Raw genomic sequence first — 72,089 nt, forward strand, 5'->3', positions numbered from 1 at the left:
AAGATATACTAAGACAGTAGAAGGCGATCTTTGCAGCACTGATTCCAGCAAAAAGAAATAAGACATTGATATCACTGGGAAACATGTCTCTAAACAGATCCTTATGTATGGTTTTTAAGGAAACCTAGAAGCATTTCCACCTCATCAGGTTCAAGTGAAGCAACTTTATTCCTTCCAACCCATACTAGATTCCATTTTCAGCACTCATCAAGAACATACTTCTGAACACTCGAAGTTGGCTCATTGTCATAAGCTTCAAGAGCTTTACAGATCCTTTCTGTCAATTTGGTACTTCTTGTACATGTTTATAAACGGTTCAACTTTGTTCTTGGATCACATGAAAGCCATCATTTCTTTGTCAATGGAAAAGCATCAGCACATGGAGGAAGCAGAATAAGAGAAACTCTGTTCTTAATTGGCAGATTATGAATATAGCCTATTTTCAGTGTGACAGCATGAAAATGCTTCGAATCTACAAATTCTGGCTTTACATCGAATAAGTACTGTGATATCCCAGTCCAAACATTAAATGGAACAAATGAATGTGCTCATAGCATCTTCTGGAAGTGTTCTTTGAGTTATCTGATCTGGTTTGGCAAAACCAATCATTGAATTTGGAAGATGAATGTGCTCATAGCATCTTCTGGAAGTGTTCTTTGAGTTATCTGATCTGGTTTGGCAAAACCAATCATTGAATTTAGAAGATGAATTTGTTCATAGCATCTTCTGGAAGTGTTCTTTGAGTTATCTAATCTGGTTGGACAGAACCAATCATTGAATTTGGAAGATGAATTTGCTCATAGTAGAAATAAGGAGACTCAATAGCATCTTCTGAAAGTGTTCTTTGAGTTATCTGATCTGATTCGGTAGGAACCCCAGAACCGATCATTGGAATTGAAAGATGAACTGCATGATCATCTTCATTAAGAAGCTTCTTTTCAAGCTTCCTCTGCTTCTTCCTTTTCCACAAATCATAGCCCAAGTTTCGCCTTTGCTTGTAATTGGGATCATTGCATAATGGCTTCCTATCTTCTCCTGAAAGAAGTGCATCAGCAGCCTTAGCCATTTGAGCAGCACATATAAAATCTGTCAACTTTGCAATTGATGAATCTGGACCACATATCTCAATGGCTATTGAAGCCTCAGCCTCTGAATATCCTATTTTTGTCAAGTATAACAGTTTATTCTCCTCATCAGAATCAGAATTCAGGATTTCCTCGATATCAGAAGAACTATCAATATCTGTGAAATCATCCTGAAAGATCGCTTCATAATCAGATGAGTTATTATCAGAATCAACATGTTGCATGAGTGTGGATTTTTCAAGAGCCTGTACCACTGTATATGTAGTCTTGCTATTGCATCAGATTACTGTTTGCATAAATTGATTTCTCTCCCACAGAAAAGTATATTTCAGAGATGGCCTTCACTGAAAGATGATAAGCCACTGTGTCAGTCTGGAACGGATTACCAAGCTATTTTTACTGCTCTGTCTGATTAAATCCCTCTATATACAGAAAATGGTCAGTTCATTCAAAAGAGGCACATATCTCAGACGTTTCTGTCAAAATGATTGATTGTTTCTTAAGTCTGTGACAACGTGAAGAGGATTCCTCCAGTTACTTGACAACACTGCTGTTTAGTGACGCCAGAATGAGAGTATTCAAGATAAACATATTTTGGGCACGAATAAAGCCACAAGTACCTACAACAGTTCATTGTCAAAATTGAACCTTGTGATGGATCATAACATTTCAGTCAAATAGACATTGAGAGTGAATCAAACAGATCTAGAGAGATATCTTGAAGGCCCATTTTCAACCAGAAATAGAATATTGGGGCATTTTGAAGGCTCGCAGTAATATGAATATTTGGCCATTTTGAAGGCCCATCTCAACAAGAAGTAATGTTGAGCATACTTTTAGCATCTGTATCAGCCAATGTTGAGGCATTTTAAAGGTTCCTTCAGACAGATCCATGTGGGGCATTTTGAAGGCTCAGATTAACAAGAAACAAATGTCGGGGCATGCTGAAAGCCCCTTTCAATCAGAATGAAGAATGTTGATGTAGTTTGAACGCTCATATCAGTAAATATTGGGGCATGCTGAAGGCCCACATCATCCTATGTCAAGATCATTGACTTGAAAAAATATTTCCAATGAGACAGAAAGGTGTGAAGAATGAAAATGATGAAACAGTGACAGTTGAGCTGACTATACATAATTTCTTCATTCATCAAACACTTACATCAGGGTCCTGTTGTTGAACAAATATCTACCCAACAGAGATAAAAATGGTCCCCAGATAGACTACTCGATCCAGGGTTCAGTTCCTCAAGATCTCAGCGTTGAATTTTGCATTCTCTGTATCAGTGATAATTGAAAATATTTCTTTGAGGTTCCTGGCAGTTAGTTTCAACCATACTGTTGGGATTATGAAGCTGTTTTTCACATCAGTTTTTACTTACTTGATGACATTGGAAAGGAATACTCGACTCACTTACATTACTGTTATTCACGTTGTTATTGGGGTCATCATTGCCAGCCAAGATGAACTGATTTTCCATCTATTGGGTTTTATCATGCGCGTTTCATCCCCAGCAGCAAGAATTCCCTGGACCTTTTTCTGTACGTGGATCCTATAGTTGATGTGTTTCTACTTCCTACAACGCTCATTATGGAAAAAATGTGATCAGTATTATACTTTCCCTTGCCTGAGATAATATCAAGAGCAATTAGTATCTCATATTCAATTCGACACCAGCACATTTTGTGAATTTGACCAACTTTTTTGGTAATACTAACATTTCTCTTGTATTCCCATTGAGTTTTGTTCTCAAGTGATCTTGTGACATTATACAAAAACTTTGAACACTAGGCAAAGAGCTTCAATGATTGAGACATCTGAGCAGAATACACAGAAAAGGATGAATGTGTTGTCAAATGTTTTACATCTGAGTAGAAACCACATGAGATGATGCATGTGTTGTCAAATGTTTTACGAACCAGTTATTCTGATGCTGAACCAATGTTGTGATCATATGGTTTCCATTTTTGATCCAAGATGAAGTATGTCTTCTTCAACCCCAAGATTAGAAGTTGAGATATGATGAAGATTTCTTTCCACAGAAGGAGAGCTGAAATTTTAACAACAAGAAACTATTGGAGCCAACTAAGATCAAACAATAAGTTGTTGCTAAGCATCTCGACATGATATGGTCCAAGTTGCCTTATTCAAAATCTGATTATATGTGGAGACATGAAAGGAATTGGAATAAATCTTCCTTGTGATATGTTTCAAGAGTCAAATTAGAACAGGCTCTACTCTCCTAATTAATCCCTGCTGAGTCAGGCATATCTACATCTACACTCTTCAAAGATGATAGATTCTCTTTTCAAAGATGACAGATTCTCTTTTCAAAGATGAAAACTTTATGGGATTTCTACACAAGTCCAAACAAATAAAGTTGGTTTTATCCAAGACAAGATGGGGCATCAAAGTCATAGCTCTGACTATAGCAAGAGTTCCACAAGTGAAACAATTCTTCTGATACTTTCATGAAGCAAAGAAGACATAAAGATACAAGTTGATCAGATGGTTCTTCAGAAATGCAAGCTTGATAGCATAAGTTGCTACACTGATATTCAGAGGTGACCCTGGCAATAAATGATGAAGTGGAGGAAAATAGAGTTCACCATTTTGAAGTAAAATGAAAAATTGCATCAACATTCATGCATTATATTTAGACATTTGCAAAATAGGAGCATTTTCATTCATTTTATCCATGTTAAGATTTGACAGGAATTTCAAAGATTTTAGCAAAGATATAAATTCATCATTTGATGGATCATCATTACCAGTTAGAGTTCATAATGAGAAGAACTCATTTGAAGAAGAAGAACTTGTTCAACTTTTTGCTTAAATTCATCACCCGGTGGATCAGCAGTGTCAGTTAGAGTTCATAATGAGAAGAACTCATCTGAAGAGGAAGAAGAAATTCATAATGAGAAGAATTTGTTCAACCTTTTCCCTGAATTCATTACTTGATGAATTATTTTTTCCAGAGGAAGTTCATAATGAGAAGAACTTATCTGAAGAGGAAGAGAAAGTTCATAATGAGAAGAACTTGTTTAACCTTTTGCTCGAATTCATCACTTGATGGATTAACATTTCCAGAGAAAGTTCATAATGAGAAGAACTTATCTGAAGAGGAAGAAGAAGTTCATAATGAGAAGAACTTGTTCAACTTTTTGCTTAAATTCATCATTTGATGGATCAGCATTTCCAGAGAAAGTTCATAATGAGAAGAACTCATCTGAAGAAGGAAGAAGAAATTCATAATGAGAAGAATTTGTTCAACCTTTTGCTCAAATCCATCATTCGATGGATCAGCATTTCCAGAGAAAGTTCATAATGAGAAGAACTCATCTGAAGAAGGAAGAAGAAGTTCATAATGAGAAGAACTTGTTCAACTTTTTGCTTAAATTCATCATTTGATGGATCAGCTTTTCCAGAAAAAGTTCATAATGAGAAGAACTTATCTGAAGAGGAAGAAGAAATTCATAATGAGAAGAATTTGTTCAACCTTTTCCCTGAATTCATTACTTGATGAATTATTTTTTCCAGAGGAAGTTCATAATGAGAAGAACTTATCTGAAGAGGAAGAGAAAGTTCATAATGAGAAGAACTTGTTTAACCTTTTGCTCGAATTCATCACTTGATGGATTAACATTTCCAGAGAAAGTTCATAATGAGAAGAACTTATCTGAAGAGGAAGAAGAAGTTCATAATGAGAAGAACTTGTTCAACTTTTGCTTAAATTCATCATTTGATGGATCAGCATTTCCAGAGAAAGTTCATAATGAGAAGAACTCATCTGAAGAAGGAAGAAGAAATTCATAATGAGAAGAATTTGTTCAACCTTTTGCTCAAATCCATCATTTGATGGATTAACATTTCCAGAGAAAGTTCATAATGAGAAGAACTTATCTGAAGAGGAAGAAGAAGTTCATAATGAGAAGAACTTGTTCAACTTTTTGCTTAAATTCATCATTTGATGGATCAGCATTTCCAGAGAAAGTTCATAATGAGAAGAACTCATCTGAAGAAGGAAGAAGAAATTCATAATGAGAAGAATTTGTTCAACCTTTTGCTCAAATCCATCATTCGATGGATCAGCATTTCCAGAGAAAGTTCATAATGAGAAGAACTCATCTGAAGAAGGAAGAAGAAGTTCATAATGAGAAGAACTTGTTCAACTTTTTGCTTAAATTCATCATTTGATGGATCAGCTTTTCCAGAAAAAGTTCATAATGAGAAGAACTTATCTGAAGAGGAAGAAGAAGTTCATAATGAGAAGAACTTATCTGAAGAGGAAGAAGAAGTTCATAATGAGAAGAACTTGTTCAACCTTTTCCCTGAATTCATCACTTGATGAATTATTTTTTCCAGAGAAAGTTCATAATGAGAAGAACTTATCTGAAGAGGAAGAAGAAGTTCATAATGAGAAGAACTTGTTTAACCTTTTGCTCGAATTCATCACTTGATGGATTAACATTTCCAGAGAAAGTTCATAATGAGAAGAACTTATCTGAAGAGGAAGAAGAAGTTCATAATGAGAAGAACTTGTTCAAATTTTTGCTTAAATTCATCATTCGATGGATCAGCATTTCCAGAGAAAGTTCATAATGAGAAGAACTCATCTGAAGAAGGAAGAAGAAATTCATAATGAGAAGAATTTGTTCAACCTTTTGCTCAAATCCATCATTCGATGGATCAGCATTTCCAGAGAAAGTTCATAATGAGAAGAACTCATCTGAAGAAGGAAGAAGAAGTTCATAATGAGAAGAACTTGTTCAACTTTTTGCTTAAATTCATCATTTGATGGATCAGCTTTTCCAGAAAAAGTTCATAATGAGAAGAACTTATCTGAAGAGGAAGAAGAAGTTCATAATGAGAAGAACTTGTTCAACCTTTTCCCTGAATTCATCACTTGATGAATTATTTTTTCCAGAGAAAGTTCATAATGAGAAGAACTTATCTGAAGAGGAAGAAGAAGTTCATAATGAGAAGAACTTGTTTAACCTTTTGCTCGAATTCATCACTTGATGGATTAGCTTTGCCAGGGAAAGTTCATAATGAGAAGAACTCATCTGAAGAAGGAAGAAGAAATTCATAATGAGAAGAATTTGTTCAACCTTTTGCCTGAATCCATCACTTGATGGATTAGCTTTGCCAGAGAAAGTTCATAATGAGAAGAACTCATCTGAAGAAGGAAGAAGAAGTTCATAATGAGAAGAATTTGTTCAACCTTTTACCTGAATTCATCAATTGATGGATCAGCCTTTCCAGAAAAAGTTCATAATGAAAAGAACTCATCTGAAGAAGGAAGAAGAAGTTCATAATGAGAAGAACTCATCAAGAGCTTATTCAACCTTTTGAATGACGGAAAGTTCATAATGAGAAGAACTCATTTGAAAGAAAGAGAAGAAGTTATTCAACATCTCCATGCATAATCAAGTGAAGCCAAATGGATAAAAAAATTTATTATCTTTTCATCTTTGCCCTATTCTTGTTAACACAAAAATGAGCAAAGAGGAACAGCTGAAGATACTAATTTTTTTACCCATTTTTGATTTATTACTATTATTATTATAATTATTATTATTATTATTATAATTATTATAAATATTATTATTATTATTATTATTATTATTAAAAATAATTACAGGCCCAATGAAAACTGGACCGGCCCAGTTACAAACAACCAGAACCGGCCCAGACCCAAAAGGAAACCCTAAACCAATTTAGGGTTTCAGCTAGGGTTTCTAAACCCTAGCACTGTTGCCGCCGCCGCCGCTCCAAGAGATCTCAGCAGCCGCCTCTGCCGACGCCTCCACTGCCAGATGGTCCAACCAGTCGCTGCCGACGCTGCTTTTGCCACGCCACCTCACCGCCGTAAATTCCAGAACACCAGATGGCAGCCCAAATCGAGCTCCATGGTGAGTCACCAGCATAGCTATGGTGACTCACCTAGACATCCCTCTCGGGACCGGTCCAAACAGAACCTCGTGGTGGCTATAAAAGCCACCATACCTGCGAAAAAAAGAAGGAGAAGAGAGCAACGGCCAGAGAGCCACGGAGAGACACGGCAGAGAACGACAAGAAAAAAAAGAAAAAAGAAAAAAATAATAACAACCCTCAGCAGCAAACAAAACAGAAAGAAAGAAAAGAGAAAGAACTTACCGAGGAAACCACAAGGTAACCGGAGACGCTACGTACCGAGGAAACATTCGAAATACCCCAAGGTATTTCTCTAGATCTGCTCCGATCCAGAGCTTTTTAGGGCAAACCAAGGCCAGATTCGGCCTTGGGAGGTTCGGGTCTTTATTTTAGGTCTTTAGGAAAAATCCGGCCACCGCGTGTGGTAGCCGGCGGTGGAGACCAACACCGGAGTACGGTGTCCGGCGACGGCCGGAAACTCTCTCGGTTAGAGAGAGGCGAGAGAGTTTTATAAACTCTCTCGGTTAGAGAGACGAAGAAGAGAGAATGAGGGATGCTGGCCCTACGGGCCAGCCATTTGATCATATATACCCCTCCCAAACGACGCCGTTTTGGGCAGGGGTATATCTGTAATTTCGCACACGGGTCAAACCTCTCGCGTAGTCATCCTAGATTTGTAAATTTCTATTTTTGTCACTAAAATCAATTCTTATATGTTTTAATTAAGTCTCGTAATTTTATTTTATTTCATTTTAGTCCTAGCCTGTATGTTTAAATATTTAGGATAAATAATATATCAGTCCCTTAATTTTAATAAATAATATTTTAATACTGAGTTTATATTTTTAATTTATTTTAATCTGATATTCGAATTTTAAATAAGTTTATTTTAGTCACTAAATAAATAAAATAAAGAAATAGCATGTTTAATCCCTAATATTTTGATTAATTATGAATTAGATTTTTTAATTTTACTTTTACTATATTTTAGTCACTAATTCTAAATGTTTTCATCTATTTTATTATTTTTAAATATATCATTTTAATTGTATTTTTATTGTTTTATTTGTCTATATATTTAAATACTTTTATTATTATATAGTTATAAATATATATAATAATATATTTAATAAATTATTTTGATATTTTTTTTAAATATCGAAGAAAAGGACAGTCTCAATACAACTGGATGTCCTATTCTGGTATTTTAAATTAAACAATATTATTTAAATTAATATTTATCAATATCAAAGAAAAGAGCTGTCTTAAGGCACCTAGAAGTTCTTTTCTGATATTTTTAAATAAATAAATATTTTAAATAAATATAATTTTGAAAATAATAGGATTATAAATTAAATATATTTTTGAATTTTTAAATTTTAATAATAAGAGACAATTTATAATTAAAAAGTACCAATTTTGGGCGTTGTAGGGGTGCTAATCCTTCCCTAAACGTAATCGACCACGAATCCCTTTTTATTATTAAAAAGAACGAATTTTTGGTTATAAACGCAGATCAGTTTAATTTTTTTTTAATTGATGTTTTCTTAAAACTCTTTTAAAAGATAATTTTTAGGTATTCGACCTACCTAACCCAAAAGGACGATGGCGACTCCCAAATTATTTTCAAAACCATTTATTCACTTTATTCACATCAATTTCCCCGCCAAGTTAAATTTTTCGTGCCCGGACGAAAACCGGTTACGACAGTTCCTTTTGTGTTTTACCTTTTTGGGTGCTAAAGAAATGGAATTGATTCTGGATTTAGGCCATACATTATTGTGCTCTAATAGTTTTGGGATTTTGTTTTCAGGGAATTTGTTCAGATCTCATATCAGTAGTCCCTTTAGAACCTTTGCTGTTTCCAAGGCCGAAAAACTTCAAATACCAGCTCAGTTGGTAGAGCACAAGGTTCTTAATCTTGAGGTCGTGGGATCGAGTCCCACGGAGGGCATTTCATAATTCGGAGGTCTCTTACGGAAGTTACTCTCAACCTGGTGTTGGGGTAACCTACTATCTTACCTCCCCCTTACCCCATATATATGGGAAAAAGGGACAGCCATTTTTATTCAAAGATCATTTTCGTCCATTTTTTTATTATTGTTTTTATTTTTTTATTATATATATATATATATATATATATTAGTTTGCAAATGGTTTTTGGAATATATATAATATATGATTTTTGAAAACATATATATTATATAGTTTTAAAAAACATTTTGAAATATATATATATATAGCTTTTAAAATATTTTGAAAACTTATATAATATATAGTTTTTAAAACAATTTGAAAACTTATATAATATATAGTTTTTAAAACATTTTTGAAAACTTATATAATATATATTTTTTAAAACATTTTGAAAACTTATATAATATATAATTTTTAAAACAGTTTGAAATATATATATAATATATAATTTTAAAATATTTTTTTAAAATATATTATACTATATTATATAGTTTTGAAAAACATTTAAAAAAATCATATATAAAATATAGTTTTAAAAATAATTTAATTAATTAATTTATTTATTTGTTATTTATTATTTTTTCCTTTTTTTTCTCTTTCTCGTTTTAGGTCCATTTTGAGTCCAATGCAGTCTGGTTTGGAGGTAAGTGGGCCTGACCCAGCCCAAAACCAAAACACAAAAAGTTAGGGTTTTCACGCTTCAACAAAGGCGTCGCATGGGAGAACAGGTCACGCGTGGGCGGCCACGCGCCCAAATGACCAGCAATTTTTGGTCGAAATCCTCGGGACTGAACCATCCCAGGGTTCTCGATCAAGCCACAACGACCACGATCTCGTCCCGTTCGGGACCCAAAACAGCCAACATCAGGCTATAAAAAGCCCCCCGGTGAAGCTAACATACACATAGAACTATCGAGTGAAGAGCATCATCGAACCCAAACAACAACCATCGAACACAGTCGAAACACACAACCGACGACGGGAACAAGAACATCGAACCAAAACGAGAACAAAAACCACAACACAAAAGAAGTAACCAAAGCAAAGCCTTAAGAAAATACCCAAAAAAATAAACGAAAGAAGCCCGATCTAGACTCGGGAAAGTTCTTACCACCGTGAAGTTGAAGGGTCACCAGATCTCTGAATTTTCAAGACGTATTTTTCTTAGATCTAGGGGTTTGAGGTAGGATTTAGGCTAAATGGGGCTTAGATCCGGGTTGTGTAGAACGGGAGGAAGCTTTTGTCCCTCCGACCACCTTGCTCCGTCGTGCAGACCGTTGTGAACCGCCGTAAGCAGTCATCGACAGCGGCGGCTGATGAACCCTCGTAAGAGAGAGTTGAGATAATTTCTCTCACTCACTCTCTCTCTACTCTCGGCTCAAATGTGAGAAATGAGAAAATGAGACGATTTTTGGTCTTGAAGATATATATATATATATTCAGTGCAAATCGACGTCATTTTAACGAGGGACCTTCAGCTTTTTTTCTGAGATGGGATAATAACGGTACGAGTCCTTAGGCATTTGTACTCTTATTATTAAGCCATGAAATGAAGTTTTATGTTATTTTATTTTAAGCTTCTAGTTTTAAGCATTACTATTTTAGTCATGATGTTATGTTTTATTTCTTTTAGTGTTAATATTCGAATTTGATCCCTAGATTTGTGTATCTTCTGTTTTGGTCACTAATTTGGCATGAATGTTTAGGGTTAATTATTGTTTAGTCCTCCATATTCTTGCTTATTTCAATTTATTATAATTTTTTCTCACTTTTTTATTTCATTTTTCCTCTTTTAACGTCTCTTATATTTTTTTATTTTTTATTTCATTTCTCTGAAATTTAACATTTTCTCCCTTTGTTTTTTTACACATTTTTATGTATAACATTTTGTTTTCTTTTTTTCCCTTTTATTTAATTAAATTTTATTCGACATTTTCCATTCTACCATCTAACATATTTTTGACTTTTTTTCAGTATTAATTTCAATCGATCAAAGGTAATTTTTCGAATCGATGTTTTAAATTTTAATTTTCGTAATTAAGACAATCGACAAATTAATTGGTACCGAAAGGGCAATACAAGGGTGCTAATCCTTTCTTGACTGTAACCGACTCCCGAACCCCATACATTTTTGATAAAACGCAGATCATGTAAGATGATATTCGATCCACTTAACTATTTTACAATGATCGGTGATGACTCTAAATCATTTATCCAAGTCGAAGCCCAATTCCGGGTCCAACCGAAAGACGGTTCCGACACCATTGACAATGGAAGAATATGCCAGTTTCTAAGTGACATTATCTTAGCTCAAGCTCTATATTGGCCTTAGGAATCCGTCCATGTCTCATCCATTTTATATGTTATTGTTTTTCATGTCATTTCAGGAAGAAAAAAAAGGCTGGATGAGTTGTGTCTTGAAAGGTTTCAGCAGTACAATCGAACATTCATACAGTCGTGGATTTTACAAGGTACATGGTCATCTTCAACTGCATGCGTCCCTGTACATTGATTCACTTGGAGAAATTGTAATTCCACTTTGTGAAATGCAAATTTTATATGAAGAACTGGATACAGAAATCATGGAGATCTTCCTTTTCTTCTCTCCATATTTTTGGTGCAGGAAAAGTTTATGTTAATAGAAAGGTGGTAAACAAAGCTGGAACACCCGTCTCCGACAAAGCTTTCGTAGAGATCATTGCCAAAATTCCAAAATACGTATGTAGGTGATTATTCTCCACAACATCCATCCTGCATTATTTGGGGATTATATTGTCGAGATGTTCAAGGTTGAGTTTAATGTTACCTTTGGTAATCCAGAGCAGGATATAAGTTAGAAGCTGCAATTGAACAGCTTGGTGTTAATGTTGCTGGCAAAATAGCCCTTGATTCTGGGTTGTCCACGGGAGGATTCACCTATTGCCTGCTTTAGTATGGTGCTTCTTATGTTTACGGAGTTGATGTAGGTTACGGACAGGTACTAATTGGAAAATTCATAATACCATGTGCAGATGAAGTATCTTTATAAGTTTTCAAGTTCTTACATGAGAAAATATGGCCCTTGATTTGCTCACTTGATAAGATTATCATATTAATTAAGACGTGACTGGGTTTTAAGGACAAGGTTATTCTTATTCTTGGTGTGTTTCTTTCAAAGACTTGAAAGTTATTAATAGTATTTTATAATTCGACCTTTGTTTTTGAATAATGAAGCTTAATTTGTACATAAACAGTAAATCTACTAGATGATGTGTTCCCTGTGTGTAACTGGATTTGCACTTTTGGAATTCTAATGGTTATTGACTGCATATGGATTTCAACTTTGAACAGGTAGCAGACAAGATTCGTCGAGATGAACATGTCTGTGTGATAGAACGAACAAATTTAAGATACCTTTCGGGTCTCCCTCAAAAAGTTGATCTGGTGACACTGGACCTCTCATTTATTTCTGTTCTTCTGGTATGCTTTCAGACATTTCCAAACCGCCTTTCTTAACATGCTTGCATTATTTTTTATGTGTTTCAAACTGTTTCTTCATCAAATTCCATTCTGTTTCGTCTCTTAACTTCCTACATTTATCAGAAAGATTCTTTGGCTTAACAGTGCTCAAATTTTGTACATGTATGGATTTACTGCCCTCTTGAATGGATTAGCTCTGTTAATAGTAATTACATGCTAACGACCTTATGCTTAACTTTGTCATAACCTTTTGTTATTCGTTTGCATTCTTACACAGGTCATGCCTGGTGTGGTGAATGCGATGAAGGAAGAGGCAACTTTAGTTACCCTGGTTAAGCCTCAGTTCGAAGCTCGTAGATCACAAGGAATATACGTATGCACGTAGACTGTGGACATATATATACGCATGTGTACATAAGAATTGACGAGGCTCCTGAAAAATTGTGATAGTTACAGCGTAAAGGGGGTGATCTTTTTTAAATGCCTTAGCAGGTAGGAAGTGGTGGGGTAGTAAGAGATCCCAAAGTTCATGAGGAGGTACCATTTCTTCTTTTTTCTTTCTTTTTGGTCAAAGCCACTGTAATCGATATAAAAAATGAATAACGTCATTATTCATTATGATTTAAGATTTGTTAATTTTCTGTGTAGGTTCTTGGAAAGATAATAAAAGGTGTAGAGAACTTTGGATTTCAAAGCAAAGGTTGGATTGAATCTCCTCTAAAGGGTGCTGAAGGTAATACTGAATTTCTCGTTTGCTTCAGTCAGATTTCCGAGAAAACTTCTGAATAGTTTTATCATAGGGAAGGATACATTGATATGCGAGTACGCATATATCCATGTGACATTGTATTTAAAAAGAAGAAAAAATCGAGAAAATTTGAGACATTTTCACTTTTAAAAATTGTCATTCAACAATTTTGAAATTCAAATTCCAATATTGTAATCCCCTTTTATTCCCGACTAATGTGTCTTTTGTATCAATGCTTACTTGCCAATTTTCTTGAACAATAAAAGATTTCATCATTTATGAAGGTTGGGTTTGAATCATTTTAATGCCAAGTAGAGTAAAATGTTTGTCCTTTTCCCTGTACATATCTATATCTCCAGACACACCACACACGTACAGTGTGAGATGTTAACTCAGAAATGTAATATGGACATTACTCTAGAAACATTTTTTAAAGATAAAATAACCTCAGTGACCAAAAATGCCTTATAATATACGATTTTAACCAACTTTTTTTGGATTTGCCAAAATGACCAACTAAATCGCAATGCGATCGATAATTCGCAACGCGATCTCTGGTATCGCAAATCAGTTTCTAGATTCGCAACACGATTCTGACTATCGCATTGCGATTTTCCAAATTCGCGTTGCGATTTTCCTAATTCGCAATGCGAATACGTAAATCGCAATGCGAATATGTAAATCGCAATGCGAATACGTAAATCGCAATGCGAATACGTAAATCGCAACGCGAATCTGACTATCGCAACGCGAATCTGACTATCGCAACGCGAATCTGACTATCGCAACGAGATTCTGACTATCGCAACGAGATTCTGACTATCGCAACGCGATTCTGACTATCGCAATGTGATTCTGACTATCGCAATACTGAATTTCAAATTCGCAACTCGATTTCTGAATTCGCAACAGGTTTTAGTTTCGCAACACAAATGTTTTGGATATATAACTACGCAGTAGCAGCAACTCATAACCTAAATCCCTAAATCGCAACTCATTCCATCTCAATCTATCACTCTCTCCGGCGACATCCGTTCCTATATCCAACGACATCCTTCCCCATCCGACAACATGTTTTAGTTTCACAGCTCGTTTGTTTAGTAAATTAATTTACAATAATGAAATCATCTAATGTTGATCATGTTTGGATAGATTTGTGTTTTGGAGGGTCATGGGAGAATGTTCATGGTGTTTTACAATATATGTCTTTACCCATTAATCTTCAACTAAAACTATCATTAAAAAAGTTAACTTATGAAACTTTAATGTTACGTGTTGCAAATAAATTGAATTTAGAGCCCCTAAGTGGATTTAGGCTATCTTATCAGAGAAATGGTAAAGTTTATTTGTTAACCGACAATGAAGATGTTGAACGATTCATTGCTTATATTAGTGTTTCATGTGATGATGTTACATTGTATGTTGTTGAACCTAGAAGTAGTGAAGTTGGGTCAGTAGCGGGTAGTAATCAACTAAGTTTTTCAACCCCAGTTTATGGTGCTCAAAATTTAATGGTTCCACCACAATTTCATCACCAAGCAAATATTGTTTCACCACATTTTCAATACCAAACACAATCTCAAAACCCACAACCTTTCCCTAATCCAAATCCCAATCAACTTTCAGCACCAAATTCTGGTTTTCGTATTGACCAGTTAGACGATGATGAGCCAACAGAAAAAATTATGAGTACTAGTCAGTATTCGAAATTTGATCTTGGTCAATACCCGGACTTTGATCTTGGTCAATACTCGGATTTTGATGATTTTTCAGAAGAAGAAACAGACCATATGTGTAATGATTTTGATATTGGCCAATACCCGAATTTTGATGATGAAACAGCCGTTGCCGAGGAAGATGTTGTTGATGATAATAAGGAGGAAGTTACGACTGTAAATGAACATGTTGAACATCCATTCTGTAATTCATATAACCCTGAAGAAGAAAAAGAAGAAGAAGAAATCTCCAAAGAAAAGTCCCCGAAGAAAATGCCACGGGAGTATAATTGTAATATGCCAGAATTACTTCAGATACCGGAAGAAGAGTTGGTAAAGATAGCAGTTGATTGTTACACAAAAATTATTCGTATCAAGAAAGATGATTGTTTTGATACAAAGGAAGACTTGAAGATAGCTTTGTATACGAAATGTGTGGAAGATGGCTATCAACTAAAAGTTAACAAATCAAGCAAAGATCGTTTCGAAACAAGGTGTATGATTGACAAAAACTGTACGTGGCGTATGATTGTAAAGAGGATAAAAGATTGCGAAATGTTTCAAGTTAGGATTTTTATTGATAAACATACATGTTCAAGAACCCAAGTTTTTCCTCACCATAGACAGGCAAACAAAAAGGTGTTGGGTGGTTTTCTGGCTGAGTTAATGTTTTTGAATGGCAGGGTATATCGGGGACATGAAATTATGACTGACATGAATGCTCGGTTCAAGATTAGTATCTCATATTCTCGAGCTTGGAGAGCCAAATGGTATGCCTTGGAATTGTTGAGGGGGTCGCCAGAAGCATCGTTTGCCCAACTGCCGGCTTATTGTCATAATTTAAAGCTGAAAAATCCTGGGTCGGTAACTCATATCAAAACAGATAGAGATGGACGCTTTGAATTGTTGTTTATCGCCATTGATGTTGCGGTTAGTAAATCAATATAATTTTGTTGACTCATTTTTGTTAGTTACATGCATTTCACATTTAAATGATTATATTTCTTGTGTATATGATTTTGTAGATTCGTTCGTTTATTACTTGCATGCGCCCAGTTATTATAGTTGACGGAGCACATTTAAAAGGTCGATACCTTGGAGTAAACTTATTAGCAGTAGTCATGGATGCTAACAATGGGATACTGCCAATAGCTTACGGGGTTGGCAAATCTAAAACCTCTGATTCATGGACATGGTTTATGGGGCATCTTAGGGATTGCTAGGTCCTATTAGCAATCTGACAATCATATCCGATAGGGCAAACTCAATTGACAACGCTGTTAGAAGGTGTTTCCCATATGCTTTTCATAGACTTTGTGGTGTTCATTTGTATAGAAATCTAAAATCAAGGTCTGCTGGTATAAAAAATCACAAATGGACATACTGGAAGGCTGTAAAAGCTTATCGGGAAGTGGATTTTAATAAGCATATAAACTGTTTAAGACGTGTTTTGCCTCAGTGTGCTCAAACACTAGAAGATGTCGGGTTTGAAAGATGGTCAAGAGTACATCAACTTGGAGCAAGATATGGTTTCATGACGTCTAATAGTGCAGAATCAATCAACGCTCTAAGTCGTCATTCCCGGAAATTACCCATTACTATGTTAATGGAGTTTTTTCGAGCCTCTATTCAACAGTGGTACTACAAGAAAAGAAACCATGCAGGTATTATTTCTTTAAATTCGTAACTTATCATATATTTTACTAAGTATTATTTATTTAAATTTACAGGAACATTGGAACATCGTGTTACACCATGGACTGAAAAAAAGATAACGAAACGTGTTGTGAAGTCAACGTCATGGAGAGTTGAACCATGTTCAAACACTTTGTTTGAAGTACTGAATAATAACTTAAATGGGCTTGTCGATCTAAATGCAAAGACGTGTAGTTGTATGAAATGGCAAACATCTGGTTATCCGTGTGGCCATATTATAAAAGTTGCTCTTCATCTAAACTAAGATGATTCAAGCGCATACGCTATGGATTGCTACACTACAGAAGTATATCGACAGACTTATGTTGAGATTGTCTACCCTATTCCATATCCTTCTGAGTGGGACATACCAGATGACTTACAAACAGTTTTGCCACCAGCCATGGACAGAAGACTACCTGGCCGACCAAAAAGTCACGATCGTATACCGTTTAAGGGTGAAGAGAAGAAGAGATCGACATGTAGTTGGTGCAAGGAAAGTGGTCATACAAGGTTGACATATGGGTCACCAGTGCCATCACAATCATCTTTTCCTCTACCAAAATATGGATCCTCATCAAAATCCCAATCACAACCGGCTTCACCATTTGGGACTGTTAACTTAGGTGATTTTTAAATGCAAACGTTGTATTATGTGTATATTATGTGTGAACTTTTAACATTTTCAGTTAGGCATGTATTAGTAACTTGAGTTTGAACATTGCTATGATATGTTCAGTTGTTATCACTTATTAGACATTCATTTGACTATCGTAACGCGGAAATCGCAACGCAAATATGACTATCTCAACACGAAAATGACTATCGCAACGCGGAAATGAATATCGCAACGCGAAAATGACTATCGCAACGAGAGAATCGTAATGCGAAATGAAAATCGCAACGAGAGAATCGCAATGCGAAAATGAAAATCGCAACGCGAAACTAAATTCGCATTGCGATTTTCATTTTCGCATTGCGATTCTCTCGTTGCGATTTTCATTTCGCATTGCGATTCTCTCGTTGCGATAGTCATTTCCGCGTTGCGATAGTCTGTTTTGCATTTAACATAATGCAGATTGAAATCAACAAATCAACTATTACATTTCAATCAATTAAACAAGCACAAATAATAATTATGTACATATCAATTAAACAAATCAACATTTACAAATCATCTTTTACAAATCAATTAAACAATCAAAAAATAATAATAAGAATTATTTCCTCATCAATTATTGAATCAACTTTTGCACCCATATATCCATTTCACACAGCTCACTTCAGGATTAACCTGCAGAAACCAAACATTGAATCAACAACACTTTCTACACATCTAAAACCTACAAACAGCAAATTATTGAATTCTAGCTACTTAACCAAACATTTTCAAACCAAAAAGAGTATATATGTTTAACAACACTTGCATTTGACTTACAAATTATTTATGGACACTTTCATAATGCGGATGCAGGTAGACAGCGACTCGCATATATCGTTCTAGCCATAAAATATCGAAACCACAAGCCTACTGCACCTCTATCTCTATCGGTGGGAGGTAGAAACTGTGTACTTCATGTCGTCAAACGCTCCAAGCACATGCATACGAGAGGACCACAATCCCCTTTGGCTTCCTTCGTTTGTTGTGGCGCGGTCTCGTCTCTGATAACTGTAACATTGAACTTCTTTGGCTTCTTGTTTCCAGAATTAGTCCAATAATTAATTGCATCCAAGAATTTAGCCAAATGAGAGCTCCATCCCTTAATAATATCTCTCAAATCAGACAATGATATGTAATTTATCATGCTGTTATATACTATTGTATTTAGGGATGGGAGCTGAAGCTCGACGAGAAACAAATGAGTACGTTCCAAAACAGGGATAAACACCTGTATCGAAATGTAATAATTCAAATTGCGCACTTATTTATGAACACCTTTAAAATATTTAAACAAATAAATACTAACCTTATCGACCTCCCACCATGCAGGATAAAGTTCAGCTTGTCCATTAGCCAACACATATGATTCCTGTCGTTGATTCTTCAAGTGAACTACGTGAAAAGACGTCGGCATAATTGTATATCACGTTTTTTTAATATTTTTCTTCAATTTCCTTACAATTAGAAGATGTGTCACCCATGCATCAATATGTTGTTTTACAAAAAAAGACATATATTAGTGAATTACATAAATTTTAAAAAAAATTAATCAAACTGAAATATAAGAAGAAATATAAGACTTACCCCCCATCGAAATAGCCGTTGTCTTCAACCCCTAATAATACACCCCACCAAGACCGTTCAATCAAAAAATGCATATCATCGTTGAGTTTGTATATGTCAGCGTAACACCCTTGGCTCCGCTCATGTAGATAAAAATCAACTGTGGTCTTAGCCCAAAGGGTATTATCCAGAATTGTTTTCGGTAGTTGTTTCCTCTCCACTTCATCTGCCGGAATGGTACTGGCCGGTAACTTATACGAAAGCCAACATGCATTCATCATGTCCGGCACGTGAGGGGGCTTCTAAATAATTCGATATATTACGCCGTGTGAATCAGGCTCAAGAATGTTGGGAGGGACCTCTTCAACGATGACAGTGGCCTCTTGAACGGTGGGAGGGACTCTTGAGGGATGATAGGGGCCTCTTGAACGATGACAGGTGAGTCGGGCTTTTTCTTACGGATTCTTCGCACTATTGGGGTGAACGGATACGTAATGGCACGTGCAAGCCGTCTGATGCGTGAACTCCGTCTTGCAAGAAAAACTCGACGTAGAGCATCCACCTTAGCGGGCCGCTAAAAATAAATTAATACATAAATCAGTAAATAAACAGACATTATATTAAACAGTGAAAACAAAGATAAATATATTTCAAACTTGCACGGTATTCACCCAAGTCATTATTATATCATTGTTCACAAAATGCATCAGATAAATTCCAGAAGTAAGCACTTATATAAACATTTTAAAAGACAACATATAGGTTTAGTGCAGGTTCAATGACAACATAAAGAGTAGTAGTTTATTCTTGAAACTTAAATTTTTAACACTGTGAAGTTAGTATTTGTCTTTTGGTTGAAGTAATGCAATTCATTCAAGTTTCAATTTGCAGAAGAAGAATAGAATCTGAAACTTAAAATCGCAACGCGAAAATGACTATCGCAACGCGAAAATGACTATCGCAATACGAATTTGACTATCGCAATGAGAATTTGACTATCACAACGAGAGAATCGCAATGCGATTTTCATTTCGCATTGAGATTCTTTCGTTGCGATAGTCAAATTCGTATTGTGATAGTCATTTTCGCGTTGCGATTTTGTTGTTGCGGTTTTTATTTCGCATTGCGATTCTCTCGTTGCGATAGTCATTTTCGCGTTGCGATAGTCATTTTCGCATTGCGATAGTAAACTATTCTTCTTCTGCAAATTGAAACTTGAATGGATTGCATTACTTCAACCAAAAGACAACCAAAAACAAATACTAAATTCACAGGGTTAAAGAATAAACAGTTAAACAGTATTGGCAGCAACCGAATGAATTTACTAAGCAATCTAAGTGAAATTACGAGTAAATTTATCATCAAGTTAAATATGAAAAATATTAAACTTACCTCGTTGCGTAGAGTATGAACCTCGTTCTGCAACGATGCTACAATATCACGTAGAGCTGCTACCTCACCACGTAAAGTAGACACCTCAACACGCCATGCACCATTGTCATCGCGTAAAGTACTGACCTCCTCACGCAAGGCATTGACCTCATTACGTAACTCCCCTAACTCATCCCGTGGAGGTGGAGGTGGAGGTGGAGAACAGGGAGATAAACGTCGTGGCATCTTTGCCGGTCGCCTATCATGAGGTGATGGTGGAGAAGAGGCTTGATGATGTGACAGAATAGGTGATGACTCTCGTTGTGGAGATGTATATTCGGGTCGATCAGGTGATGGCTCTGGGTGAGGTGATGGCTCTCGATGTGGTGGATGCTCATCATCCGTGCCATCAAAGAAACGCTTACTAGCTTGCCACCAATCAGTGGCAAGCTCAACTTTCGTGGGTGTCAGCCTCTGTAATGGAGTGTTGGCCTCCTAACAATATAAAAGCTCAAACAAAGTTAAACGTGTACTAGTAATAACTTGTTTATAAACATATGGTAGTATTTGTGTTAACTTACATTATTTATTGTAGTATACGGTAGTAAATCTTCCCATTGCTTCAAGGACCGTTTTCTCTTCTAGGAAATAGCCCTAGGAATATCATTAGAAGTTTTTAATGCATATGTCTGCATGGCGGGAAAGGCCTCAAATATCCAAATCTACAAACAATATAATAACAAACATTAGTAATTGTTAAAGAATTAATTATAATTTTGGAAACATTATATAAAAATTATTACCTTAAAGGCCCAAATAAAGCCTGACAAAGTGTATTTGGAACCATCGCCACGCAAACTTTTTCGATCATCAAAGGCAGACGACAACTTATTCCATGTAGCTTTCCATAGATACGAACCCCACGGAAACAGGTTCTATGCATTTAGGTCCTCTACCAATTTAATTAGATCATTAGGAATAGGTTGTCGGGCCTCTCTGCCTAAAAAGCCGCCTTGCAAAAGTATTAGAAGGCATACTCGGACAACATAGACGTCATCCATCCGAGTAAAACCATATTTCTTATTCAATAATCTCGTCAAGTCTTCCACGTGTAAATTCGGCTTCTCCGTTGACAGCTCAGGAAAAACCCGGGAAAACCATGATAGGCGGGTAATATGTCTAGTGTACCGATCTACATCATCGTGTCTGAAGCGTAGACCGGTGATTAAGCAAAACTCCTCCCTCCCAAAACACGTATACGCCGGTGGAAAATCAAACAATATCTCTTCATCACGACGTTGTATAGTCTCTGGTAGATCGCTAGTCATGGTTTGAAGAAACAGATGGGTCAACATAGCATCTCCACCCGGATGTTGTAGTTTCAGCCATGGCCCGAAGCAAGTATCCTCAAATATTTTCTTTGTGCAGGTGAAAGCTTCGACGCAATTGTTTTGGCCAGACTTACTTTATTTCTTAAGGTCAATTGAGCCGAATAAAAGTTCTGCAAAAACAATAAACATACCAAGTTAGATATACCAAAAACTACATTGTGAAGATATAACAAGAACAATAAACATAAAGAGTAGTAGTTTATTTTTCAAACTTAAATTTGCAACACTGTGAATTTAGTATTTGTCTTTGTTTTTTTGTTGAAGTAATGCAATTCATTCAAGTTTCAATTTGCAGAAGAAGAATAGTTTCTGAAACTTAAAATCGCAACACGAAAATGAAAATCGCAACACGAAAATGACTATCGTAACACGAATTTGATTATCGCAACGCAAGAATCGCAACGCGAAATGAAAATCGCAACACGAAAATGACAATCGCAACGCGAATTTGACTATCGCAACACAAGAATCGCAACGCGAAATGAAAATCACAACGACAGAATCGCATTGCGATAGTCATTCTCGGTTTCAAATACTAAAATTGAAAGAAACTTGAATAGATTGCATTACTTCAACCAAAAGACAAAACAAAGATAAATACTAACTTCACAGGGTTAAAGACTAAACAGTTTAGCAGTATTGGCAGCAATCGAATGAATTTAATAAGCAATCTAAGAGAAATGTTAATCTATTATTGAAAACATCAGTAAACTTATCATCAATTTTAATATGAAAAACCTAATAATAATGCAAAAATTTCAAAATAAAAATAATTAAAAAAACTAACCATCGGTGGTTGATTTGGTTGATTTTTCATTTCTGACCGTGAATGATTTCGCCGGAGATGGAGACTGATATCGTCGGAGATGGGGACTGATTTCGTCGGAGATGGGACGGATGTCGCCTTACAGAGTGAGAGAAGGAGATGAGACTGAGTTGTGATTTAGGGTTTTAGGTTATGAGTTGCGATTACGAGATATACTGTGGACGGTTCAGTGTTCCGATATATTAATACATTCGTGTTTGGAATTTGAAAAAAAAAATACGCGTTGCGATATGAATGGCGCTATGTAAATCGCATTGCGATAGTCAGATTCGCGTTGCGATTTACGTATTCGCATTGCAATTTACGTATTCGCATTGCGAATTAGGAAAATCGCACGCGAATTTGGAAAATCGCAATGCGATAGTCAGAATCGCGTTGCGAATCTGGAAACTGATTTGCGATACCGGAGATCGCGTTGCGAATTATCGATCGCATTGCGATTTAGTTGGTCATTTTGACAAATCCAAAAAAAGTTTGTTAAAATCATATATTATAAGGCATTTTTGTCACTGAGATTATTTTCTCTTTTTTAAATGTATGGATTTATACCTGCTACTGTTCTATTTGAGGCTGTATTCCACCTGCGATCTGCGTATGAAATTTCTTTTCGAATTCAGCAACATAATCCTCTATGTATGCGTTATAAGTTTCCATCCCTAGCATCCATCCACATCTTCGCCACATCGATCTGTCCTGTTCTCACAGGGATGGCTGCCGGATTCCATGCAGTCATTGCAAGCCATTTGCCCTCTTCAGTTGGATATTCCCTTTCCTTCAACCCGACCATTATTCAGTATGCTTGCTTGTATGTACCAAGAACTGCATCATCGTCTGTGTTACCATTGTGAATACTAGCAACAACAATCAGTTTTCAGGCAATGAGACCCACATCCTGGTAGCTTGGAAAGGGGTCAAGGAAGACCGAGAGGCAATCGCTGAGGGCAAAGGTTGCACTTCGGCATTTGAATTTGGAGCAGGTATTGAGGAGGAAGTCTGTGTGCTAGCAAAGCTCTTCACTAGGTGGTGTTGGGACTCTAAATTGTTCAGTTTCCCATGCATATCATAGGCGTCGAGCACATATGTGAAATAGAGGTCAGCTTCTTGAACTCACTAATATCTGCACACACACATGCATCGAACTGTAGAATATGGAAAAATTGCTTCAAGAGAATAAATATCATACGAGGGAAGCAGCCTCCAAGCATTTGCAACACAACAGACATTTTCAGTTTCTTATACAAAACAACACTAGAAACAATTGTGACATTGTTTTCTTCCCTGTCTTTCACCCATAAGCTCTTAAAATCCAAGAAATTCAGCTCATAATTCTTACTTCTTTTTCTTCCCACACTTGGTTCCAAAATTCCATTAAGTTACAGCAAACCAGTTCTGCTCTCGTCTTCCAACTTCCCCTTTCCCAAAGATGCTCTTTACTCCAAGCTCAGAAGCTCTCTTGTAATTGTGTGGACTTGAGCCTCTTTACCATGTTCTTGAGAGGGAATGGTGACCAATGTGCGTAGCACTACTTCTGTTGTTGGCATTGGTTTCTAGACTATTGAACTCTCTTATTTCCATCTTTTATCCGTTTCTAATATATACATAACACACCTACATTTTCTAAACGGACAAAGGTGTTGGGGTGAAGAAGGTGTGGCTTCTAGACATATTAGGAACACTCTCCTTCTTTCCCCTAGAGTCCCTCTTCCCCTTCCCTCTAACTAGAATTAAGATTTAATTTAGAATTTTTAAAAAATATATATTAGTTGCCTGTCGTACAACTGGATTACTCTTATTGCCGAAGGGTAATTGTAGGGCAAATAAGTTATCAATAAGTTGATTGAATCATCAAGTAAACATGGGATTGTGCCAGTCGAAAGAGAAACAATGCACCTTCATCAATAAAATCTTCAATTTGAACCTTTAAGACCTGCGTTCTAAGTTTCTTCACGATAAAAGATGGCAGGCAATAATCTACCAAGCTTACCAATTCCAAAGAACAGAATGCATGGACGTCCTCTCTTTCGCCAGAGCCTCCCTCAACTCTCTCATCCGACGCCAGCTCCGCCACCACCTTTGCTCTAATCCTCGACCCCTCCAATTCCATTATCATCCCCTACCACTCTATGAATCACCCTCACAGCAGCGCAGAAACCAAACGCCCTCCGAAATCCCTAACCCAAGCCTCGCCTTCATCGCCAAAACCGGCAACGAAGCATGGTGATCCCCCATCTCACCACCGTTTTCTCTTGAAACTTTAACGCACTTGATCACGCTTTCAAACTCGCTCGCCGTCTTGAAGATGGACGGCTGAGTTGAAATGCATCATTGGATTTTAATTCCTTGATCTCCACCGTTTCTTCGGTGTTCGTGCAATAGACAGTCCTTTCTCGCATTAAACTAACCCTTCGTTGAGAAGCTTCAACACATTCTTTTCGTTTCTTGATAAAACAACTTTAGCGTAAGCTAAGAACTGGTTCGCCAGAGCTTTGAAACGGACAGATGGACCGAAAAGGAGAGTTTTTGACCGATTCAATAATTTTCTCTCATATCTCCCATGCAGTGCGTGGTCTTGCGTCTTTCAAATCTAAAAGAAGATTCCTCTCTCCTGCATCCGATACTTCACTTAAATCAAATTTCGAGAGGAGATCCGTGGCACTCTCAAAGCATGTCGAGACCAGATCGAAGATTTTATGATCGTGCCAACAAAGCGGATTTGATAGCCGGGGAAGGGACTCCGACCACGTCAACAGCGAGGGAGAGCATATCAGCAGCCACATGGCAACGCTTAGTGACATTTTGAAAAGAACGATGGGAAAACGCAGGCGTTCCAGAGGTGGAGTTTGAAAGAATTGCTGGTGGCGGGAAAGGGAGCGAGTTGAGTTGAGTGAGGTTTGGCAAAAGTTACGGAGATCAGAAGGGAGCAAAGTCAGCTAAAGGACTCGCGGGTTTGGATTCGATTTGAGAAAGGAGATCGCATTCTTCAATCGTGTACTAATAGAAAATGCAAAAGAAAAGACTAAAATAAGGAATATACAAGGAAAACAGAGTGCATATATTAGATCGAAATGTCTTCTTCTACAACATACTAAAATTAACAAGCTTCTTTTTTTTCCCTCCAATTTTTATAAAATACTTAAATCCATTCATACTCGGTAAAGTTGATGAAGGTCAAGGCTAACAGCTAATGTGAGAGGATCACAGTTACCTTTTCGCCAGATTAGGAAATTAGTGAAGATAGGGGGCTTGGTACTGGTAGCCATTTCCAAAGTAGTTCCCATGACTGGGAGGGAAGTTGTAGGTGGCAGAACCAAGAACAGGGATGCTGTGGTTGTCGGAAGGTACAGGGTAAACATAGGGTCTCTCGTATACATACTGCGGGTACATATCAGTGACTCTAGGATAGAATGTTTTGTCAGCAGCTATGTTAGCGACTCGTGGACCATATCCAGCACCATTGGCACGAGGTCTCTTGGGTTGAGGAGCTTCATTTGCCCTCTTCTTGTCTGCCTTGGCCTTCTCTAACAGGATAACCCGCTTCTGAAGTGGATCAACGGGATATTGGTCCTCAAGATTGTGCTCCTCCACGCATTTTATCACAGCCTTAAGAGCAGACAACTCTCGCTCGTTAACCTCGATCTGTAAAAGAAACCATTTCAGCCGTTTATCAAAATGCAGAAAAATAAGAAGGCTTGCAAGCATGAATATTGACAAAATATTTTCATGCATTTTAAGTTGCAAGTACAAATCTACTTTCCAGGTCACATACAAGTAGCTGCTAAACAATCTAGCTAACAAAACAATGTCCTGTTCCTGAAAACCTATTGCGGCAGGAACTTATAGCCAAATCATACCAAGATTGATCAGACATGAGCAAGTATGTTAAATGGCTAACTTGTCAGATAATTGGTCAAATCTGATTCAGACAAGGCCTTGTTGGGACTAGGGACAAAACAAAAATATGAGTTTGTCCCTCAAAATGTGGTTAAAGTATTGGTCAAGGTCAATATATTCAGCCAATGTTAGCTACAACACCAGTCACCTAAAGAACACACCTGCGCAGTGGGAGAGGCATTTCCAGGCTTAACAACCGGAGAAGCTTTTCTTGCCTCCTTCAAATAGGATTTAAGTAGAGGTACAGGTGAGAACTGGTCTGTAAGCTCAAATGAAAAAGCCAGGTTAACTGCATCAATCAGCCTTCCATTATTCACCAGAACTTCAACTACACCTACAATATAAAATAATAGAAATATTAAAAAGAATATTTGATTTTCTAAAACAGTGTCAAATGAAAGAACCGGCTAGTTCTCTAAAACAGCCAAAGGGAAATATTTAAGAGTGACTCAAAGGTGAATTAAAAATGCAGGATGGTCCGATCAACTCAAAAACTAGTACATTTCAAACAATGGTGTTGTCTCAAAAGCATCTAAGCCTAAAGCAATTAGAAACTTTGGGCATGTGGCAAGGTGCCAATCAAGTTAGGAGCTAGGGTGAGTTTTCTTCTGAGACAACAGGTTGACCCGAATTTGAAGTCACCTTAGGTGGAATGGGAAAAGGCAGTTAATTTACTAGGCCTCACCTGACATGGTTAATCATATAACTTCTATTAAAATAGAGAAGAAACAAAATGGATGACACAGACATTCATAAACCCTTGGGATAATACTTTTTATAATCAATGTCCTCTTTCCTCGCAAACAAGTAGTCTGTGTAAACGAATCATAAAATATTACTCATTAACCATTACAACAGACAAACCTGGCATTTTCTCAGACAAACCAAGGGAGCGGCAGAGATCAGCTGCTTGTCGACGACGAGAGACCATAGGTATCAGCCTTGAAAGTTCTTCCTCATTGAAGTCGGAAGCAATACCAAAAGTGGCAAGCAGTTGCAGGAAAGCATGAGCCTCCAAAGAGTTACCATTACTATAATCCATGTCAAGAGCATCCAACTTTGGTTTCCATTCCTCAGCAATTGACTTAGCTTGCTCCTTGAAATCATCAGAGATGACTGCAGAAACAGAAACCATATCCAGATTACTTAGCAAAAAGCTAAGACATTCCATCAACATGATACAGGTTCGCCTAAGGCCCAATAGATTTGAGTCTTTCTTTCCATCCACAATTGGCACTTCTGAAGAGTAAAACCCTTCCAAAGATTCCAGGACCAAGCGAGATGGGCTTGCTGCAGCTTTCAACGCCCATGGAATTTCCTCCTTCAGGGCAGCAAGGTTCTTACGATTATCAGATATAAACTTATGCAATCCTTTAGAGTCCATCTCTTCACATAGTTTTACCAACTGGGGATACAATTTAACCTCAAAAGAACTTTTTGTTTCCTCTGAGTTAGTTTCGGAAGCTACAGAATCAGGTGGTTTCTCCTCAACTGACAGTTCACCACTGTCTCCATCACAGCTGACATCAGCAGGCTCCTCGGATGTTTTCCTATGCTTATCGAGTGCATTAGTAATGGAAAAAACAGCAGCATCCCTCTTTTCTTGTAACCTCACCAATGAAGCTTGTTCTTTGGACACGACAGCTGCTTCACGCTTCTGCAACATTTCTTGAGCATTCCTTGTTTTTGACTCGAACTCCTTTTCTTGGTCTTCCAACTCGTGGAAGCGTCTCTTCAAGGACTTCTCAAGCCCATGGAAATGTTCCTCGAGTTCTTTCCATTTTAGATTTAGTGTTACAGCACGAAGACTTTCAAGTTCAGCAAATGCTTTCTGAAGCTGCTGTATCTTAGAGGTTGTTGAGTCTATGAGGGTTGCAACCGACCGTGTGTCTTCCATGGCATAAAACCTGAATGAGAAAGACATCAGCAACCAAACAGGCATTCTACAGTACACAACCCTACTTTTTTAACCAAAAGGTAAAAACGTCCAGGGAATAAAACTGAATATCAGGGAAGATGAAGTTCAACACAAACTGAGAATATTTTTTTTTCTCACAATTGAACATTGTCTGTGAACAGCAGTGATTCATTCATTGAGATACAGCCATAAATGGGCAAACATCACAAATTGGTATGAATAACAAGAAAAGGTCAGCAGCTTTAGAAGCCATTGAAAGAACCATCAATAGGTCATGAAAATATACATTCTTTGTTCTAATTTAACTATGAATCAACTGTACTAGAATTAATGATAACCGAATAAAGTGTATCGGCAGCTGAAACCATATGTAGTAGATGTAACATTTAAAGTACTTAAACGATCACTTATAACAAGTAGCTTCAGTCACAACAATCTAAGCTCCCTTTTCTTACCTTTCTCTCCCAATTCTAAAATGCCCTAAATTAACAAAGAGAACATAAAAGAAGTTTAATAACATAATAAAAAAATTTAACACCTTTCCAAACTTCATTAAAATCATTATCACTTATAATTAACCCTAGAAAGCCTAAATAGAACCCATAACCTAAAACTAGAAAGAACAAAAAGGAAATCAGAAATGTACAATTTTAGATTACAGAAGAGATATTCTCACAGTGATTTTACAAGCTTCAAATTCACAAGAAAACTACGCAGACCCAGAGATCCTAAAAACAATCAAAATAGAACTAAGTCCTAAAAACAAAGAACAAGATCCGTAAGAAGAGAGAAATATTAAAATTTCACTGCCAACTTAAATATACGAACAAAGAATATCACACGAAAAGTGGCCAGATAAAATCAAACATGAAAAGCAAAATAAACAAATTGTGAATGGAAATGGAAGGGTTTCATTTTTCATGGAGAGAACAAAAAGAAGGGTTAAAGAAAGCGCCGATCCGGAGAAAAGAGTGAAAATGAAAGCAAAAGAAAGGCATAGAAATGGAGAGAGATAAATTACTGGTTGATTGAGGGGGAAATTGAGTGACAAAGTGACCTAAATCGATGGAGATTCGAATTATCAATCCCTTTTTTTTTTCCTCACTTTTTATTCAAGCAAAGAGGGGCTGCTGTTTGGGGAGAGTGGCCACTAGTTTGAGCTGATGGAAAAAAGGTATTGTTTTACGGAGCACTCTTGTTTTCGCTGTTGGACATAAAGAAGGGTGTCAGCTCTTCACTGTAAAGTTAAGTGTGGTTATAGTCACTTTTTGGGAGTGCCCTTAAAGTTGTGCCACCTCTGATTTCAGACAAAGATTTGAAGCATGTTTGGTGTTCTTTTAACAATTATATAACAAACAAGTAGTTAAAGTAAATAATCTTTTCCGTTTAAGTATTTAAAATATTTTATATTAAAATAAATATTTAAAGTTATTTTCTTGTTAAAATAGGCTCTTGAAGTATTTTTAATCTAAAAAATATCTAAAGTATTTAATTTTTTTTCATCTAAATACCACAATATTCTTTAATTAATATTAATTGTCAACTTTTTTTAAAACTTAGATGAAAAGGTTTGAATAGTTTATGTACCTATTTTGAGATAAAATGTTTTAGGTACTTAATTTGACCAAAAATATAATTTTACATATTTACTTCGATAAAAAATATATTAAGTACTTAAACTAAAAATAGAGTGCACTTTAGATATTTATTTATTATATAAGTTTTTTATATCTTTTCTTTATTATATTTTTTTCTCACTCTTCACTTTCGTTCAAATAACAAGATAGTCACAAATCAATCGATTTCAATAATCAAATAATTATTATTATTCTTTAATATTTTATGTTCAAGCATCACATATGGTCCACGACTTTATATTCACTAAAACTAATAAAAAATATTTAAAAAACAATACATAAAAAATTTGTAAAAAATAATAGTTTTAAGATAGGGTAAAGTACACGTATGGTCCCTCAACTATATAATGTTATTCTGTTGAGTCCACCATCTATTAAAAGTTATAAAATAATCCTCTGATTATAGGGTGTTACTTTTTGAGTCCCTCTGTTGAAAATATTTTGATGTTTCGATATAACAAATTAAGTTTTATTAGATTTTAAGATTTTATAATCATTTTTAAGGTATATTCGATCAAATTATTCGAATATTAAATATTATTCCAAGTTTTTCAAATGTCAATTTCAATCTTACTTAAGTGTAAAATTATGTTTTAATCTTAAAATATTTTTTGAAACAAATTTTACAAAGTATTTCGAGCCTTAATCGAGACAAAAAATAATTTTTAATAGAAAGGGCTTCGAGAAAAACATATTGCCCAATGGGTATCGATGCCCCTCATAGGGTATCGATACCCCTATGCAAGTTTTGGCTCCGAGAAAAATAGAATGCCCTATGGGTATCGATACCCCCTAAAGGTATCGATACCCCTAGTCATTTAACGGTCGAAATATTTGAATTTTACACTACAGGTACCGATACCCATTGAAGGGGTTCGATACCCCACGCTCCCAGTAGACTTTTTCAAGAGAGTTTTCACACTACAACGGCTCTAACATCACCCAAATGATTCCCAACGGCTAGAATCAATCCAAGGTGTATATAAACAAGTTCTGGAGCCATTGATCAACAACGATCAAGAAGAATTGAGAGAGAATCAAAGAGAAAGCATCAAACCTCAAGTTTGAGCATTTTCAAGCCTATTTCATTCAATATTCATTTTTGCTTTCAAGAACACTTATTGTGCTCAATTATATTATTCTTGAGTGTTCTTTCTTTGTTCTAGAATTGTGCAAACATCTTGCCTTGTGAGGTTTTTTTGAGAGTTTGCGAATTTTGTATTGTTCTCTTTGGGAGAGAGTGTTCTCAAGAATTTGGGGTATAATTCTTGAGGAATTTGTAAGGTTACTCTTTGTCCTCAAAAGAAAGACAAATTAGTGAATTTTTGGAAAATCCTTAGCGTGGATAGCTAAGGTAGTGGACATAGACTTTGGTTGAGAAAGTCGAACCACTCTAAATCGATGTGCAATTATTTTCTATTTTCTACAAAAGCTTCCACCAAAAATTTAATTGCCAATTCACCCCCTCTTGGCTATTTCGTCGATCGAGTAACTCAACAATTGATATCAGAGCCTCACTCATTTGAAGGTTTAATTACCTCTTGAGTCAATTCGGGAAGAGTTATATCGATATTCAAGTCATCAATGGCCTCCACTTCAAACTTCGACCTTGGTCTTGATTCAATGCCCGTCAACAAGCCTCCTTTCTTCAATGGAGCTAATTATGCTTATTGGAAGACTAAAATGAGGTATTTCATTCAAGCAAGTGACATGGGAGCATGGAATATCATAGAAGACGGATATTTCATTCATTCCACTCATTCAAGATTGTGGAGTAAAGCAGAGACAATAATGTCTCAACTCAACTCAAAGACTATCCATATTATATTTTGTGCTCTTGGACCAGATGAATACGAGAGAGTTTCATCTTGTACAATCGCCAAAGAGATATGGGATAAACTACAAGTCACTCATGAAGGCACAAACGAGGTAAAAGAATCTAAAATTAGTCTTCTAACTCATAGCTATGAAAATTTCAGGATGAAACCGGATGAAAATATCAAAGCTATGACGGATAGATTTTCCACGATTGTTAATGGTCTTAAATCATATGGAGAGATCATTCCAAACGAGAAGCTTGTGAGGAAGTTAGTTTACTCTCTTTCGAAAGCTTGGCAATCAAAGAAAACGACAATCATTGAGGCTAAAAACTTAAAGTCTTTAACTCTCGAAGAGTTAATTGGTTCACTCCTCACTCATGAAATGATGCTTCAAGATGAGGTAGACCTCGAGAAGATTGAAGAGACAAATAAGGAGAATGAGAAGAATGTGGGAGTTGCTCTCAAATTTACTAGAGATAAGAGTGATTCGGATGAAGATGACGATGACGAGGAAATGGCATTATTTGTCAAACAGTTCAAAAAATTGATGAAGCCTAACTGAGGAAGAAAATTCAAACGAAATGAAGGCTTCAAAAATGAATCGAATGAGAAATACCCTATCATTTGCTGCGAGTCCAAAAATTCGGGTCATGTCAAATACGATTGCCCACAATTGAAGAAGAATGGTCAATCGAAGAAAAAACACAAGGCTCATGCGGCTACATGGAGCGACGATGAAGGATCAGAAGAAGAGAAACAATAAGTAACAAACTTGTGCTTAATGGCCATCTGGGAAAGCTCTCAGGTAACCTATAGCTCATTTAATTTCGAAGATTACTCTTTTGATGAGCTATTAGAGGAATATACTAGGTTGACTCCGGATTATGAGAAATTATTTTTAAAATACAAAAATGATATTTCAAAATTGAAAAATGAAAATAATCTCATATCCAAGACCAAAAACGATCTTGAAAGTAAGATTAAATAATTGCAAATCAAATTAAATGAATTTGAAAAGAAAAATAATGATTTGCATAACTTACTTTCAAGAGTCAATGGTGATCATCAAAAGAAAATTGATGATCTTAAAGCTTCTTTTGATAAAGTTGGAACAAAACGTTTTGAAAATGGAGAAAATTCAAAACCCAACTTTGTTAGAAAAAATTTTAAAAACTACAATCATAGAGGTCCCCAAACAACCTCTAATGGAAAAATCGTTAGAAGTATATGGGTTCCTAAAACACTCATTACTACTAAAGATAAGGATATCCTACACAAATTGATACCCAATGGGACTATAATTTTGGAAACTAATGAATATGGACCCAAAAGAAATTGGGTACTAAAAATCAAAAATTAATCTATGTTTGTAGGAAAAGGATCATTGCTACAAGGCACGGGAAACAAATTCAAACTCATGGTACCTTGATAGTGGATGCTCAAGACACATGACCGGACACAAGAGCCGGTTCATAGAGCTTAACGACAAAAATAGAGGAGAGGTGACTTTTGGTGATAATTCAAAATGTCACATTGAAGGTATATGTACTATAGGTAATACCTCTTCCATACAAATTAAAAATGTTTTATATGTGAATGGATTAAAGTATAATATATTGAGTATTAGTCAATTATGTGATAAGGGATACAATGTCATGTTTGAAACTAATGGTTGTAAAGTTATTGACATTACATCTAATCGAATTATGCTTGTTGGTCATGGAACTTATACATGGTGCGTTTAGATTCTATTAATATGACTAATTTATGCCTAGTTGCTAAGGATGAGCATGATAGTTGGTTATGACATATGAGACTATGACATACTAGCATGAGTGTTTTACAAAGACTAATTCAAGGAGATTTAGTAAGAGGGTTGCCAAAGTTAAAATTTGACAAAGATAAAATCTGTGATGCATGTGCTAAAGGAAAACATCAAAGAGCTTCCTTTAAGTCCATTAATGATGTATCAACTAGTAGAGTATTACAATTGATCCATATATATCTTTTTGGGCCAATTAGAACTGTTAGCTTGGGAGGAAAACAATATTGCTTTGTATTGGTAGATGACTATTCTAAATATACTTGGATTTACTGAGTTTTGTAATTCTAATGGTATTAGCCATAATTTTTTAGCACCTAGAACCCCTCATAGAGTTGTTGAGAGGAAAAATCGAACTTTGGAAGAAATGGTTAGATCCATGCTTTGTGAAAACAATTTGTCAAAATATTTTTGGGTGAAAGCCACAAATACCGATTGTTATGTTATAAACCGAGTAATGATTAGGCCAATTTTAAAGGAAACTCCATATGAACTTTTCAAAAATAAAACACTTAACATTAGTTATTTTCATCCTTTTAGATGTAAATGTTTTGTTTTAAACAACGGTAAAGAAAATCTTGGCAAATTTGATGCTAAAAGTGATGAAAGAATTTTTTTGGGTTATTCCTTAAATTCTAAAGCGTATCAAGTATTTAATAAAACAAATTTAGTTGTAGAAGAGTTTATACATGTTGTTTTCGATGATAATCCCTTTCCGAGGAAGGATTCTTGTGTGAATGATGATGTAGGTATTGTAAACACAAATGACGTTAGACATGACGTTGGAAAACCATCATCAAAGGAAGAAGTGAAAGATGAGAAAACTCATGATGTTCTCGAGAATCCAACTATTGAAGAAAGAGAAGTCTCTTACCCAAGAGAATACAACTATGTCAATGATGGTGAGATTATAGGTGATCCATCCAAAGGGGTAGCAACTCGATTTTCTCTTAGAAATATATGTAATTATGTTGCATTTATCTCATGGATAGAGCCTAAAAATATTAAAGAAGCATTAAATGATGAACATTGGATTATGTCTATGCAAGAAGAGTTAAATCAATTTGAGAGAAGTAAAGTATGAACATTAGTTGAAAGGTCTAGTAATAAACCTACTGTAGGTACTAGATGGGCATTTAGGAATAAGCTTGATGAAAGTGGTAATATAGTGAGAAACAATGCTAGACTTGTTGCTCAAGGCTATACTCAAGAAGAAGGCATAGACTATGATGAAACATACGCTCCCGTAGCTAAAATGGAAGCAATTAGATTATTATTAGCATTTTCATGTTTTAATGAATTTAAATTATATCAAATGGATATTAAAAGTGCATTTTTAAATGGTTTTATAAAATAAGAAGTGTATGTGGAACAACCTCTTGGTTTTGAAAATTCAAAATTTCCATATCGTTTTTTTAAATTGACAAAAACGCTTTATGGTTTAAAGCAAACTCCTAGAGCTTGGTATGAAAGATTGTCAAATTTTTTAATTGAAAAAGTTTTTCAAAATGGAAGGTTGACACTACATTATTTTTAAAACATAAAGGTAAAGATTTATTAATAGTTCAAATTTATGTTTATGATATAATATTTGGTTCTACTAATGATGCTCTTTGTAAATAATTTTCTAAGCTAATGCAAAGTAAATTTGAGATAAGCATGATGAGGGAACTCTCATTTTTCTTGGGTTTCCCAAATTAAGCGAAGAAAAGATGTCATCTTCATCAATCAAGTAAAATACGTCAAGGATATGCTCAAGAAATTTGGATTGGAAAATGGGAAACCTCATGCCACTCCAATGAGCTCATCAACAAAGCTTGACAAATATGAATGAGGTAAATGTGTGGATGTTAAATTGTATAGGCCAATGATTGGTTTTTTGTTATATCTAACCGCAAGTAGACCGGACATTATGTTTAGTGTTTGCTTATGTGCTAGATTTCAATTATGCCCTAAGGAATCACATCTACTAGCCGTTAAGAGAATCTTTAGATACCTCAAAGATACTCATAGTTTAGGACTTTGGTATCCTAGAGACTCTAGATTTAGCTTGCATGCTTTCTCTTATGCGGATTATGGAGGATGCAAAATAGATAGGAAAAGCGCCTCCGATACTTGTCAATTCCAAGGAAATATGTTGATTTCATGGTTTTCAAAGAAACAAAATTGTATTGGATTATCTACCACTGAAGCGGAATATTTCAGCCGGTAATTGTTGTGCACAAGTTTTATGGATGAAATAACAACTTTTAGATTATGGAATTGAAGTAGGTACAATACCTATCAAGTGTGACAATACTAGTGCTATTTATCTCACTAAAAATCCCATCCAACACTCTAGAACTAAGCACATTGAAATTAGATATCATTTCATTAGAGATCATGTCGCTAAAGAAGATATAGTTCTAGAATTTGTTGATACTTTGCATCAATTAGCAAATATTTTTACAAAACCTTTAGATAAAGAAATATGTTGGACACTTAGGAGAGAATTAGGTTTAACTGACCTATCTTCACTTAGTGTTTAAAATAATTTAGCACTTTTAATTAGAAATGAAAAATGATTATAAAAATAACACTTTTGATCGCATTATTTGCTATTAATTAGGGGGAGTTTATGATTCTAAGTGAAAATTAATTATATGTTCAAATAATGTTTAAGGATAGATTTAATTGATTGAACATTGTTAATTTTCGATTTCTGAGTTGTCAATACCACTAGAGCTAATTAAATTAGCATTTTGAGTGATTAAATACAAATTTTTAACTTTTATGTGCACTAGGTATCGATACCCCTTCAACGTGTATCAATACCCACTAAGGATACCGATACCCCCTTTGGGTTCTGGTCTTTAAATCCCTAAAAGCTAACATTTTTGCTCAAAACCCCAAATATAACATCTCACCGCCATTTGCCCTCTCTTCAACCCCAATCTCCGTTTTGCTAATTTTCAACGAAATCGAGTCAGAATTCACTCGTTTTTCAACTTATATTCCTGCTACAATCATCAAAATTGTGCAAACAACATCACATTCTTACTCAATCTTCAAATTTCAAGGTAACTTTTCTAAAAACTCTATTTTAGTGATTTTTGAACTTAGGACTAGTTTTAATTGGTTCTAAGATGAATTAGATATCGAGCATTTGTTAGATTATAGTCTAGAACTATAATCTACAACTAATTTCATCAAAAACACAATATTTTTCAAAAATTGTTCAAAATTTCAAAATTAATAAAAACAAATTGTTTTGATTTTAAAATTGTTCTTTTTGATTTAATTATGTTGTTTTGAAAATTACATATTGATTTTCAAACATTGTTTTTAAACATATTTTTCAAAATTTGCCCATTAGGATTATTTTAGAGAACTTTGAAATATTGATAACTCATATTGAGTTTTGGGAATTGATAATATTACATATATATATATTTAAATTGAAGGTATCCATCCTATTCTGATTTTTTAAACCATGTCTCATAAACTCCCTAGGTCATCATCTAGTTGTTCAAGCCGACCACCAAAACCACCTCCTATCCAACCACAAAATCCTAACACTGATGATCCCGAAATGACAATTCGAAACTCATGTTTTAACGAACCTGGCCATAGGGATAATCTTTACCATAGGTTTGTTTATCTCTTTGAGTCTTACAAAATTCGGGAAGAACATAGTCCTTCTCTTCGAGCTATGGTAGAAATGAACTTTAGATATCTTCCTACCTTACAAGCTTGAAAATTTGATAAACTTTTTCAACTCGAACCAGTAGTTTACCAACAACTTGTTCGAATTTTATATTATAATACCGTTTGTATTCAAAACAAGTCTCGAAAAGAAACCATAGGAATTTGATCCTATCTTCTAGGTCAATTCATTTATATTGACTCGGACTGCATTGCTAACGCATTTGGTTTAGATAATATTGGCTTAGATAATGAAAAACAAATCGTAGGTTCTCGTTACAAAGCTAGGACGAGTGCGAGTGTGTTAGATCACCACAATCGTTTTCTCCATCTGATCATCTCTTGGTGGTTTAGACCATCCGGAGGTAAATACTCCACTCTTAGAGCTTTAGACCTTTGGTGGATACATTGTATCCAGAATAATAAGAAAATAAACACTACCACAAATTATCTTTTCTGAACTCGTTGAAACCGTAAACCTTGTCCCTAATAAAAAACTTTGTGAAACTCTAGTTTACGGTTGTCTTCTGAGTAATTTGTTTATCAAAGTCGAGCTTAGAGTACGGATTGATGTAGCCATCCCTCTCAAAAACGAAATCAACTTGACATCTTTAAAGAAATCGGGATGGAAGAAGGAAGGTGATCAATGGGTTTGATCCACTGAGCAAACACCGAGAGCTAGTTCTTCACGAGCTCCACCTTCTTCGGCACTGGCAGCAATTGATGATCCAGAGCTTCAACAACTTATGCAAGATATTGACGATGAAGTACCCGAGGATGAGCCGGCACTGCAAGAGGATCAAATGCCTCCATATTTTCGATCATTTGTGAAGACATTTGATCTCAGGTTTGCATCCATAGAGTCCCATTTAACAGCTATGGGGGCTCAACAATTGGAATTTCAACGGAAGATGAATGAATGTTTATATGCACTCACACTCGAGATGCGAGCACATTATCATCCTCCTCCTAATCCTCCTTTGGATGATTAGACCATGCTTTGCTTTAAGTTTTTCTTGGATCGAACTTAGGACTCATTGTTAAAAACTTTTTGGATGTTTTTTTATTGTTTTATTTTGGATGTTTGAATTTGTTTTTAGATGTTGGATGTTTAAACTTGAATGCTTTGGTTTGTTTGAAATTTTAATTTGATCTTAATTAAGTTTTGCATCATTTACATCATATTAGAAAATGACTAATTACCATTTCACATTGTTTATGAATATTGACTTATAAAACTAATGGCTAACATTTCTCTTGATTGTGATCTTAGCAGCTTAAGCTACATTTATTTAAAATCAATTGGCTAAATTTTCAAAATCTTATTTAAAAGCATTTTATAGAGTCTTTTTGATTTAACAAAAAGGGGGAGAATAAGTATTATAGTAAGGGGGAGTAATTTTACAAAATTGATTTCAAAAATGTTTTTCAAAGAAAATCTTAAAATTACTCAAATATTTTGTTATATCAAAAAAGGGGGAGATTGTTGAAAACATTTTGATGTTTCGATATAACAAATTAAGTGTTATTAGATTTTAAGATTTTATAATCATTTTTAAGGTATATTCGATCAAATTATTCGAATATCAAATATTACTCCAAGTTTTTCAAATGTCAATTTCAATCTTACTTAAGTGTAAAATTATGTTTTAATCTTAAAATATTTTTGAAACAATTTTTACAAAGTATTTCGAGCCTTAATCGAGCTAAAAATAATTTTTAATAGGAAGGGCTTCGAGAAAAATAGATTGCCCAATGAGTAACGATACCTAGAGGTGAACAAAAAATCCGAATATCCGATTTTGCGCAAAAAATATCCGAAACCGGTTTTTCCCAAAACCGGTTTTTTTTAAACCGGATCAGATATTTTAAAACCGGTTAATATAACTGGTTTGAGAAAATATTGGAAAACCGTATTTTTTACCGGATAAAAAATTGGTATTAAAAAAACCGATTTTTTATTCGAAAAAAAAACTGGTATGGGTTTAAAAAACTAGCCGTTAATATAGTCGTTTGAGGGGTTTTTGACCCTTTTTTTCCTTAAAAAATTATTATTTTACCACCCTAAACATGTATAAATAGGTTGAGGATGTATTTGGTTGATTACAATATACAACTTTCTCAAATCTTATTACACAACACCTAAACATCTCTCAAATCTTATTTTTGTAATTTTTTGTTCATCATGAGTAACACGGTTGAATCTTCCGCCGGGGGAAACCTTGAAGTCGTTAGAGTGATCGAACATAATCGAAACAAATATATTTGAGATCACTACGATTTATGTGAGATGTCAAATGGCTCGAGGAGAGCGCGTTGTAAACTTTGTCTAAAGTTGCTTGCACCGGAAGGAAACACAACGTAGAAGAACCATTTGACAAAATCATGCAAGGCACTTCGCTCAATATCGGATCCAAGTCAATCGAATCTTACACCGCAAGGTGGTGTTTTTGTTTACGACAACGAAAAATTACGAGAAGCGTTTACAAAGTTCGTGATTACAAAAGCATTACCGTTCGACCACTTTGATGATGAAGATTTCACGACAACAATTCAACAACTAATGCAACCACGTTATACTCAAGTAAGTCGTTCTACCCTTAAAAGAGATGCAATAAAAATGTGGCGTACGGTGAGGGAAAAAATTATTTTAGGATTCCAAGAACACCGTTATGGTGTGTCGCTTACATGTGACGTTTGGAGTTCACCTCATAATACCGGAAATTCTTTTTTAGCCGTTACGGCACATTGGTTAGATCAAGATAATTGGCAAATGATGAAAAGAACAATCGCGTTTGAATTATTCTGTGAGCCGCATATCGGTGCTAATTTATTTACACTTTTAAAAAGGGTAATTTGTCTTTATAAATTAGAAAATAAAGTTTTTTCTATATCCTTTGATAATGCATTGAATAATACAAACGTAGTTCCAAGATTGAAAATATTACTTTCACCGATTTTAGACGGTGCGTTTTTTCATACCCGTTGCGTTGCACACATAATTAATTTATCTGTGCAAGCCGGTTTGGAGGTTATTTAGCCAATTAGATTATAATTTAAAGCAATGATAAAATTGGTTCTTTGTAACAACAACAAAAGACTAAATGATTATAAACGATTTTGTAAGTCGGTTAATAAAAAAGCTTTGGGTCCTAATTTGGATTGTCCAACTCGTTGGAACTCAACTTGGATGATGATGCATACCATCTTAAGGCAAAGGGAAACATTGCAAACATTTGACGATCGACTTTTCGAGATGGGCCATGACCCAAACATTTATCCGGATTCGAGTTGGGAAACTATAGCCAAAATAACCGATTTGCTTGGGGTTTTTAAAAATGCAACAACTTTTTTATCCAGTGTTTATTACCCCACTAGCCCGTTGGTTCTTAATCAAATATTTTTGTTGGCTACCCGACTAAATGACTTTGAAACCAAAGTTTTTAAAGAAATTGGCTTTGCAATGAAGGAAAAACTTTAAAATATTTTAAGAAGATTCCCCCCATTTTTACATGTGCCGCCGCTTTAAACCCAACGTTAAATGTTGGCGGGGTTGAAACACTAATTGAACAAATTGCATTTTCTTTTAATCTAACCGATGATGAACCCAACTTTGTCCAAAACCAAATAAATTATTTTAACAAATGTTTTCGAGACATGTTTGCAATTTATTTAACTAAATACGGATCAAGTAGTGTAATACATGATCAAATGAGAACGAATGCAGAATCATCTAGTAGACGTCCAAGTAATATAAATTTGTCACTTTTTAACACTCTTGTAAATTCTCAATCCAAACGATCACGTACTACCACCCCAAGTAGCGAGTTGGGAAATTACATGTCATGCGATTTTCTATCAAAAATGACATTTGAAGAGTTTGAAAGTTTGGATATTTTGGCTTGGTGGAAAGAAAAGGAAGCACAATTTTTTATTCTAGCCACCATGACCCGTGATTTACTAACCGTCCAAGCTTCTACGGTAGCTTCGGAATCCGCTTTTTCTATTAGTGGTAGGGTTATATCGCAATGGAGATCAAGACTAAGTCCCGAGTCGGTAAAAGTATGCATTTGTTTGAAGGATTATTTGGATAGAGCGGCTCGGAAGCAACATATAACCACCCTAGAAGATGCAATTGATGCCGATTTGGAAGCAAACTTACACATTGAAGAAGTCGAACTTGGAATATCCCCTCCAAATGAAGAAGGCGAAGATGATGAAGAAGAGATGGCGATGTAGTTTATTTTTAAACTTTATTTCAATTATCGTAAACTTTGTTTCAATTATCGAACTTGGAAGTTTTTAAGTATTTGAATTTATCGAACTTGGAAGTTTTTAAGTATTTGAATTTATCGAACTTGGAAGTATTTAGTATTTCAATTATCGTAAACTTTGTTGCAAATGATAACGATGTAATTTTAATTATATTAAAATCGGTTTTTTTATATTCGATTTTTTAAAAAACCGGTTTTTTTTTCAAACCGAAACCGGTTACATCATCTGGCCCTCCAAATCGGTTATGATCCGAACCGGTTTTTTGGTTTGGTGAAAAAACCGGATCGGTTTATATCCGATCCAGATTGGATTTAAATCCGGCTATGTGCACCGATACCCACCCAAGGACGAGCCGGCATAGCAAGAGGATCAAATGTCTCCATATTTTCGATCATTTGTGGAGACATTTGATCTAAGGTTTGCATCCATAGAGTCCTATTTAATAGCTATGGGGGCTCAACAATTGGAATTTCAACGGCATATGAACGATCGTTTATATGTGCTCACACTTGAGATGCGAGCACATTATCCTCCTCCTCCCGATTCTCCTTTGGATGATTAGACCATGCCTTGCTTTAAGTTTTTCTTGGATCGAACTTAGGAATCATTGTTAAAAACATTTTGGATGCTTTTTTATTGTTTTATTTTGGATGTTTGAATTTGTTTTTAGATGTTGGATGTTTAAACTTGAATGCCTTGGTTTGTTTGAAAATTTAATTTGATCTTAATTAAGTTTTGCATCATTTACATCATATTAGAATATGAACAATTACCATTTCACATTGTTTATGAATATTGACTTATGAAACTAATGGCTAACCTTTCTCTTGAGTGTGATCTTTGCAGCTTAAGCTATATTTATTTAAAATCAATTGGCTAAATTTTCAAAATCTTATTTAAAAACGTTTTATAGAGTCTTTTTGATTTAACAAAAAGGGGGAGAAGAAGTATTATAGTAAGGGGGAGTAATTTTACAAAATTGATTTCAAAAATATTTTTCAAAGAAGATCTTAAAATTACTCAAATGTTTTGTTATATCAAAAAGGGGGAGATTGTTGAAAATATTTTGATGTTTCGATATAACAAATTAAGTGTTATTAGATTTTAAGATTTTATAATCATTTTTAAGGTATATTCGATCAAATTATTCGAATATCAAATATTACTCCAAGTTTTTCAAATGTCAATTTCAATCTTACTTAAGTGTAAAATTATGTTTTAATCTTAAAATATTTTTGAAACAAATTTTACAAAGTAATTTGAGCCTTAATCGAGCCAAAAATAATTTTTAATAGGAAGGGCTTCGAGAAAACAGATTGCCCAATGGGTACCGATCTCATAGGGTACTGATACCCCTATGCAAGTTTTGGCTCCGAGAAAAACAGAATGCCCTATAGGTACCGATACCCCTAGTCATTTAACGGTCGAAATATTTAAATTTTACACTACAGGTATCGATACCCATTGAAGGGGTACTTATACCCCACGCTCCCAATAGACTTTTTCAAGAGAGTTTTCATACTACAACGGCTCTAACGTCACCCAAATGATTCCCAACGGCTATAATCAATCCAAGGTGTATATAAACAAGTTCTGGAGCCATTGATCAACAACAATCAAGAAGAATTGAGAGAGAATCAAAGAGAAAGTATCAAACCTCAAGTTTGAGCATTTTCAAGCCTATTTCATTCAATATTCATTTTTTCTTTCAAGAACACTTATTGTGTTCAATTGTACTATTCTTTAGTGTTCTTTCTTTGTTCTAGAATTGTGCAAACATCTTGCATTGTGAGGTTTTTTTGTAAGTTTGCGAAATTTGTATTGTTCTCTTTGGGAGAAAGTGTTCTCAAGAATTTGAGGTATAATTCTTGAGGGATTTGTGAGGTTGCTCTTTGTCCTCAAAAGAAAGACAAATTAGTGAATTTGTGAAAAATCCTTAGTGTGGATAGCTAAGGTAGTGGACGTAGACTTTGGTTGAGAAAGTCGAATCACTCTAAATCGTTATGCAATTATTTTCTATTTTCTGCAAAATCTTCCACCAAAATTTTAATTGTCAATTCACCCCCTCTTGGCTCTTTCGTCGATCGATTAACTCAACACCCTCAACTATTAAAAATTACAAAATGATCACTAGAGTATTCATATGTTTTAAACTCGTCATTCTTTGTTAAAAATAGATGATTTTCTAAGCTAGACGTTAACATGTTGACTGAGATATGTTAGTCTTTTGAGATTTTGATATCATATTTATTCATATCCCAATTAGCAGGTTGATTTTCGGCTCATATTATCGTCAAAATTTTAATGAAAAATGACGAGATTAAAACATTTGGATAGTTGGTGTGACTATTTTATAACTTTTAATAGTCGTGTAACTCAACAAAATAATATCCTATAATCATAGGATCATTTTATAATTTTTTTAATTGTAGAAAGATAATAAAATAACACCTGTTGGGGACCATTTGTGTATTTTTCCCTTTAAAATTATACAACTACCATTTGTAGACCCCATATTGTGATTGGTATTTAATAGTTCACAAACTAAAACGGACGACCATCAAAATTGAAAAAGGGTAAAAAAAACTAAAAAAGAGAACTAAAACAGAAAAAGTCTTTTTTTAAGGTATTTTCAGTATTATCATTCTCTTTTCCCACGAAATTAGTTTTTTCCCTTTTTATTTTAGTTAAATGAGGGATCTCTTGAATAATATTAGGAGTTTAAATCTTGACAATTGCGAATAGAGTAAATTGGGTTGAGATGATAGTCATTGCTTTTGCAATACCCGATCTGAAAGTTAGTCGATCAATAGATCGGATACAATGATTATACCAAATAAAAATAAATATTTAAATTATTTTTATTTAGATGTTTATTTAGTATTAAAACAAATATTTTATATTTTATGTCATAATTATTTTGAAGTCGTTCGTTAAAACATCAATATCTTCTACAAAAATAAATGATCTTATCAAACTAAATGATCTTATGAAGGCCACTAATATTTTCGACAAAAATAATATCATCGGATCCGGAAGAACAGGGACTATGTACAAAGGACTCCTTGAAGATGGAACCTCACTTATGATTAAGAGGTTACACGATTCTCAACACTCTGACAAAGAATTTTCATCTGAGATGGCTACTCTGGGAAATGTGAAACACCGAAACTTAGTTCATCTTCTAGGTTTCTGCACGGCAAAAAAAGAGAGGCTTAATAGTTTACAGATACATGGAAAACGGTACTCTCAATGATAATTTGCATCCAGCAGATGATGCTAACAAGGGAATGGATTGGTCCTTAAGGCATAAAATCGGTATAGGGGATGCCAAATGATTTGCATGGCTCCATCACAACTGCAATCCTCGTATTCTTCATCGAAATATAAGCTCCAAGTGCATCTTACTGAGTGCGGATTTTGAGCCCAAGATATCCGATTTTGGTCTTGCTAGGCTGATGAACCCAATTGACACGCATCTAAGCACCTTTGCAAATGTCGAGTTTGGAGATTTAGGTTACGTTGCCCCTGAATATGCCAGAACTCTAGTGGCCACTCCAAAAGGAGATGTACAGCTTTGGAGTGGTTCTTCTTGAGCTGGTGACTGGTGAGAAACTTACACACGTATCCAAAGCTCCTGAGAGTTCATCTTGAGTTGGTGACTGGTGAGAAACCTACGCACGAATCCAAACCTCCTGAGATCTTCAAAGGAAGTCTGGTCGAATGGATTACACAGCTATCAGATGAAGGAAAACTTCAAGATGCTATTGACACGTCGTTGATTGGGAAAGGTATTGATAATGAACTTCTCCAATTTCTGAAAGTTGCATGTAATTGTGTATTGCCACCTGCCAAGGAGAGGCCTATCATGTTTGAAGTATACCAGCTTTTAAGAGCTATTGGGGAGCGATACCATTTTACCACCGAGGATGAAATTTGGATGCCTTCAGATACTGGTAATGTTAATTATTTAGACGAACTTATAGTTGCTCGAGAAATCAACGAGAGTCAGTGAAGCACGAGAAATCAAGGAGAGTCAGTGAAGCACGAGAAATCAAGGAGAGTCAGTGAAGCAATATGGAATACGGTGAGTATTGTATCTTAGCTTAGTGTATGTGTAAGTATTTGTTATTGTGCATGTTTAAATAGAGCTTGCGGTTACATGTATGGTGCTTTACTTACTATTTCAACTTTCTCCATTCAGTGCTCACTGTAATTGTGTCGGTTTCGTTTTTAAGCATCCGCGTTAGGTCTTTGGTATCTTTTATTTCATACTAGAATCCTTCTATAGTGTCCCATAGAAAAAGCTTTAGATTCGTTAGTATCTTACGATATCTTTCCTGGCTTTCTCCCGAAACTATCATGTATGTAGAATTATTATTTTCACACCGATCGAATGCTACATGAGATGTAAGTAAGATCACTTTATAATTGTGGAATTTGTTTTCCTTATTGATTAATCTGATAATTGCAGATCAATAAGCTGTTTCTTTATGATGGATTTTGCAGCCTAACTTCCTACCTTTTCATTTACTAGAATTTATGCCAAGAAAAAGTGGACCTATTTTAACTTTCTGGACTGGGATTTATGCCATTTAGGCATCCATGTGACTTTGAGGTGGCATATTCCATTGATTGATGAAATGGAAGGTGATTTGGAACATTTTTCAAGGGTCACAAGCCAAAAAACTCAGTTTTGAAGTGTTGTCAGATGCACAAGGGTTGCAGATGATTTGTGTGGCATATTTTGCTTAGGGGTACTACTTAATTTCAGCACCTTTCAAGGTTTTTTTAGTTACTTTCTGCTATTTTCCTTCATTTTGTGGAGAGCTATAAAACATTTGGAGATGTATGTTTGTATCATCTTCCATATTGAATGCTTGATGCCCCTCAAAACTGTTTTGAGTAATAGAGTACTTGCCCATGTGGGTTTCTTGACTGTGTCTAAATTCTAAACATAATTTAATGCATTAATAAAGAGGCGATGACAAATTCATCTGATCCGACGGGTTTTCATGGCCAACGAAACGCAAAGGTAGACAGGTTCCTTCACGGTATTTGTCTCCTACATATCCATCGATGTCGACGAGGTTCCCTTCTTCTATACGGTGTTTTCATCCTCAAAAACCAAGAAATTAAAGAAATTGGGCAAGAACAGAGTTTGTTAAAAAGAGCCAAATTCAAGGCAAATAAAGATAATTAAAGAACTGAAAAACAGTAAAAGAAGAAGAAAACTTGGATTAAAAAAAGCAACAAAAGCAACGTTATGTTTTCAATTCCATGAAACCAACAAGATAAACTTGACCAGTACGAGCAGCTCTTCCATTAAGCCTTCTAGTGAAATTTTGGAGCCAAAGAAATAGGAAAAGCTTCCATTTTGTTCGAAAGGAAAACAAAGAGAGAGAAAGAGAAGAAGAAGAAGAAGAGGAGGAGGAGGGTTCTTCTTCTTTAAATATCATGCTCAGTGTTACTCGATATTGTTTGAATTTGCTGCAATATTTTCATCCCTCTTCTTTTCGGCCTTCAAATGTTATCTGCATATCATCGTCATCGTCATCAAATGGAAGACAAGTACAAACTTTTGGATTCAATACCAAGTATCTTTCTATCCAGCATCTTTTATTTGCATTTGTGCTTCGAATTAGGTCTCTTTAGCTCATTAATTGTCAACTTCTTCTTCTGAATGGCATAGGTTTGTTATTCGTTCTTCTTTCAGGGAACTTTTATAACTTATGCAAAGAATACTTGTATTTCGAGCAGGTTGACGTAGGCAACTTCATTCGTTTGATGTTGCGCGCTCTGTACACTGAACTAAAATCCGGATCAACCTTTAATTAACGTTGGAGTTGTTCATGTTGCAAGGCCTGAGATTAGCTCTAGTGAGGTAAAACCCTGCTGAATGCACAATTATTGAACAAAAGGCTAGCTTTCTTGATTCCATATAACTACTTTCATTGGTTATATGGTTACATATCATCTCTTTCCCTATAAGTATCCATGAAGCAGGTATCAAATGCATTTCATTTCTTGTTCACTGTCTGGCCGGAGGCAAGGGCCAAGAACGGATTGAAGATTCGAAAACTAGTTTCAGCAACAGAGGAAAAAGCACGTCGTATTCTAGAATGCATGGATGCTGACATGCCGACCCCAATGTCACATTCCCCTTGAAGCATCTTATTATAATCACATGAAGTTCACCAAAATTCTCAGCTATTCAGGGTTTAATACATAGCTTTACTTGCAAGACATCCAAGTAAATCAGCAGACTATCTTATTTTTCCCAGGAAAATTTCTCTAGTATATCATCTCATATATATAGCGAGAGAGAGAACAAAATTGTTCCAAAATTATTATACTTTTATACAGATGTAAAAATAAGATTATAAATAAATTACAGTGACCATATATTGCAGACCAGGCCATACTAGTTTTGACAGCTTATATTTTACAGCTTCAGCAAACAACTAAGGTGATGCAGTCTCATCTTCAGAACCAGAACCATACTGTGGTCTCCTCTGAAATCCAGAAAAAGCTTGGGACATCATTGGATTCACTGGAACTGGAAACACTGGTTGCATCATTGGATTCACTGGAACTGGGAATTTATGCGCAGAACTAACGATGGTTCGTTCATTAATCATCCCGACTTCTTTGCAGACTCGTTCGAGAACCGTAAGGAAATCCCTCACCACCGTAAAGATCCTAAACGGGTGAGCTTCTTCCTTTGTTGAGTTCCCATGGAAGTACTCCGTGATCTCCTTTACTAGTGACAGTGCCACACTTTCATGTGCTCGAATCCTTAAAATCTCTTCCTCTGCCATGCTCATAAACCTGTTCATCGATTCCGAAAATTTCTCTTTGCTCTCGCCTGACCCCATAGTTTCATTTAATCTTAGAACGTCGCTGATGTTTACGATGCCTCTAGACAGCTTCAAGACCTCGCTGTTAAGTACCTCGGAATCCATTGCAGCGGCTTTCTTCACATTGGTGAGCTCTGCACTAAGACTAGAAACAACTTGTAAGCCAAGTTTCCTGCACCGTGCATCTTTGTTTGAGGTTGAGCTTTCTGCTTGGTCATTAGTATTCAAAAGACGAGCACCCTCGGTTCTTATGATTTCTTGTACAACAAAATGCAGAAGTGTGGTCTTCCCATCAGCACCCTTGACATCAACAAGCTTAAGGAGTGTATCGAGTTTAAAGGCATGGGCATCACCACGGTTTGTCCCAACATTCATGCGGTTCCCAGTCTTGAGTACAGCCTCTAGAAGCTTTAAAAACATCCTACTGGTTCTCAATTCCTCGCAAGCAGTCTGTGAAAAGGAAAATTCAATGAGATAAGGCTAAAGATAATCGATGATAAAGCAACAAGTTTCATTAGTCTGTCATTAAGTCTACGAAATGAAAAACAAAGCCTACGACTCATACAGGCAGCAAAAGAGGAATGCAAACAGTTTATTCAGATTGCCAATATTCTATGGAAAGAAGAATTGCTAGCATGCTCAGGTGAGTTATCACACATGCTAAATCTTTTTAGACCGTTGAAATGAGTACTATACTCAACATATTGGTCATTCATATTTTTACTTTGAAGAGAAACCAGTGACAAGATATTGTAGAGATGACAACTGTGGTTGTGGTAGTTATAGGCGGTTCACCATTTTGGTTTGGCAGATAGTCACAACTTGGTGATTCGTGAGATGAAAACGAAGATAAATAATGAAGTAAGCTTAGAGAGAGCCATTCAGGGAGAGAGACTGAGAGAGAATCACTTTAGTTTTGCATGATGGTTTATATACTGGTTTTTATGTGAGTGTCAGGTCTAGGATCATTATGGTTATTTGTAGGTTGATTGTCTGAATAAATTTGATTGTAAGATAACAGATTAAACTGTCATGTTACGTGGACCTGCCAATAATCATGTCAAGGGGCTAACTGATCGGAGAATATGAACCTCCAGAGATTTCTAAGAACCCTAGAGGCTGGGATGATGTAGAACTCTGGAGGTATGGCAGCATGGTTGCAGTCTTGTGTGGCTTGCGGAGGAGATCCAGAAAAGGTATAACAATTGTAAATAGTCAAATGGATAGTTGTAATGTTCAGTGCTGAAATTTCTAAATCACGATCAAGGATATGGTAGTTGAATGAGTATTCATATTTTACTACAAGCAGAAACAAGCAACAAACAAAAGCAGAAAGAAAATAAGCAGGGGGGAAAAAGCAAGGAAATGTTGAGAACAGATAGAAATGGGGTCACAGGTTAAATTACCTCCAGTGTTTTGAAAGATTTTTTCAGGTATTCGACTTCGGTCTCAAAGTTAGCTATGCAGAGCATTGCATCCACCCTTTTAAACGCGAACGGTATATCAAGAACCGTTTTTAAAAATTTCTCTGCAGGACCAAGCCTGACTGGTGAATCAATTTTGTAGTCCTTCAACTTACGTTCTTCTTCCTTTGTTGGAGCCATTTTCAATAAACTTTCAAGAAGTTCAGTGCCGAGTGTGTCTGCATTGCCTGTATCATGTAGATGTGTACTTTAGAGCCCATAAACAACTCCAAAGATAGGAAACCATATGGCTGGCCATGGCAAACATATTAAAGCTCAACTGATATCATTTATGGAAACATAAGCTCAACTGCTCATTCTCAAGGAACAAAACCACTAAATTCAATAACAATTGCACAAAACGTTCATTAGTAAAGCTGAAGGAACATAAGGGCAAATAAAAAGATTTTATGCTAGAGGGGTGTACTTAGGAACTCATATTAGAAATTTAGAGTGTGGAATTACAAAATTTTAGGGGCGTCAAATTAGATTATCAATAGAAAATATAAAAAAAATCCAAACTATATAGAAATTTAAAATTTAGAACGCACCCAGCACCCCTAGGTCCATCCCTGACCATATCCAGCAGCTTAATGACCTCTGTGGAACTTATGGAAATTTTAAGTCTTTAAGATAAACAAAACGTGAACCATAATTGGAACATTTTTATTACCTTCTAAAAGGGCTTCACAAACCTCCTCGACAGTCACATTGAGTGCCCTTAACAAAATTGCTATGTTTTGTGCCTTTTTGGGATCCAACACTCTGTTATCTTGGGTTGGTGATGGAAGAACAGACCGTGGGGTTGCTTGCTTTGGTTTAGAACTCGGTGTCTTTGCAACAAATAGTGTTTCAATCATCTCCTCATTCAACCTGCAGAAGTCAAACTCTTACAAATTATTCAAGAAAGTAGAATCGCATGAAAAAAAGCTTAACTTTATCTAAAAGAACTGAACAAGATCTCCAAATTATACAGATAAGTAGAGGTTGAAATCATACTTAAACGAACTTGATCTGAGGTGATCCCAGACCATTTCGCGATCGGAGTTGGCTCGTACTTTATCCCAATGCAAAGGCTTTAACTTGGGTTTCGAAGCTTCCTCCGCCTCCTCTTCTTCCACTGCCTCAGACTCCGACCTCGTAGGCAGCTCGTCATGAGAAATACTGATTGGCTTTTGCATCATGAATGGCACCGAAGGGGGCGGCGTAAGAGGAGGCGGTCTCGATATCTGTCTCGCAAAAGATACAGATGAAAGTGGTTTCTCCCAGAACCGTCGTTGCTTTGGAGGAGGAGGAGGAGGAGGAGGCGGTGGTGGTGCAGTCAACATAGGCTTCTCTGAAGCTCCGGTAACTCTTACTGTAGATGCATCAGGACTGTTCTCCAGATCTTTTCTTAATGATGAAGAAGCTGAGGATGAGAACGAAGAGCTCCTATTATAATCCCAGAAAGCAACAACCAATGGCGACTTTTCTGAGCTTTTCTCGAAATCTTCGTCTGATGACGGTGAAGCCGATGACAGTAGAGGAGACCGCTCGTTCTCATCCAATGCTCTTTTGGAGATGTAGAGGTTGATGACAGTGAAGGGGACCTAACGATTGGATTCAATTCATTAACCATTCTCCCAAGTGAAGTAGAAGCCGAACCAACTGACGACGACCTGGTTCGGTTTCGACCCAGATCATTAAACGGAGATTCTTTGGCGGGTGAACAGCTAGCAGCTGAAGCTGAAATCAATGGAGTCCCCATATTTCGAACCAAGAGCTTAAAATTTCTAATCGATGCATCTAGTTTCTCAATCAACGCTCTATTTGGAGATGTAGTTGGCGAAGACAACGAAGGCGATCCAATGTTCCGATCGGGACCAACATATGAATCTGGGTTTTGGACGAACACCGGAGACAACGAAGGAGATTGCACGCTTCGGTTATTTGGTTCCCCCCTGTCCGGTGACGTTGAAGTTAAAGACAGCGAGGGAGATCGTACATTTGCACGGGAAGCATTTGGAATTCGTGGTGAATCAGCTGAAATCCTAGCCGGAGGCAGAGAAGGTTGAACTTGCTCGAGCTCGGGAGGTTTCGGGTTTGATCTTACCGGACTCGCACTAGCCGGCGGAGATATACCAAGTAATTTAGACCTGGCGGGTGAACTTGAACTCGAAGATGAACTCGAGGAAGTGCTGATAGATTCGGTGCTTTTCACAGCAATTGCAGCAAATGCTCTTCTTGACCCGGATCCGTTTCCTCTGGGACTATCTCGACCGCCGGAAGATCCTCTCGGTGAATAAAAATGTTCTTCTTCGTCTTCTTCGGTAACCGACTGAACTTCACCCGCTCGAAAGTTCCGACCAGTGTTCTGTCGAGACAACGGCGGTAACGGCTGGAGCTCCGGGGAGTCCGTTTTCCTGGGATCGAATCGAGCATTGGCCGGCGAATTAAAAGGACCACCACCGTCGACTCCGCCCCGCGCATTTACCAACGTACCCAAATAAAGCAATTCGGAGCTGGTGGTGGAAGTTGTCCTCGTCTTACCAGCAAGAACATGGTTGGGGTACAATCTGCTGCTATTGTTGGACGTTAAAGTCTTGTTATCGTCGACAGACCCACCTCTCTGCTTGCGTCGGCAGTAGAAGAAGATGAGGAAAGCAGCGACGATAGAAGCGGAAACGGCGGCGACGACGGCGAGGATGAGGAGGACGTGGGAGTTGTGGGTGGTGGGAGAAGGAGCGTGGGGGAGAGTAAGGGAGGAAATGTTGGCGGGGAAAGAAGAGAAAGCGGAAGAGGAGGGAGGAGGGGGAGGGGAAGGGACAGTGGGGAAGAAAGGGGAGTCGGGAGGGGGAGAAGAGGAAGAGAAAGGGTATTTGGAAGGAGAAGGCGGAGGAGGAGATGGAGATGGAGGAGTGGATCCGAAGGGGAAGAAGGGTTGATGGAGGATCCTACGACTGTGAAAGTGAAGTGATTTACATGGCAGAAACAGCAGGGAAGAGAAGAAGAAGAGCATTGTGGGTGGGTTCTTGCAGGAAGGGGAAATGGAGATTTGGTGTGGGGACTGTTTTTCTTTCTTTTGTTTTTGTGAAAGGAAAAGGGAGGAACATCATCATCCAGCTAAGATCAACTGGTTGAGTCGAGTGAATCGGTGAGTTGGGCTATTTATTATTGGCTTTACTTTATTATTGTAATTTAATTCTTATTGGGTATTTATTAAGCGAGTTAGATAGTACTTGATTCGTGTTTGTTAAAAATTTTTATTGTTCGAATCAACTCATTACTTGTTAAGTTCGTTAAAATTTTACTCTAATTTTTAAGAAAAATGATTACTCAATTGTTACTTGTTAAATTTGTTACTCATTAAGCTTGTTACCTGGTAAATTTGATGCTCATTAATCTCCTCCTTATTCGTCAAGTTTACTTAAATTTTTACTTTATTTTAAATAAAATCTACTAACTTAATATAAATATAAATTAATAAATTTAACAAAAGAAATATCAAATGAATACATGAAATAAATTTAAAGTCTAAACCGTAAAATAACAATTTATAAATACATTAAAATAATAAATAAGATTTGATTTTGAGTATATACAATATTTTTTTAAGATAAGTACTAAAAAAATTATATAAAAAATTAATGAGTTGATTGCAAAATTATTCAGTCGAGTTTTACTTTATTCGACTCAACTCAATTCGTTAAAGTCTCGAGTCGAGTTTAAATTTGAGTCAAGTTAACTCGAGTTGAATTTTTATAGAGTTTTGATCGAGTCGAGTTCGAGCTACTCGCGAGCTGCTCAAATCATTAATCACCCCTAATTCTAACGTTTATATTATTATTATATTATTTCACTAGTCTAGTCTAAATAGGCACTGATTGGTGGCTTTGGATCTTTCCACTGCTCAGCTCAGCTCACTAGCTCAGTCCAGAACTCAAAATCGCATCCTCAAATTTAACGGATTCCAGGTCTGTGCACGTATCCTAACATTATTACTTTCCAGTATTCCACCGATTTGTACCATATATATATATATATATAAATATATATATATTTTGAATATCTCCATTATATAAGTGCCGAAAATGTTTAATAGTTGAAAATTAATTTTATTTTGAGACAGAATAATATTTAAAGGCAAGGAGGAAACTAGAGAAAGAAAGAGAAAGCGAAAACGTTGTCGTAGATAGCATTATTGAAAACGTAGCAACAAAATAGAACAAAAAACTGTCCAATATGGAAGCAGCATGTGCTACTTGTATTATTATTCGCTTTCAATACCCTAATTGCAATGCAACCTTGTCCCATCTTGTTTCCACTCCCACTTCACTCCTTTGCCTTTCAACCCTTCTCCCTAAAAATAACATAGTCTATCATATATTATTGGATTAATATTGATTGGACCTATAATAGGACCTATGTGACAAGAAAAGGTTACTGCATAATTTATCTCGAATTGGCGTTACGAGTTGAAATTAATGTTTCTGAATATATTTGTATTGTATATACTTTAGATTTATAAAAAAATTATTAATAAGAATATAAATATAAATTAAAAGACAAGTCTTTAGATTTAATTTTTGTTTAATGTTAATCTTTTCGTTAATTGCTTATTAATCCATAAGAGGTAAATTCATATGCGATCATGTGAGGTGTTCCACCTAATAAAAATCATTATTATTTGCATAGTTCCCCATTTTGGTATTCCTTTCGAGCTTTTGCCCAATGTGTGAGAATTTATTCTTCTACTTGTTCTTAATTGTACTTGCACATGCACATTTTCTATTTTAATATTCTTTATTTTCACATCAAATTTAAAAATATATATTATAGTTACCAATGAAATCGATTCAAGTGATAAACGGCGTTTTTTCTGAAAAAACACCTATACCCTATATATTTCCCTTTCAGACACCTTCAGACTATTTTTTCCGATCTAACACCCTTTGCAATAAGGCACGCCCCTGCAGTGCGCTTTACGCTGATTTGGCGCCACGTGGGTAAGGCGCGCTCCCTGAAGCGCGCTTTATGCTGAGTTGGGATACACGTGTGTAAAGCGCGGCCCCTGCGGCGCGCCTTACCTTTAAATCTGACACGCGTCAGAAAGGCGCACCCCCTGCAGCGCGCCTTAGGTTTAATTACCCACCTGCCCCGGCTGTTTACACCCCCACACCCTCCCTATAAATACCCCAATTCTCAATCATTTTCATCACACCAAATCCTCTCAACTTCTCTCAAATACTCTTATATTCTCTTATAATTGTTTAAGGTATTTTTATTATATTTAATATTTTTTTAATTATTTAAGTATTTAAATTTTTTAATATTTATTTAATTATTTTTTTTGCATATATAAAATGGAAGGCGATCTATTTCGTTAGGATGGAAATCATATATCGCGACATTTACTGATACGGTAACATTTTAACGTTTTAATTTAATTTAAATTATTAGTTATAATTTATTTATTTATTTAATGCATGATTATTAGTTTAAAAATTAATTTTTGTAATTATTTAATTTTAGGAGAGGGATCGTGTATTAGATCCTTTATTAGGAACCTTAAGTTAGTGATACCTAACTGTGTCTTGCCGTATTTAGTAGAGGTTGGATTCGGTCACATAGGTAGATATGAGGGTCACTGTAAGATAGAACCAGACCTTATTGCTGCCTTAGTGGAGCAGTGGAGGCCGAAGACCCACACATTTCATCTTCCGTGCGAAGAGTGCACTATTTCACTTGAGGATATTTCTATGCACCTGGGGCTTTCGGTGGATGGAGATGTGATATTGGGGATGGCGTACGGTTCATGGACTGCTTTGTGCCGGGAGTATCTAGAACGTGTCCCAGAATTTTTAACGGTGGTCGGATACCGTTAAATTGGTTATATGTCAATTTTCGAGAGTTGAGCGAGGACACCTCTGATGATGAAGTTAAATATATGCAGGGCATGCATACTGCAGCTGATAGGAGGGTTGTTGATGCCAGACAAACCGCGTAACCAAGTTCACTGTATGTGGTTATGACATCTTGGCGACTTTCATCTGGTCAGATCACTCAGTTGGGGCTCGGCAGTTTTGGCTTTCCTGTACAGGGAGATGTGTCGAGCCACTGACTACAGGAAAAATTCTATCAGCGGTTGTCTCCTGCTGCTGCAGTTTTAGGCATGGTATCGATTGCCCTTTTTATGTCCCGATATCAAGAACCCATTCATATTTCCGCTACTATTGAGGTAATTATAAAACTGATTTCGTATATTAATCATTTTATACAGTGTAAAATAAATAAAAAATTCCTTAAATAGGTGGTCTACTGATAGGAAAAATCATCAGGAGCTACCTGATGATTTAAAAAAATTAGGGTGCTAATCAATCAGAAGGCTGGCACACAGGTACGCATTTTAATGTTTAAAAATCGATTTTAGATTATAGTTATATAATTAGATTATTATTTTGATAAAAATTATATATATTATTTTAGTTTGAATGGGTGTCATATTCTAATGATGATTTGAGGATGGTGATCCCACCTGAGTTGAAGGGCCCATCAGATGTTTGGATGGCGATGATCTCTTTGATCTGTTATGCGATCGTCAAGTGGCACTTCACTGATCGCGTGCTCCAGTAATTTGGTTGTTTTCAACCAATTCCGAAAGCACCTCGCAATATAGACGAGTTGCATAGCACAGATAGACGCAGCAAGACCAATATAGATTGGCTGGTGAGGCATCATGAGTGGGTCGTGTTATGGGATGATCGACATCGACGCCTTCCCCGTAGAGAGCCCATTTTTACTGACCTCTTGATGGTTACTGACGGTTATTATGAGTGGTTCAACAGTAACGAGAAATCGTTTCTTCTTTCCGAGGATGCACGAGGGATGACCTTTCAGCGACGTCGACAGAGACGTTCACCGACACAGCACCATTGTCACCCGACTCGTGAACGGAGAGCAAGTGATTCCGGTTCATCCTCAGTTGCACCAGCAGGACCTTCACAGCAGTCACCGTCTATAGCGACTTACATACCGCAGTCATATGTGATGTCGCCACCACCATTCCCTTACCCGATGCCACCGCCGCCATCGTCACCTAGTTTTATGACCCCGCCACCGTCATAGAGTTTTATTACCCCTCTTGGAGGATATTTATGGGTTTATGTTTAGATTCTGTAACATCCTCCATACCAGGTTAATGATTAAATTATGATATTTAAAAATTCAGTGACCAAATTGAATAAATTAAAAAGTTCAAAGAATTGATTGAAATTTTTGGTGTAGGATCAATTAGCAAAGAAGGTGGAATTAAAGAGGCAAATGAGTCTTTTGACAAGGAAAACAATTAAATATTAGTTGATGAGATTTTATAACCATATGGAAGTTAGTAGAAAAGGCAAAAGTTTCCAGATTTTTCTTCTTCTTCTTTCTTCTTCACACGTGAAGACAAAGCTAAAGGTGAGTTTTCTTGTTAATCGAATTCTTAATGAATTTAAGGTTGCTTATTGATCATTAGATGATAACTAAGCTTAAGGAAAGCTTAGGTTATCTTAAAAACCATAAGATAATGGGGTTAGGAATGATTAAATAAAGGGAGTAGAAAAGTAAAATCTTGGATTATAGTTCATAATAAGAATTAGAAGTGGGATTTGACTTGTCATCAAGCTAATTAAAGGGTATGAAGTGTCAGAATTCAATTTAGAACATGTTAGAATTTGAGTGAAATTCTTAAATTTTATATGAAGAATTGGATTTCTAAGTTTTAAAGGTATCGAATGGATAATAATTAGTTTAAGTGTATGCAAGTTAGGGATAAAAGAGGAGGTGAATTATGAAGTGTTGAGAGGATTATAAAGAGATTTTCGCACTCAAAATAATTTTTTGGGCTATGTGCATTGATGCACATTCAATATGCACTGATGCATCAAGGATAAATCCCAGAAATTGTTCAAGGTTTATCGATGCACATAAAGTGCATCGATGCACTAATTTAAAATAAAAACATCGAATGCCATCAGTGTATCAATGCACCCCATTAAATACAAACATCGAATGGGATTTATGCATCGATGCATAGATAGTGCATCGATGTACCTGTCAAGGGATGCATCGATACATGGTGTAGTGCATCGATGCATACCTCTATTAAAAGATAAAAATGGCTTTTCTTTTAACCCAAGAAATGATAGTTTAGATATATTAATAGTATACTGATAAGTATCAATGAATTACTATGTAGATATAGAGACTAAACAAGTTCCAGAACAATTGCTTAGTAGGATCGATCGAGGAAAAGGCAAAGAAATATAGGTGAGTGCATATGCATAGCATGAATATAGTGGTATATTCAGTTCTAGACTTGTGAGACGTCTATATTCAATACATTGATGCATGATTCATTTCATATTGAGAAGTATGATATGAATTCATACTATGTGTATTGAGTAACATGTTTTAAATGAATATGTATACAAAGTTATATGAGCCATGTGATGAAGGTAAGGAAATGATATGTCTATGCGATATTATGTAATTTGGGAAAATCCCATGTTATGTAGATGAGAACTATAGGTATAGTTGGCATGCCAAGAGTAGAGGGTCTACGCGGTCCTTCGGGATATATATGTATTCTTTGGAACATGTGTGAGGTCTTTAAGACACATATTTGATCTTTGGCATATGTATATGATTATTAAGGAATTATCTACGTAATCCTTAGGGACAATCTTATATGGCACTACGGTGCATTTATACGAGCTGTGGTGACAGCATAGTGCACAACCTCATAGTACTCACATACCTTAGGTTCTCAGTATGGTATCATGGGCTAGTGAATGGATTAATATGAACTTATGAGTGTTAATGTGATGAGTCTATGTGTAGGAAGCATGGTTATGGAAATTATACAGATTAAATGCATATGTTATTGCATTTCATTTCATTTTGGCATTTTCATGATATTTCCTTATTATTATTATTATTATATATGCCTCACTAAGTCGATGACTTAGTGTGTGAGTGTTTCACATGTAGGATCCGAGAAGGTAGATGAGACAGGTTAAGCAGCTGGGCAACACTACTTCTGCAACTATCAGATCAGAGGTAACTTAATCAGTAGGTCCTTTTGTTATTAAATAAATATTAGCATGTAATCAAAGGATCGAGTTGTGTATGCTCTGAGTATTTTGATAAACTTGTATTAACATATGTATATTATTATATTTTAATATAAGTTCAAATGTTTTATCAATTTTTTTAAGAGTATTGTTTTGTTTAGTCAATGTGATATCTTGGACTCGTATCCGGGTCGGGTATGGGTTGAGGGTATTACATTTAATGGTATCAGAGATATGGTTTAGTCGATTCTAGGCATAAACCAGAGTCTATAGTGTCTTTAAATGGAATACATGCCAACATAGAGTGAGAACTTCTGATCTGGTATAGTATGAGTATGTTGTTTTGCTAATAGAACAATGTGTTTATTTTATTAGATGTCCAAACATAATAGCTCCCGAAGTGAAGCGAGAGAAGATAGGCCTGCTGAAAGCAGTAATTCACCTGCCCTGGCCATGCAAGGTAAAGGACAGACATCTCAGGAAGTGCATGTACAAGATCAAGACAATTTCTTCAAGACGTTGGACGTTATTCTGACGCGTCTTCAACCTCCTGCCCCACCAATTCAAAGAATGAATTTAGCAAAAGAGTTGAGAAGTTTGGGAGCTCCCGAATTTAAGGGAGAATCTGAGAAAGGTTCGGTTGCGGCGGATCTTTGGTTAAATGATTTGAAAATCATGTTGGAGGGTATCCACTGCTCTGAAGTGGAGAAGTTAGATGGAGATGTCTCGTTGCTGGGGGGTCAGGCGAGAATATGGTGGACGAACGTCACCATGAGGATGTCTAGTGACCAGTTGACTTGGTCTTTGTTCTTAGATGAATTTAAAAACAAATACATCAAAGATCAATTTATTCGGAAGATGAAGCAGGAGTTTATGAACTTGAAACATATGAACCGCTCTGTATATAAGTATGAATGTGAGTTCAACAAGCTGAGTCGGTTTGCATATGAGCTTGTGCCTACTGAAAAATAGGCTTGTGAATGGTTTGTAAAGGGCTTACGCCCTAGATTAAAAGAGATGTTGATATTATTGAACTTGTCCTCGTTCCAAGAGGTGATCAATCGTGCAAAGGCTCTTGAAAGGGCTTATAATGAGAGATTCGAGGACTCACGAGTTCAGACGTCAAAGAGGACATGTGCTTCTTCTACCTCAACACCACCAAAAAGAGGAAGAGACTCAGGATTTCGATCACAAGTTAGATCAGAATCAGTTGCATCCTCTGCTAGAGGAGTAAGTCAGGCAAGGCCTAGACAGACACAGTCGGTGGGATCTGGTGTTGTGAGATCCAATCAAGGTCAAGAAAAACAGTGTCAGCATTTTGGGAAGAATTATTTTGGGGCATGTCGGATGGCTTCTGGAGCTTTTTTCGATGTGGAGATACCGGACATTTTATCCGGGATTGTCTGTTGATGACTGGAGAGCCTCCGCCATTTGATAGAGGTTGTTCTGCCTCACAGAGAGGACGAGGAAGAGGCAGAGAAATGAACCAGTCTGAATCCTCTGCTAAACCTGAAGTTCAGTCAACCGCACAGGTGTACAATTTAAAGACAAGTGAAGACCGTGATGACCCTGATATTATAGCAGGTACTTTTCAGCTGTATGATAAATTAGTATTTGTACTGATTGATTCGGGTTCTAATTATTCTTACATTACAAGTAAGTTAGTAAAGGAATTGAGGATTCCCATAGAAGCTACGAGTAATGAGATTATAGTAACTAATCCTTTAGGCCATAGTGCTCGGGTGAACAAAGTCTGTAAGGGGTGTCCCATAAAGATTCAGGGAATTGAATTCCCTACTAATCTAATGGAAATACCCTTTGATGAGTTTGAAGTGATTCTGGGAATGGATTGGTTGTTTCGTTACTATGGGGATGTTAATTGCATATCGAAAAAAGTAACCCTGAAGAGTCCAGGAGGAACAGAAATAAGTGTGATCAGTGAAAGGTTTAATCCTCTAGCAAATGTAATATCATTAATGTCTACTAAGAAGCAATTGTTACAAGGATGTCAAGGTTTTCTTGCAAATATGATAGATACAAGAGCTAAAGAGAAAGGATTAGATGAGATTTCAATAGTTTGGGAAATCCCTGATGTTTTTCCCGCTGAGTTGCAAGGATTACCTCCAGATATAGAGGTAGAATTTCAAATTGAAGTAATACCGAGAACAACTCTGATTGTAATGGCACCTTATCGGATGGCTCCGAAAGAATTGCAAGAGTTAAATAATCAATTGCAAGAGTTGTTAGAGAAGGGACTTATTCGACCAAGTGTGTCACCTTGGGGAGCTCCGGTGTTATTTGTTAAGAAGAATGATGAATCAATGCGTCTCTACATTGATTATCGACAGCTTAATAAGGTGACCATCAAGAATAAGTATCCCCTCCTGCACATTGATGACTTGTTTGATCAGTTAAAAGGAGCTTCGGTATTTTCGAAGATCGATCTACGTTCGGGTTATCACCAATTAAAGATTCAGGAGAAAGACATTCGAATACGGCTTTCAGAATGAGATACAATCACTATGAATTCATTGTAATACCGTTCGGAGTAACGAATGCACCTGTTGTATTCATGGATCTCATGAACAGGATTTTTCAGCCTATTTGAACCAGTTTGTTGTTGTCTTTATTGATGACATACTAGTTTACTCGAAGTCCATTAAAGAGCATAGTGCACATTTGTGAATAGTTTTGCAAATTCTCAGAGATATGAAGCTTTATGCCAAATTGTCCAAATGTGAATTTTGGTTAAATGAAGTAATTTCTTGGGGCATGTGATCTCTACAGATGGGATTCGGGTGGACCCTCAAAAGGTAAAAGCTATAATGGACTGGAAAGTTCCAAAGAATGTATCCGAAGTTCAGAGTTTTCTTGGACTTGCCGGTTATTATCGAAGATTCGTTAAGAATTTTTCGATGATAGTGTTGCTTTTAACGAAGCTAATGAGAAAGAATGTACCATTTTTTTGGACTTCTGAATGTCAAGAAAGTTTTGAAGCTTTAAAGAGAATTCTGACAGAAACTCCTATATTGGATCAACCATAATCTGGTAAGCATTTTATTGCATACAGTGACGCTTCCCACAATAGGTTGGGGTGTGTATTAATACAATAAAGGAAGGTGGTAGTGTATGCATTGATACTGTTGAAACCATATGAAAAGAATTACCCCACCCATGATTTAGAAATGACTACAGTGGTGTTCGCCCTCAAGATTTGGCGTCATTATCTGTATGGAGAACGATGTTATTTCTATACGGATCATAAGATCTTGAAATACCTGATGACTCAAAAAGAGCTTAATTTGAGACAAAGGAGATGGGTTGAGTTTTTGAGAGATTATGATATAATAATTAACTATCATCCCGGAAAGGCTAACGTGGTAGCAGATGCTTTGAGTAGAAAGACGTTTGCAGCTTTACGAGCTATAGATGCAAGATTATCTTTGACTGGAGACGGTGGTCTATGTGCAGAGTTAAAACTTAAACCATCATGGTTAGACCGAATAAGCGAATTGTAAAGCCAAGATGAAATATGTTTGAAAAGAATAGAGCAAGTAAAGAATAAAGAAATTAAGGATTTTGAGGTGAAGTCTAATGGGAAATTGTATTATAAAGAAAGAATTGTGATACCAGACGATGAAGAGTTGAAGAAAGATTTATTGACAGAGGCTCATTGCAGTCCATTGACGATGGACCCGGGTGGAACCAAGATGTATATGGATTTAAAAGATCGGTATTAGTGGCCAGGGATGAAACGAAGCATTACTAAATTTGTGTCCAAGTGCTTAACATGTCAGCAAGTCAAAGCCGAACATCAAGTTCCGTCTGGATTATTGCAAACACTTTCCATTCCACAATGGAAGTGGGAAAATGTAATGATGGATTTTGTTTCGGGGTTACCCCTGACTCCAAACAAAAGAGATTCAATCTGGGTAATTGTTGATCGATTGACCAAGTCAGCACATTTTCTTCCTGTCAGAACATATTTCTCTATGGAAAAGTATTCGGAATTATATATTAAAGAAATTATTAGATTGCATGGAGTGCTTGTTTCTATAATTTCTGATCGAGATCCTCGATTCACCTCGAGATTATGGAAATCCTTGCATGGAGCGTTGGGGACTCACTTAAACTTTAGTATCGCCTTTCACCCTCAGACAGAGGGACAATCAGAAAGAACAATTCAAATATTGGAAGATATGTTGCGAGCATGTGTCATTGGGTTTAAAGGGTCATGGGAGAAATACTTACCACTGGCGGAGTTCGCTTACAATAATAGTTATTAGTCTAATATTAAAATGGCACCCTATGAGGTGTTATATGGGAGGAAGTGTCGTACGTCATTAAACTGGTATGAGCTCAAAGATCGAAATGTACTTGGTCCAGATTTGATTCAAGATATGGAAGAGAAAGTTTGGGAAATTCAACATAACCTAAAGGTGGCATTTGATCGGCAAAAGTCCTATTCTGACCTTAAAAGAAAGGAGATTGAATTTGGAGTTGGGGATAAAGTATTTCTGAAAGTATCTCCATGGAAAAAAGTATTACGATTTGGTCGGAAATGAAAGCTAAGTCCTAGATTTATTGGGCCATATGAAATCGTTAAAAGAATAGGACCAGTGGCATACCAGTTATCTTTGCCACCCGAAATGGAGAAAATCCATAATATTTCTATGTGTCCATGTTACGAAGATATAGGTCATATCTTCTCACATCGTTGCACTATAACAAGTAGAAGTTCAACCTGATTTAACCTATGAAGAGGAACCAATACAAATATTGGCACATGAAGTTAAGCAATTGAGAAATAAAACGGTTCCGCTGGTCAAACTTCTTTGGAGAAATCACAAGGTAGAAGAAGCCACTTGGGAACGTGAAGAAGATATGCGACTTCAATATCCTCATCTGTTCGTACAATGAAAATTCGAGGACGAATTTTCTTAAGGGAGGGAGATTTGTATCATCCTCCATACCGGTTAGTGATTAAATTATGAGATTTAAAAATTTAGTGACCAAATTGGATAAATTGAAAAGTTCAAAGAATTGATTGAAATGTTTGGTGTAGGATCAATTAGCAAAGAAGGTGGAATTAAAGGGGCAAATGAGTCTTTTGACAAGGAAAATAATTAAATATTAGTTGATGAGATTTTATAACCAAGTGGAAGTTAGTAGAGAAGGCAAAAGTTTCCAGATTTTCTTCTTCTTTTTCTTCTTCTTCACCGTGAAGACAAAGCTAAAGGTGAGTTTTCTTGTTAATCAAATTCTTGATGAATTTAAGGTTGCTTATTGATCATTAGATGATAACTAAGCTTAAGGAAAGCTTAGGTTATCTTAAAACCATAAGATGATGGGTTAGGAAGGATTAAAGAAATGAAGTAAAAAAAGTAAAATCTTGGATTAGAGTTCATAATAAGAATTAGAAGTGGGATTTGACTTGTCATCAAGCTAATTAAAGGATATGAAGTGTCAGAATTCGATTTAGAACATGTTGGAATTTGAGTGAAATTCTTAAATTTTATATGGAGAATTGGATTTCTAAGTTTTAAAGGTATTTAACGGATAATAATTAGTTTAAGTATTTGTATGCAAGTTAGAGATATAAGAGGGGGTGAGTTATGAAGTGCTGAGAGGATTATAATGAGATTTCGTTCTCAAAATAACATTTCTAGGCTATGTGCATCGATGCACATTCAATATGCACCGATGCACATTCATATGCACCGATGCATCAAGGATAAATCCCAAAATTGTTCAAGGTGTATCGATGCACATAAAGTGCATCGATGCACTAAAGTGCATCGATGCACTAATTTAAAATAAAAACATCGAATGCCATCAGTGTATCGATGCACAAGTAGTGCATCGATGCACCCCATTAAATACAAACATCGAATGGATTTATGCACCGATGCATAGATAGTGCATCGATGCACCCATCAAGGGATGCATCGATACATGGTGTAGTGCATCGATGCATACCTCTATTAAAAGATGAAAATGACTTTTCTTTTAACCCAAGAAATATAGTTTAGAATATATTAATTAGTATACTGATAAGTATCAATGAATTACTATATAGATACAGAGACTAAACAAGTTCCAGAACAATTGCTTAGTAGGATCGATCGAGGAAAATACAAAGAAATATAGGTGAGTGCATATGCATGCATGAATATAGTGGTATATTCAGTTCTAGACTTGTGAGATGTCTAGATTCAATATATTGATGCATGATTCATTTCATATTGTGAAGCATGATATGAATTCATACTATGTGTATTGAGTAACATGTTTTAAATGAATATGTATACAAAGTTATATGAGCCATGTGATGAAGGTAAGGAAATGATATGTTATATGATATATTATGTAATTTGGGAAAAGCCCATGTTATGTAGATGAGAACTATAGGTATAGTTGGCATGCCAAGAGTAGAGGGTCTACGCGGTCCTTCGGGATATATATGTATTTTTGGAACATGTGTGAGGTCTTTAAGACACATACTTGATCTTTGGCATATGTATGATTCTTAAGGAATTATCTACGTGGTCCTTCGGGACAATCTTATATGGCACTACGGTGCAATTCTACGCGGCACTTCGGTGCAATTCTACATGGCACTTTGGTGCATTTATACGAGCTGTGGTGACAGCATAGTGCACAACCTCATAATACTCACATACCTTAGGTTCTCAGTATGGTATTATGGGCTAGTGAATGGATTAATATGAACTTATGAGTGTTAATGTGATGAGTCTATGTGTAGGAAACATGGTTATGGATATTATACATATTAAATGCATATGTTATTGCATTTCATTTCATTTTGGCATTCTCATGATATTTCTTATTATTATTATATTGCCTCACTAAGTCGATGACTTAGCGTGTGAGTGTTCACACGTAGGATCCGAGAAAGTAGACGAGACAGGTTAAGCAGCTGGGCAACACTACTCCTGCAACTATCAGATCAGAGGCAACTTAATCAGTAGGTCCTTTTGTTATTAATTAAATGTTCGCATGTAATCAAAGGATCGAGTTGTGTATGCTCTGAGTATTTTGATAAACTTGTATTAACATATGTATATTATTATATTTTAATAATATAAGCTCAAATGTTTTATCGGGGTTTTTTAAGAGTATTGTTTTATTTAGTCAATGTGACATCCTGGACTCGTATTCGGGTCGGGTATGGGTTGAGGGTGTTACAGATTTACTTGTGGTTCATATGCCCACATTTTGGAGGGTTCAGCCTCATCACCATGGCCGCAGCGCAGATACCTGTAGAGTTTTCACACTTAGCGATGTCTGGGTTTTATGATTTTTTTCAGTTTTCGCAGGCCAGTGGGATAGTCAGTCATACACCTCCAGTGTCCTTATTCTATAGAGGTGTTTCATCTCATCATCTCCTCATCAACCTAACATAGTGTTCACGACGACGACGATGACGATGGTGATGATGATGACAGCGAGGAGTCACAACCAGTGATACGAATAAATCCTCCTCGAGACCGACAGCCACCCCCTGCGGAACACATTCGCGTCGCAAACATCGATAGATTTTTTTATTTGTATTTAGTTGTTTATTGGACTTTTTTATTGTATTTTTTTATTATTTATCATTTAATACTTACTTTATTCATTAATTTGGTTGGATTTATTTTAATTATTTTGTTAAATATGTTGGACTTTTTGTTAATGTATTTTGGTTAATTTTGTTTATTACCATTTAATATCAGTTATTGTAATTTGTTTATCATTTACCATTTAATACTTATTGTAAGTTTGTTGTATTAAAATTATTTCAAATACCAAATTGTTATTAGTTTGATAAAATTTAATAATTGTGTTCGATAACTTTCTTCAGTTTGTCACTTATTATCTCTTTTTTATAATCACATATAACGCCAACGTCCAATCTCATATTCTTGTTTTTTAATCTTCATCAGCGGTTATCGAATGACATTAACTTGAAGTAAATACAAATTAAAGTTCAAGAATTCTTATTTGATAAACAACTACATCAGTTTCTCATCAATTGTTACTTGATGACAGTAGAAGTGGACATGTTTTTCTAGTGTGTCATAGTTTTCTACAATGCCCACATCTTCTGTCTTGTCTAGATCTTTCTCGAATATCCATATCTCAATGAATTCGATTGGATTTTGGACGACCACACTATTTTAATAAAGTTGGATTTGGTACAATCAGAACCCAATCCTGAACCTCATCAGGGTCATTGTCATACCTATGGGGGGACTCAAATTTGTATACCTTAAAAACTTGAGATAATAGGTATACGGGATCCATAAAACAGTTATAGTCTTGACGTGTATGCGAGCAAGTTGTTATCACATGAGAGCATGAATACTTCAGAGCTTGAAAAAACCTGCAGTCGCACGTTCTGTCCTAGATTTACTCTTAACACAGCTTCAATCCCTTGAAGAGGTCGCGGCAACTCTGTGACACGAAACATTTCATATCTTCTAGAGATGCTTGTTACAGATATTCTATTTGATGCATCAATTTTTTTTTGTAGATCTGCAACTAATCTAGGGTGATAGACATGACCGCCTTGCATCCAGGTTTGAGCTTGTCCCTGGAGCTTCGCAAAAAGTGCCCCCAAACGAAAATATGTAGTTTTTACCAAAACCGCTACAGGTAAGTGGCGTGCACCCTTTCAGGTTGAATTAATTGTCTCAGCCAAGTTGGTCGTCATGTGTCCATATCAATATCCACCATCATATATGTTCGTCCACATTTCTTTATCGATGAGGCTGATGTAATCGTATCCTTCCTCGTTTTTCGCCCACAATCTTGAAGTATTGATTCAAACGTTTGAGGAAGTAGTTCGTAACCTGATCAAAAAATGTAACTTACTAACTTGTTTTCTTGCAAAATTAAAATGATCGAAAGAAAACAAACTACATCAGTTTCACTTACCCATGCGCACAATTAATTGACGCTCATCATTCTTCTTGTACCTTCTATGGTAGTTCGCAGCAATGTGTCGGAGATAATACCTATGTTGGACAAAGGGTGGTTGTCACATTGGATCCAAAGACTCCATTGCTGCTTTGATCCCAACTCCGCGATCTGAAATGACAATTTTTTTCCCTCGTGATAATTTGTGCTCGTAAGTTTCGGAGGAAAAAAACCCCAAGAATCTGTATCTTCTCCTTCAATAAGAGCAAAAGCAACTGGAAGAATGTTGCGATTGTCATCTTGGACAAATGCCAATAATAAAACTTGCTTACATTTTCCATACAAGAAAGTCTCGTCGATCTGGACCACAGTCTTACAATATTTGACAATATTAACGCACTGTGGGTAAGTCCAAAAAAACCGGTAGAATTGGCATCGATAGCGAAGAACTCGATCATTGTGGTATGCATAGGAGGTTTCAAAGTTCACAAAATTCCCAGGATTCAACCTCCGCACCAGCCTAAACCAGCCTGGAAGTTCGTTGTAATATGCATCACATTCACCATGAAGTTTGGCAATGGCATTTTGTTTTGCCAACCAAGTTTTTTTTATAGGAGACAGTGTACCCACACTGCGATTGTATAGCTGAAATCAAGACAGCAACAACTATATGAGAGCTTGCTTTTACCATGGCATGATGGCTTGGCATATCACTTCAGAGTTCAAGTTGGGATGATCTTGGTTGACCCCTCTAGCACAATATGTATGAGGACTGTTGTATACTATTAGTTCTCATATGTTGTTTTTCCTCTTTCTCTTCGATACGTGAACCATCTAATTGCATCCGTTTCGCGGGCACAGTAGCATACATATTTTCGTGTGGACCAGTCGACTCTCGATGAACAAAATTACGGATATTGTAATTTTTTATAGCCATTCGCTTCTTCTTTTCTTGAAAACTCAATGCCTAAAGTTAACTCACCATTATTTATTGATGAGTAATATCCATAGTTACGAGATGAGACATATCCGCAAATTCTGACCCGTACATTGCACCATAATCAGCTTCATACATGTGTTGGAGGGTCAACTTGTGCCACATTTGAGGGAACTTCATCTACATCATCATCGTTTAATTGTGGTGATTCTGGGTGAATGAATAGTCTAGTCTCAGCATCATCGTACCAGGCTCACGAAGCGGTGGTTATCATGCTCTCCACATTTAGGTCAAAGAACCTACTACTTGCACGTCTTCCTTGAACTAGAAGGCATATCTACATTGAGATCGAAAAAGCTCGCAGTGATGCCTCCCCTGGAGCTGAAGCCACCGTGTCAAATAAAAACTGCACAGATTGTTGCGTCGATGGCATCTCCATATTAAGGTCGAAGAATTTACAGATAAATGTCTTCCCTTGCACTAGCGATGTTGCCATACAGATTGTTCATGGACCCACCTCGGTACATATCGTAAAGAGTTGCGGATGAATGTCTCCCCATTGAAGTTGATGTGACGACACCATGATGCGGATTTCCATTATGACATTAAATCATTAACATTACTATAGTTGGGCTATCAACTTGATCAACTTGTTCAGCCATAGTGGGAGCTTAATGACTGACCCGAACAGCACACACTGAACAAACTTTGCATACATCAATATCGGCGTCTAAATAATTACTTTGAGAATCAGCCATCATTTCAACATCATCATAGTTCGATAGTTCGAACGTTGTATAAGTTAATGGCAACAATGATGTTGGAAATTTGTACTACAACGACGACATTCTTCTACTACTTCCAACATGAACCTTTCTCGAAATCTTCGTTATCACCTCCTCAAGAGTTATGTTTCTCTTGAATGATATTTTAACACGCTCATTTGATACGAAAACAACGCCGATTTCAACTTCTCGAATTCTCCATCATAATAAACAATAGCTGAAAATCGGCCCATTCTTAGAGTTAAAAGTGCGACAATATTATCTGCAAAAAAAAAACTGAAACAAACTGCTTAAATAATAATATATGAACGAAAAATATAACACAATAAAATTTTTACACATAAACGTAAATAATTTAATAAATAATGTTATATTATTACCTGTACCGCAAAAATATTTTGACATATGCTCCCGCTTCCCCTTGAACTGGCAAAGAAATTAATTGAAAACAATATATATATTTTTTTTCAAATAATCATAATAAACAATAAGTATAATAAAATATTATAATAAAATTACCTTATAACGAAAATCGAACGAACTTCTGAATCAAATATAAGAGGATTGTTGGGTGTATTTACTGGTTGAAAGATGTTGTATTAATTTCTCGGTTGAGAGGGAATTGTGAGAGAGTTACAGGGAGAGGGCTATTTATAGCCGAGAGAGGATGCTTTAAAGCCGAGAAGTTCGGGTAAATACGCAAAGTGCGGCCCTACCTCGCGCTATAGCCCCACGTGACGTAAGGCACGCCCCAGAGGCCGCGCTTTAGACAGTGTGTCCATGTCAGCATAAGGCGCGCTGCAGGATGTGCCTTACCCACGTGGGCAGATCACCGTAAGCGCGCTGCAGGGGGCGCGCCTTACTGCAAAGGGTGTTAGAGCGGATTCTCGGTTGAGAGGAATTGTGAGAGTTTACAGGGAGAGGGCTATTTATAGCCGAGAGAGGATGCTTTAAAGCCGAGAAGTTCGGGTAAATTACGCAAAGTGCGGCCCCTACCTCGCGCTATACCCCACGTGACGTAAGGCACGCCCCAGAGGCCGCGCTTTAGACACTGTGTCCATGTCAGCATAAGGCGCGCTGCAGGATGTGCCTTACCCCACGTGGTGCCAGATCACCGTAAAGCGTGCTGCAGGGGCGCGCCTTACTGCAAAGGGTGTTAGATCGGAAAAAATACTTTGAATGGTGTCTGACAGGGAAATATAGAGGGTATAGGTGATATAGGAAAACGCCGTGATAAACAGCTCGAGATACTTAAGCATGTCTCGAATTCGAATCTTACGTAACAACTTAATATAGAAACGCTTTTTTTCTCAAAAATAATAATATAGAAACGTTGCACTAATATATGCACGCAATTATACATGATAGACCTAGATTATATTAATCAGTTGAATTAATTAATTAATAATAAGTAGTCTAAATGATTGAATTGGTATGGTAAAAAAAAAGTTATGCAAATTATTGTGAATTGTTAAAAAATTAGAAATTAAGATTATAAAATTGGTTGTGAATATTTTTGAAATATATATATTTTTTATTTATTTTAAATCAATAATTCAACTAATTAAATTGATCAAATCAAATAAAGCAATTGAATTAATTTACGGGCAAATATACGGGCAGTCTTTTTTTTTTTGTCTTTTAATCATTGATTTTGAAAAAAAAAGTATGATCATTGTTATTTTTCATCTATCTTATTTGATCATCAATTTTGAAAAAGTTATATTCTATCACTTTTATATCCATCATGTCTTATTTTGACTACTGAACTGGTAGCTTGTATTAGTTTGACGACGTGTCACATTAGTGACATGATTAATTTAGTAATCCCTAAATTTTAGGAAAACTAATTTAACCCTTGATTTTAGATAAAAATATTTATTTAACTTCTAAAGTTTAGAGAAAATATCATTTTAATGTCTTTATTTATGGTTTAAATTGAATGTGGTTCACCGAGTATAAATTTGGACTAGATGGAGACAGGATTCCAACTTGAGGGGGGAAATAATTAATCATAGAAAATGAGGGGCAAAGTATAACTAACCATAGAAAATGAGAGAAATCAAAATAAACTAAAATTGGAGCCCTAACTTAATATTTCCCATTTAGTTTTTTAATAATAAAAAATTTGGGGGTAGTACACCCCAGGGCATAAGGTAGCTCCGTCCCTGATTTGAACAAAAAAAGATAAAAATTCCCTAGATATACCTACATGCCTCTTAAAACCTATCACCGATCTAATTTTGATCTAAAATTCAATTCTCATGTAGTTTAAATATTTTTTTTTGTATTTTAACTAATAATTTAATTTTGTATCCCTTAAAATTTTATAAATTTGCATGCCTCTTAAAATTTTATAAAAATTTTCCACTATACCTAAATATATGTCAGGGTAAAAGTAATTGTAGGGTTCTCATTTTTCACTTTTAATTCAGTAATTTATTATCTAAATTGGCTTTGTTTTTGTAACTAGACTGTTCTTTTTTTAAAGGATTTTATTATCTAAATTGTCTTGTTCTTTTTTTAAAGGATTTTATTATCTAAATTGTCTTGTGTATTTTTTATACTA

At 36.0% G+C, this 72,089-nt stretch overlaps 1 protein-coding gene and 4 pseudogenes across 1 annotated transcript; 2 read left to right on the forward strand and 3 right to left on the reverse strand.

Moving 5' to 3' along the window:
* Nucleotides 1–11,249: 11,249 nt before the first annotated feature.
* Nucleotides 11,250–12,823, forward strand: LOC120166081 (annotated as a pseudogene).
* Nucleotides 12,824–22,960: 10,137 nt separating this feature from the next.
* Nucleotides 22,961–25,551, reverse strand: LOC120166082 (annotated as a pseudogene).
* LOC120165927 (FRIGIDA-like protein 3) lies at nucleotides 25,440–29,425 on the reverse strand. The gene is made up of 4 exons (XM_039175359.1): nucleotides 29,239–29,425; nucleotides 27,164–28,206; nucleotides 26,461–26,633; nucleotides 25,440–26,044 (listed from the first exon to the last, which is right to left on the reverse strand). The coding sequence occupies exons 2-4, from the start codon at nucleotides 28,194–28,196 to the stop codon at nucleotides 25,634–25,636; spliced, it is 1,617 nt and encodes a 538-aa protein (XP_039031290.1). The 5' UTR covers nucleotides 28,197–28,206; nucleotides 29,239–29,425; the 3' UTR covers nucleotides 25,440–25,633.
* A 7,543-nt stretch (nucleotides 29,426–36,968) lies between these two features.
* Nucleotides 36,969–45,470, forward strand: LOC120166083 (annotated as a pseudogene).
* A 2,294-nt stretch (nucleotides 45,471–47,764) lies between these two features.
* On the reverse strand, nucleotides 47,765–52,880 carry LOC120165912 (annotated as a pseudogene).
* Nucleotides 52,881–72,089: the final 19,209 nt, after the last annotated feature.

This window comes from Hibiscus syriacus, unplaced genomic scaffold, assembly GCF_006381635.1.
Source record: "Hibiscus syriacus cultivar Baekdansim isolate YM2019G1 unplaced genomic scaffold, ASM638163v2 tig00111621_pilon, whole genome shotgun sequence".
NCBI lineage: Eukaryota > Viridiplantae > Streptophyta > Magnoliopsida > Malvales > Malvaceae > Hibiscus > Hibiscus syriacus.

Excerpts from the sequence above, each read along its gene's own strand:
- LOC120165927 (XM_039175359.1), bottom strand. The coding sequence starts at position 28,196 with ATGGAAGACACACGGTCGGTTGCAACCCTCATAGACTCAACAACCTCT. Across the intron at positions 26,634-27,163 it reads TTTGTCTGAGAAAATGCCAG|GTGTAGTTGAAGTTCTGGTG; the intron begins GTTTGTCTGTTG and ends TTTATATTGTAG. Across the intron at positions 26,045-26,460 it reads ATGCCTCTCCCACTGCGCAG|ATCGAGGTTAACGAGCGAGA; the intron begins GTGTGTTCTTTA and ends TTTCTTTTACAG.